The sequence below is a fragment of the Pagrus pagrus genome (genome assembly GCF_965226575.1).
Source record: "Pagrus pagrus genome assembly, chromosome: 18".
Taxonomy (NCBI): domain Eukaryota; kingdom Metazoa; phylum Chordata; class Actinopteri; order Spariformes; family Sparidae; genus Pagrus; species Pagrus pagrus.
The window spans coordinates 5,570,476-5,641,566 of record NC_140202.1 but is presented as its reverse complement, the minus strand read 5'-3'; the positions used below and the strand labels follow the sequence as shown (position 1 = coordinate 5,641,566).

General features: G+C 42.0%; 6 protein-coding genes and 1 long non-coding RNA gene across 8 annotated transcripts in view; 2 read left to right on the top strand and 5 right to left on the bottom strand.

Annotated features, from left to right (window-relative positions):
* LOC311273467 (protein phosphatase 1 regulatory subunit 37) overlaps nucleotides 1–8,961 on the top strand; it is an 81,069-nt gene extending 72,108 nt beyond the window's left edge. Inside the window, exon 11 of the mRNA XM_084380552.1 lies at nucleotides 8,582–8,961. Within this exon, the coding sequence (XP_084236678.1) occupies nucleotides 8,582–8,734 (153 nt within the window). The 3' untranslated portion in view covers nucleotides 8,735–8,961. The remainder of the gene's footprint in view (nucleotides 1–8,581) is intronic.
* A 12,933-nt stretch (nucleotides 8,962–21,894) lies between these two features.
* Nucleotides 21,895–32,110, bottom strand: ak7b (adenylate kinase 7b). Its single transcript, XM_084381135.1, has 18 exons — nucleotides 31,990–32,110; nucleotides 30,844–31,020; nucleotides 30,643–30,751; nucleotides 29,756–29,850; nucleotides 28,908–29,018; nucleotides 28,742–28,822; nucleotides 28,299–28,387; nucleotides 28,047–28,137; nucleotides 27,752–27,829; nucleotides 26,793–26,942; nucleotides 26,463–26,591; nucleotides 26,244–26,349; nucleotides 25,104–25,232; nucleotides 24,930–24,995; nucleotides 23,963–24,160; nucleotides 23,525–23,745; nucleotides 22,092–22,250; nucleotides 21,895–22,003 (listed from the first exon to the last, which is right to left on the bottom strand). The coding sequence occupies exons 1-18, from the start codon at nucleotides 32,080–32,082 to the stop codon at nucleotides 21,962–21,964; spliced, it is 2,124 nt and encodes a 707-aa protein (XP_084237261.1). The 5' UTR covers nucleotides 32,083–32,110; the 3' UTR covers nucleotides 21,895–21,961.
* An 803-nt stretch (nucleotides 32,111–32,913) lies between these two features.
* galcb (galactosylceramidase b) lies at nucleotides 32,914–46,340 on the bottom strand. Of its 2 annotated transcripts, none has more exons than XM_084380934.1 (17): nucleotides 46,154–46,340; nucleotides 45,980–46,048; nucleotides 45,810–45,873; nucleotides 45,211–45,324; nucleotides 44,720–44,859; nucleotides 44,043–44,081; nucleotides 43,720–43,847; nucleotides 38,413–38,568; nucleotides 37,526–37,650; nucleotides 36,696–36,823; nucleotides 36,285–36,374; nucleotides 36,112–36,201; nucleotides 35,845–35,989; nucleotides 34,981–35,161; nucleotides 34,731–34,894; nucleotides 34,255–34,331; nucleotides 32,914–33,411 (listed from the first exon to the last, which is right to left on the bottom strand). In XM_084380934.1, exons 1-17 carry the CDS (start codon nucleotides 46,292–46,294, stop codon nucleotides 33,268–33,270), a joined length of 1,995 nt encoding a protein of 664 aa, XP_084237060.1. In that variant the 5' UTR covers nucleotides 46,295–46,340; the 3' UTR covers nucleotides 32,914–33,267. The 2 variants fall into 2 exon arrangements, with proteins under 2 accessions (XP_084237060.1, XP_084237059.1); XM_084380933.1 differs by lacking the exon at nucleotides 43,720–43,847 and adding an exon at nucleotides 39,166–39,296.
* A 2,482-nt stretch (nucleotides 46,341–48,822) lies between these two features.
* LOC311273556 (GTPase IMAP family member 9-like) lies at nucleotides 48,823–49,608 on the bottom strand (the record flags this gene model as incomplete). Its single annotated transcript, XM_084380660.1, has 1 exon — nucleotides 48,823–49,608. The coding sequence occupies one exon, from the start codon at nucleotides 49,606–49,608 to the stop codon at nucleotides 48,823–48,825; it is 786 nt and encodes a 261-aa protein (XP_084236786.1).
* A 954-nt stretch (nucleotides 49,609–50,562) lies between these two features.
* On the bottom strand, nucleotides 50,563–54,861 carry LOC311274429 (GTPase IMAP family member 9-like). Its single transcript, XM_084382107.1, has 2 exons — nucleotides 54,800–54,861; nucleotides 50,563–52,082 (listed from the first exon to the last, which is right to left on the bottom strand). Exons 1-2 carry the CDS (start codon nucleotides 54,813–54,815, stop codon nucleotides 51,133–51,135), a joined length of 966 nt encoding a protein of 321 aa, XP_084238233.1. The 5' UTR covers nucleotides 54,816–54,861; the 3' UTR covers nucleotides 50,563–51,132.
* Nucleotides 54,862–57,721: 2,860 nt separating this feature from the next.
* LOC311273752 lies at nucleotides 57,722–60,466 on the top strand. The gene is made up of 3 exons (XR_014624698.1): nucleotides 57,722–57,797; nucleotides 58,164–59,358; nucleotides 60,378–60,466. It is a non-coding gene; the product is annotated as an uncharacterized lncRNA (long non-coding RNA).
* Nucleotides 59,811–66,574, bottom strand: LOC311273751 (uncharacterized protein). Its single transcript, XM_084380966.1, has 6 exons — nucleotides 66,493–66,574; nucleotides 66,078–66,234; nucleotides 65,131–65,199; nucleotides 64,755–64,798; nucleotides 60,386–60,716; nucleotides 59,811–59,879 (listed from the first exon to the last, which is right to left on the bottom strand). Exons 2-5 carry the CDS (start codon nucleotides 66,078–66,080, stop codon nucleotides 60,392–60,394), a joined length of 441 nt encoding a protein of 146 aa, XP_084237092.1. The 5' UTR covers nucleotides 66,081–66,234; nucleotides 66,493–66,574; the 3' UTR covers nucleotides 59,811–59,879; nucleotides 60,386–60,391.
* Between the last annotated feature and the right edge of the window lie 4,517 nt (nucleotides 66,575–71,091).

The following is a 71,091-nucleotide window of genomic DNA, read 5'->3' as shown; positions in this document are numbered from 1 at the left end:
CGCTGTGGAAATATTTTTTGGCCGTGGTTGAAAGTAACTAAGTACATTTACTCATATACAAATTTAAGGTGCTTGTACTTCCATTTTGCACTATTTTAAACCTCCACTTCATATTGTATTTGTTACTCCACTACGTTTATTTGACAGCTTTAGTTACTTGTTACTCTACAGAGACGTGTACTGTAAAACATATGATCAACTTCTAAAAGATTACCCAACTGTGTGTGTATATGTATATATATATATATATATACATATATATATATATATATATACATATATATATATATATATACATATATATATATATATATACATATATATGTGTGTGTGTGTGTGTAGTTTATGTAGACTCAGTCAGAGATGCACTGCCCTGCTGCCAGACAGACCGGAGCACCGAATGCGGATTAATCCCCCTCTGAAAATAGTCCCACAGAGAAGCACTATTTCCTCTTGTGTGTGTAATGTTTGCTAAAAACTACCGTGACCAGCTGCTTTACAATATTATTGACCCTTGTTTCTGTAACTATATATTATTGTCATCATCATGTTTTTAGAGATGTCCCTCTTCAGTAGGATCAGATGGGCTGGCAGCTGAGGGCCACAGACACAACCGTTAAGTCAGAAAGTCACGAGAGACAGAAAATAAAATCTTGGCTTTAGCTTTCTCATTGAATTTCTCGACAATAAGTCAAATAACACAAGTCTCCTCTGAGGCAGCAACATCGAGCGAGTTGTGTCTGTGGTTTTTGAGCAGTTTAGTTTCACTTTGTTTCTCTTATTTTCTAATCATCTTGTGCTGCCTTGTATGGTCCCAGCCCTCGAGCTGCTGCTGCTCAGTGATGCAGTAAAAAAGCATTTATTCTGCTTCTGATTGGTCGAGCGACACAAAAAAAATTGCAGGTGATTTGACCTCAAATGTTTATGTTAGAAAAGTACAGATTAGAGCGGGCCACGTTATTTGTACATTGGGAACCAGCACTTTCTGTATCAGCCATCAAAGATGTCTGTCAGCCCTGGTTGAAATATAATAATAGAAAACACACACACACACACACACACACACACACACACACACCAACCAGTCAAATTGAGCCCTTGTCACTCACATTAAAATTTTGACACGGCAGAAAATGGAGGAGAATGTGAAGAAAGAAGTAATTGTGTGGTGACAAAAAAGGAGTTCCCCCTGGCACCAAGTCGGGAAACAAGACTTTGTTTGGATTTATAGCACTGACAGAAGGTGTGGAAATGTGTGTGTGTGTGTGTGTGTGTGTGTGTGTGTGTGTGTGTGTGTGTGTGTGTGTGTATGTGTGTGTGTGTGTGTCATTTTGAGGTTGTATTCTGTACTGATGTTGCAGAAGCACCCAATGAAATTGTTCACACATACAGAGTGTTTTTGTGCATGCATGAGTACTTGTGCATTTCTACACTTATGCACACGTGCATATGTACGTGTGTGTGTGTGTGTGTGTGTGTGTGTGTGTGTGTCCCATGTGTGTTTATATTCCTTAATGACTTTCTAATTCAGGGCCAGCAGGAACCTGCCTTTATCTCTATTAGTTTAGTAGCAGGGCAAACAAAGAGAATCTGTGGCCGTGGCACTGAGCCAGAGGAAGACTCAGCCATAAAAGCACTTGTCCATCTGCGTCTCCACCTCCTCCTCCTCCCACACTCTTATTCCTCCTCTCTGGGTGTGAAACGCTCTCCTCCTCTCGGTCGGTGAAGGGAAAAAAAAAACATCTTGATTCCTGCCTCAGCAGTCCGCTTACTCAATCTAGACGTATTGATTGTACGTAGTGGATTGGGGGAAGGAGTGTGTGTGTTTGTGAGATCAGTAAATTAGTTTTTCTTGGCTCAAAGTCTGGCACCTGTATTCCATGTAGTAAAATCATTTATTATGGCGCGGCGGTCCTCTGAGAAGTACGCCGCTGATTCACAATCAAACTGCACAAGAAGGAATCAGATACTAAAATATTATTAATTAATTTTATTAATAATTAAACAATGAGTGGACGGTGTCAAAGACGCTGATTATTTGTAAAATTATGTTTAAATTGCAAAAAGTAGGAGTTTGAAAAAAAAGTGTGAATTGTGTCCTTTAACAAAATAAAGGTGTGACACTGGAAGACTAAATGAGTTCAGAGGAAGTCAGAACCAGAACTGTCTGGATCTCAGACTGATTGATACACATGTAATTCTGATGAAAGAGTTTCTTTGTAAAGACAAATATGATTAAAAATAATAAACATAAAATGATTATTAGAACATTTAAAAAGAGAATTTAAGGATCTTGTGTTCAGATTCTTTCAGTTCAGTTCAGCAGATAGTTGTCATGTCAGTGTAGATATTCAAACAGATTGTATTTTTGTATTTTCTTTTTCATCTGCTTGTCATACCTACATTTAACACTCCACATTGTTACTGTGGAGGAACGGGCAGATTTGACTAAATGAACATTCAAATTATAAACATTTTAATTTAAAGTCAACCCACAAATCTAAAGTAAGCCATCAACAGGCTTGTTGGTGTATATGTTTAGGATTTAAAGCATAAGTTGGTGATATTCTTAATTTTTTATTATTGTCAACAAACCCCAGAAAAAGAAAAAAAACTAGAATGGCACTCAGTAGAGTGCATACCTCTGCTAAGGCCCAACAGTCCCATTTAATTTAGTCTCATCCACTATCAAACTTGACAGCTCTTTATCACTTTATGTTTTCACTCCAACCAATAATGTGTGAGACTACAAGTTCCCAACAGGGCATCAGGAGATTTCTAGATCAATATGACAGGATAGGAAAGAAAAATCACATCAAATTACATTACAAAGTTGTTGTTTTTGTATAATTTGTATGTTTTTTTGATTTTGTTTTTCATCTAAAATACAGGATTTAATTATTTTTTTTTATCGCTTTGGCCTCTGAAAATCTTGTACATGAAACAGTCTCAGAAGGAATAATCCTGACCTCTCTCACAGGTTGAGTGTGGACCACTGCGACACTCTCTGACTCTCCTGTGTTTGGCTCTGAGCTCCAGGCCCAAAACAGCTGACCGCTTTAGTTTTTAACAAACGTTACTCAAACAGGAGGAAAGCTGCAGTGTATTTTCTCACAGTAATGAAGGAAGATGTCACCGATGCAACATTGTGGCCCATTTTTAATAGTTTTTGGACAACAATGAGGCTCTATGGCACAGAGGAGGAAGATCTATCAGGCTTTAAAGTTACAGCTATTATTGGTTTGGCTCTGCCGCTGGGAATTAGTGACAAGAAAATATAAACCATCACCAGAGTTATTTTAAGAGCTATATTACAGATACATTTAAAACAGGCCATAAAATATAACACATAGATGATCATTTTAAAAACCAACATAACCTCTGACCTCTCATTCTTTACTCAGCTATGATCCTTTAGCTAAAGCACCCCGGGGCTCCTTCCACAGGGGGGAGGGCAGCTTGTTCCTTTGTGTTCACCTTGTCAGCCTCATTACATGGCATATGCTCCTCACCGCTACAACAGCCGCTCGCTATATGTTGACTGTGTGCACTGCCAAAATGATCCCATGTGACTGTGGAGACAGGCTGGGGACATTTAAAACAGCGCTGTGATGTATGGAAAAAATGGGCTGAGGGGCCTCTCAACACTGCATCTGTGCTCGAGCATCGAAGTGCAAAAAACACAAGTCCACAAACCCTCCAGGAGCGCAGCCGAGCTCCTCTCGTCGCCTAGACGGAGGAAGCCACCCCACCCTCTTCCTCCTTTCCTTCCTCGCTTGCACACGTTCCCTTTGAACAATGACTGAGGCTCAGAGAGGGGCGGGTGACAACTACACACTCCCACCTCTGCCCCCGTTACCTCCCCTCTGGAAGTATTCAAGGATTATGGGAGTGGTGGCAGATCAGCGCTTAATCAGTTCACACTGATACAGTAGGAGGCTGCTATAATTCAGCCTCTGTGCTCACACACATTAATGGGACTAACCACCATTTTGTGGACAAACAACTGGTCCCTGCAGGTTAAGCATTCAGTCAGGGTCAGGCATGTAAGGTGTGGGTTAAAGGAGCAGTCTGTAGTTTTGTTGAAGAAGTGTAAATGAGCGGAGAAAGATCCTCATTGGCTGATTTCTTTCTGCCTAAACAAACTAAATAATCAAACTCTCTTTGTTTTCATGACTGAATAAACTGAATAAACAAACTGACCTTAAAGGACAACACACTTTATACTGTTTTACTTTGTTTATATGTGGCGGACCCTGCCACCTTTCTAGCTTCAAACAGTATTCTGGAGCCTTATTTTCCTCTGAGAACAGCTGGTTTATTCACTGAGGGAACAAATACATATTTCTGAGTTTGTATTATCACCTCATTAAAGGGGCACTATAGAGTTTTTGAGAAGGAATTCAAATTCAGAATTTTAATATTTACAGTATTAATGAGGTTTTGTCTGTTTTCACTTTCTATTTTTTCTATTTTGTCTGTCCGACTCAAATCACTGCAGCGATGCAGTACAGAAACTCAAACTGAGTAATTTACACAGTTGGTCTGTGAGTTTCCGGGGCTGTCATAGTCTAGAAAAGATGCATCGATTAAAATAGAAATGCTCCGTAAACATGTAATGATTCTCAATCATTCATCAGTTGTATGTGCAGGTCTGGATAGGATGGTGTCTCCACCTATTGGTGACCTCAGGGGTGATGGAGGGAGATTGCAGGCTTGCAGCTGGGATGGCGTCGCCCCTCATATCACCCTACTGACTATAGATGTAATAAAACAGCTCCACCAAGGGCTCCAGTATGGTCGCTCTGTATAATCCAGTGACAATCGCCCACTGATCTCTGATCTGTGCTGAAAAAGTTCTTCAGCCTTCCACATTTTTTGACCCATAGAGCATCAGAGTCCTCCTGTGGGCTCTCCACACTCATGAAGACGTGATGATGTTCTCCTGAAGCAGCTCACTGGAAGTTCACACTTTTAATCTCTCAGACTACAGAGATTGATTTCAGAGTACATGTGACACTCGAGTCATTTACAAACACAACATTTAGAATGATTGTGTCTGCTCAGAGCTGTCCCCGAGGTCTGTTGTCAGAACTCAGATTTTAGGGTTTGAGGTGTTGTGGTCATTAACCATTAACCTGTGTGTGTGTGTGTGTGTGTGTGTGTGTGTGTGTGTGTGTGTGTGTGTGTGTGCGTGAGTGAGTGAATAAATCAGCCGTACCCTTTTTTGTCTTGTATTCTCTGTGTGTTACAGTACAGTGTACAGTATGCTCACAGACACACAGCAGTGTGTGTGTGCGTGTGTTCCTGACCCCCCCCCCACACACACAGACACACGCACACACACACACACACACAGGCAAACCTCTTTCATGAGCAGAAGGTTGCATTGCTGTTCTCCACATGCCCGCCTCTCACCCATCCAGCCCCCCACACATCCTCCCCCCCCACCACCTCACCTACCCCCGGTGTTGGCAAAGGCATCTGGGTGTGTGTGTGTCTGTGTGTGTCAGGCGGGCTGCTGCGTGGTGAGCATGCCCTCTGTCATTCACGCAGAGCAGCCCTGTCCAACTGTCACTTCCTGACAGGCCGATAATCAATCTCTTTATTAACTGCTCTGTTGCAGACCGCCGCCACTGAGGGGAGGAGGGTGGGAGGAGGAGGAGGAGGAGGAGGTGAACAGAAAGGAGGGAGGGAGGGAGGAGAGAAGAGGGAAGAGCATGCTGCAACTCAGAAAGTTGAGTGTATTTTTTATTAAGGAAAAGGCTCATTTTAATGGCAGGATTTACTTTTTTACTTAACAAAACAAAGCAGCTTGCAGAGGGGAGGCTGAAGGGTGGGCAGGCTGAAGCAGCTGAGATGTGTGCCCTGTTTGAGATCAGCAGCTGGATGCATAGAGGGAATCAGCTGAGCTATCAGGTCATAAAAGATTGCAAAAGAAAGCGCTGACTGGTTTTGACCCACACTGACACTCACCATTGCCAGTCTTGGTGTCATAATCCAGGTCTATTCAACAACTTGTTTAACTGTGTTTTTTACATTCCCTCTGTCTGACCGGTGTCTGAGCTGTGGAGCTGAGTTTGAGTGTCTTAATGCACTGTTTAGGTTGAGGTTGTCAGTTTGACTCCCCTAAACAACTTTTATATAAAATATGAGTATTGTTGTGCTAAGCAACACACAGAACTAATGAATGCGCTGATCAGCCGACTAATAACCAGTATTGGGGGTAACGAGTAACGTAACACTTATCAGTTACATTTTCAAATGAGTTCAAATCTGTTACTGTAAGAGTGGCACTGTACTCCTCTCCTTTTGTTGCCACTAAATACGTAAAAGAAATGTTCTTTTACGTATTTCTTTTATGCAGCCGCCACCTGTGGATGTGTGAGTGTCGGTGTGTTGGTGTAACTCAGCTAGCAGGATGGACCGAGCAGAGAGGGCAGCCTCTGGTTCATCGGTCTCATGTTCAAACATGATGTGCTATAAGTTATAGGAGCCGTGTTTTCATAGAGGCCGCTGCTTTAACTGTTTGTCTTGGTTAAGATCGCTGTCTGATCATGATCAGCTACCTGTCAGGTGACGTACTCTCAGTTTCTGTTTACTTTCATCTACTTTGGATAATTCCACCTTTTTCATTGCAGATGAATGACAAAATTAAAGCTGCCCAACCCTGCTAATGACATGATCGAAGGGCCACAGTGAGGTTGTTAAAGGGCTAAATGGGCCTAAATAGGTCGGTCATAATCTGACAAAGCCAAGAGTGACATAGAGAAGTTGGCTCAAGCTGCCGTCTACTGTCGCTGTTGGTGGACAGCATCACAGTCATCATGTCTGAGGAGGGAATGTGCTGGTGATCCTGGTGAGCCAGCCCGGATTCAGCCCATCACCCCTTTCATTTGATTCTTTCGTCTTTTCCACTTTTCTCTTCTTGTCGTCCTCTCATCCACTTCTAATCTGTTTAGAGGTTCTTTTCTTGTCTGAGATTAATTTACAGCCAAGACACTTTCTGTCAAACTTGTCCAAAGATATTCTGGAAAATAAAGGAGATCACTAACCAAAGAGGAGCAAATAAAACAGGTTGATGGTTATAATCAACATATATTACAACATTTACCACAAAGAAAGTTTTGCCCTGAAAGCTCTTATGCCTTACAACTGCGATGTCAGTCTGTCTGCCTACCCAACATGCAAGGCATCTTAACAACTAGTCCGACCATTCAGTTCCATCATTAGGTGAAAATGTCCACAATAACACAGGCAATGTAAAAGTCTAATGGACAAGCTGCCATGGAACAAACATTCTCCCCACAGGATGAGCCTCTTGAATTTTGATATCTGAGTTTTACCTTCAGGACACAATGTCAGCTTTGATGACAACATGATGTACAATGAAGTACCAGGGCCCTCCTTTATCAAATTTAAAATCTAATGTGTGACACCAATAACAGAGTTAGCAACTTGCCATGACGGGATGAATATAACTGTTAGCAGAAACAATGAATTGTATAATGACGTCTATTTGATTTGGATCTGGATCTACTTTATAAGGTACTCGGTATCAGTATCGATGCAGATTCAACCGATTGGATCAAATAATTCACAGTATTAAACAAGCACCCAGGTTAGTCACTCTTATTTGAGGGGGCACTTAACGTGGAAAAAAAAGTTGCAAAAAACGTTTTCAAGAAATTGTCCTTTTCCCATTTTTCACAAGTGCGACCTTCGGGCACAGTTCAAATAAGTTCTACAAGATGGTATCAATGCTGGGGTGACAGATGACACAAGAGGCTGGTAGTGGCCCAACCTGACAGCTCGTTATATCTCATCTGTTCATCTAGCAATGTACAGCATGCATATCATAAAAAATGGAGATGGGGCCAGTGTGTAGCCTGTTCCCAGTGAGCAAAAAGTGGTCTAGATCACGTCTTTTAGACGTCATTTATGGACATCCAAAGATGTCTAAAAGACGTCCTCTGGGGAGCCAGAATGGAAGTTTTTCATACGTCTTTTCTGGACGTTGTATAGACTCTCCACTCCAACTAGCATCTTTTTTCTTTGGTCTTTTTTCAGTGTTTTTTATCAACTGATTATGGGCTGGCCAGACGTCTTTTGTCGTTTATCGACTAATTCTAGCTGTCAGTGGACGTCCAGATCATGGCCTGGCCCGACAGATGTGATATCAACATGTTTTGGACGACCACAGACGTTGCCTGCTCGGTCGGTTATGTCTCTCAGCCAAGTCACATCAAGAATGTGTCACTCTATCACTGCCTGTTGTGACACAGTGACTGTCTGCTGCAGTCTGAATAACAGAGATGGTTAAAGTTGTTGTTCACTGGACATGAGTTGCATTTTACAGAAAGTTTTGCCTGGTCAATAAAAAGTCTTTGTGAAAAGAATTTAGGAGATCAATGTTTTTTTTCATTATTCATCATCAAAACTAACAAAAGGAAGTCCTGATTATAGATACAGCATCTGTGAGATCTGGATATGTAGCATCTGAATGGGTGTATATGAATGGTTTTATTCCTGATTCCTTTTTCAAGATCTTAATGGCAGTGTTTGTGTGTGTGATCCACAGGATGAGTTTCTGACGGAGACTCAGACGCAACTTCAGTCAGAGATCATCCAGCGCTGCCTCGCCAACGCCAGCCGCTCCCACCATGCCACAGAAACCTCTGAGACGTTCCCCAGCGAGGCCGACGGACAAGCCGACAGAACGACTACAGCCTGAGCACACACACACACACACACAGAGGAGAGAAAATGGCTAACCTTGTAGAGATCACCTCAGAAACCACTCATGGATTCATTCGCACAGACGCCATGTCCCAGTGTCCCAAACCCAAACAGCTGACTAACAGATATATGCGAATAATAATTCTATCGCAAATAATGATAACCATAAAACTCCAAATCCGGGTAATAAAGGCAGACTTGAGCTCCCTAATGAAACGCCTGCCTCCCCGCTGCTTCTTGCCTAATGTTCCCGCCGAGCCGCTCGCCACTTTCCATAAAGCAATTTTGCAAGCCCACTTCAAACGTGAATCACCTAGAAATGAACAGAACTGCCCTCCCCACCCCCCACCCCTCTGAACTCCCCCCCCACCAACCCCTCCCCCTCCCTGCAGCACTTACACCAGGGCTGTGTATGCGTCAGTACGCTGACATTGGTAGCAGCTAAGTTCCATCTACATTAATCAGCTGAGAAGCACAGGCAGGCAGGCAGACAGGCAGGCGTTCAACAGCAATACAGTGTGAAACAATAGAACACAGTGCATTCAGCTACAGTAAACAGTCTGTACAAACTGCTGCAGAAGCAGAAGAACAGCCTTTGTTGCAGGTCTGCTGAAGGTTGTCCACCTCATGAACTACTGTAGGACTGAAGTCTGAACTCTTCTGCCAGTTCTTCAGCTTTGCAAATTGACCTCTGGAGTTCAGCGACCCGACTCGAACCCCTCCACACCCAACAGAACCTGACAGGCCGGGCCGGGAAATGAAATTATTTGTTTTAAAGTTATGTTAAATAATTAAGTTAACGTATGTAACTGACATAGCTTACATTACCTTAGTGACACACCAACATCACCTATGTCACATGACATGAGTTACATCACTTACATAGCCAACGTTATGTAAGTTACAAGACTGAACATGAACCATAAGTATGATATTTTCCCAAACCTAAACAAGTAGCTGTGGTGCCTGAACATCACCAAACCACAACTGTTCTACAACGACAACAACAGTCCAAAAGTCATAATATACAAATACAAATATACTGTTTATCAGCAAGCTTTATTTTGAAAGTTGTATATTACATATTATTGATTATAACTTATTAACTTATAACTTACTATATAACCAAGAGGCCACATGCATTCATAGTGTGAATGTTTTCTTCACTGTAATTTACAACAATATTAAACCTCTTATTAAACACTACACTGCCTCCGTTTACCTGCTTTATATGCACTATCTGTGTATATTCATTTACCTACCTGTATTTATCTAAGCCTGATTTAATGTGTTGCAAGATCTGTACAGAACCAAAAGTACAGTACAATTGTATGTTAATGACCCAATAAAAATAACATGAACCTAAACATGACAATCTGACAAACCAGCAAATTAAAACAAACTGAATGTCTGAAACCTCTTTCTGTCCTCCAAAAGGACTTATATCTGTTTCAAATGCTACAGAGACATCAGTGTCACTGGTGAACCACTGAAGGGCCCGCTAAGAACATGTCAACCCAGCAGGCTAGCTCCAGAACATGTCAGAGCAAAATGTAGTTCCATGTTGGGTTTAGTTTGATACATCAACCATATATTCAGACAGATCATTTCTCACCTGAAAACAGTCAGACAGGTCGACAGTGAAAGCAGCTTATTACGATCCATATTCATTTCTCGTTAGGCAGTGACCTCTAGTGGATGTAGTAATTATTATAGCTGCAAAGGAGGACGTCAGGTGAAGTAGCATAAAGTCCACAGGGAGGAGGTTGAGAATGGATGGTTGGGTAAAACAAGAACAGGACTTTCACCAAAGGACACCAACAAAACACAAACAGTCAACAGGGAGTTACTTTAACTTACTAACACAGTTATGTCACGTACATGACTGAAGCTACGTACGTAGCATAGGTACAGTTGTAACTGAAGTACATAAGTAACAGTTACTTTTAACCAAACTGCAATGTTTTCCTAAACCTAACCAAACTGCAAGTGTAGGACAAACAGCAACGTTACCTCACATAGTATGTGTGCTGCAAAAAGAAATGACTCTTCAGGGTCCCTGGCCCAAAGGTTTAGTAAATATCTGGGCTGGTTTTTGTGATGAAAAGTATTTTACAGTATGTCATAACTGTTATTCCTCTGACATCACTTGTATTTTAGAACCTACAAACATAACATTAAGAAGAAAAGGATTAACTTCTATGCACAAGTTAAGGTCAAACAAGGCTCATTACATGTAAACAGCCAGTGATGAACCAGATTTTGTTACTTCAAAGACTGTACTGATAATAAATGTACCACTGACAGACGTGCAGAGAGCCGGCAGTGAAACGTGGTAGTTGCACATGCAGCCCTGTGGATCTGTACATTCTACTGAGGTATGAAGGCTGCAGGGCTTCACACTAAGTTGTACATAGATAAAGTAGACCTGTGTGCTGTGATCTGCTGTGCTGGATGTATCTACATGAGTTTGGTCACTCTCATCATGACTAATACATCCACAGCAGCCTGTATGAAGGACCCAGTGATTGACAGATGAGATCAGACGGGTGGATTTAGCAGGAGAGATCTCTGCCTTACCTCCGTGTGATCTGAGATTCACACCCAGTGCACCCGGACATAACCTCCCCACCCACACACACACAAATACACAATTCACACACCCTCCCAGATGACACTCCACTGCACCAAGCCAGAGTGGGCGGTGGGTGTGATTTTACTGTGTGTGTGTGTGTGTGTGTGTGTGAGAGAGAGAGAGAGAGAGAGAGAGAGAGAGAGAGAGAGAAAGCAGACTGACAGCAGCTGCCCCTCCACCCCCAAACTTCACCTGATGTTTCAGCTCGCTGTCTTCATCCACCTCCTCCTCGACCTCCTCCATCATAACCCATGTGGGTATGGCGGCCTCCCAACCTCCCTCTCCTCCAGCCAAAGTGGCCCCAGGACTGATTTCAAGCCCAAACCCAAGCCCACTGATTGGACCCCACCCTCCAACCCTCCCTGTAGCCTGGGTGATCTGAACCTGATCCAGTCCTGATGGCAGAGGCAGAGGAGGCAGATGCCTGGGCAGTGGGAGTAGGGCAGCGTCCATGACAGGACCGGGACTACTTTATCATACTTAGGAAGGAGTGAGGGCAAAGGCATGAATATCAGCATACACACATACACACACACAATGCAGAATCAACCATCCTGTATCCTCATGTATATAAAAGTGTCTGTGACCGTGTGCTGTTTTTTGACACTGCATATTATAAGTGATGCAAGCTTAATAAAAGAATACACCAGCAATGGCTGCATTGTCCTTTACACAGGCACAATATGTCAAGACAAAATGAATAACAGACTGGACTGAAACAGTTGACATGATGACATTTCACCACTTATTCAAGAGGCTTCTTTCTCACAGAGTATTAGAGTGTCGATGGAGGGGACAAAATTATGACAGTTTTCTTATTCTAAAGGCCTTTATTCCATTTGATAAATTCACACCTCAATATTTCCTGTCATAAGTAGTCAAACAATCACGTTGTGCAGAACAGACGTCCCAGTTCACTGCTCGGTTGCAAGATGTGCAAGATGAATTGTACTTGTACTTGTCAACAGTTCAGAGTTCCTCCATTTAGTTGCCAAAACTTAACACTCTGGGCTTCAGTACAACACTCTGCAACTGGATATTGGACTTCCTCACAAGCAGACCCCAGAGTTTTCTGATTGGCAGTCACACCTCCTCTACGTTAGTGCTCAACACCGGAGCCCCCCAGGGCTGTGTGCTCAGCCCCCTGCTGTACACACTGTACACCATGACTGCACTCCCAGACATTAGGACAACTCTATTGTGAAGTATCATCATTATCGACCATCACTGGTACCTTCTACAAAGCATCAGTGACATCAGTGAAGTGAGATGTCTGCACAGAGCCCAAAGATTCTAAAAAGACAACACCGACCCAGCCACAGTCTGTTTACCCTGCTGCCATCTGACAACAGATACAGAAGTGTCAAGACTGTTTGATGTGCTTTTATGAATGTGTGCCACATGTGTGACTGTATATCTAGTTTGTGTATAAATTGGATTAGAGCCCTGTGAAGCTAAAGTGCAAAGTTTCTCCTGAGTGCAGCAACAAAGTTAATTCCATTTACTGTAGATCCAAAATGAAAAGGATTCATCGTCTCGGGAGCATGAATGTACTCATATACTCATTTCATGGCAACCCATAAAGTCGTGTATTCAATTTGTACAGGTGGGAATTTTGACTTTATGGCTAACCATAAATGTTAGCTTTTATTTTTATTGAGGGACCATAAGTATATCAGTACACAACAAATTTAATGGAAGTCAGGCAATTATTTGATCATGGTGACGGAGAAAGTTTGGCCTGATTGTGCTCAAAACCATTAGGAATCTCTATGTGATAACCAGGAATGTCTAAAATAAGTATCGTGTCTATATGGACAGAGAAGGCAAACCAAGGTGTTGGACGGACAGACAAACTAAACTGCAGCAGCAACACATTCACTTGTTTATTTCACTTTTACACCATATGACATGACAGGATGGATGACCCCTTGAGTTGTCAAAATGATATAAGAATTAAACTGAAGACCTAATCATTCATATTTTGTTTATAATAAAGTGTTTCTACATCTTAAAATGACAGACTAGGCTGTTGAAGTACAGACACAGTGTGTTGTCTCCTCCTTTGTCCCTTGGGAGGATAATAAGGTGAAGTTTTCTTCAGCACTGATGGAGGGAATAGGTCAGTGCTGGTTGTAATCATTCATCGCAGTCTGACATTATGGCTGAGCAATTAGGCAGGACAGTTGTGTACTTTACTAATGAACAATGGTTGAACGAAGCCTCCCTCAGTGCTCCCATCCATCACCCAGAAACATTCCCCACTTCTCCAAGCTCCCGCACACATGCACTCCTGGCTCGCTACAACATGAGCATCCACCTCACACAGACACACACACACGGGCACATCCTGCTGTTGCTGGGCTGTTGGAGGTGTTTCAGTTTGATGAGTTTCTGGACGATGCTCTCAGCCTCCCTGCTGAATGTGTGGCTGCCTCTCCTCCTCCTCCCCCCCTTCGTCTTTCCCCCTTGTCAACACAATCCCTCCATCCATCCGTCCTGAGGCCCGGGCCCGGCGGGGGCCGTTCCACCGCTCGCAGCGTCCTCTGGGTGCTCTCTGCTTCTCTTCTGGTCTCCCTCCCACTGCACACACATGCATTTGTCTTTGGACACCAGCGAGGGCCTTTGATTTATTACAACAGTTCACTAAACTAACACCCTGTTCTGTAGTTGTGTATTATGAATCAACATTACACAGATGAGTCTCAATTTTAACATATTAACATACAACTAATTACATTTTAAACCTAAATCTAAATCTGTTGTTTGTCAAAGTGACAACAATATGAGTCCAAGTCCGTCATTCTCAGCTTGTGTCACATGGTCTTAAAAACTGGTCCATTTGGTCATAATCAAAGCTTTTCTACTAATATTCTGCAGAGAGAGACAACGCCTGTACGTCTATTTGGCTTTGTTTGTTAGGCTTGGTTTACATGTTGTAAACGTGTTGTCATTGGTAGCTTAACCATGTCAAATACAATCAGACTAAAACTGTTAAGCCCCATCAACAGTCCCCAGAGAGCGCAATGCTTATTTATACCCTCAATAGTGTTGGATGGAACAACACTGTGATGAGTTTGCTATAGACTTGGTTTCAGGGGTATTTCAGCTGCACTGGGAAGTCCTCCTGGATAATTCAAATATACTACAGCTTTATGTTTTCACCATCAGTTCTACCATTTCCTATGTTTCTGACAAATCTTTTTGTTGCTGTTGTTGTTGCAAACTCAACTGGAGCCAACAACATGCAACCAGATTAATAGCTCAGTAAAGTTTCCCGACCACACAGGAACTGCCACAAGGAATTACAGCTTTATCAGCAGCAAGGCAAATGTATGGGGGGGTTATTGAAATCTCAAAGGTTCATCCCCTTAGGAACACAAATATGCAATCAGTCACCAAAAAAAACAAAAAACGTACAGCCTACAGATTGTTTACCATGTTTAACAACTTGGTTAAGTATGTTAGCATGCTTGCTTGCCCAGGGAAAAAAAACTCTGTTTCCTGGTGAGTTAAATGTTTTGTGTTGTTGTCTGATTGGCTGAGTGAAAAATAAGTGTGTTGTCCAATATTGAGTTATGTGAAGATAAACTGCGTATTGTATCGCTGGATCTCCAAGCTGCCGAGTATCTCACCATCAAGTGTTGAACAGGCCAGATTAAAAATATGGACACTATAGAAGTTAACTGTGGAGTAGACAATGTCACATTCAATAATGTTGCTAGTGTGATCATATCCCTTTCATGGGATTTATAATCCAGCCTTGAAAAATCCATAATTATAAATCTGACACTGAATGTCTTGGTTATTAGCTGGACAGTGGCAATGCCATGATAACTTGAGTTGGGCTATGCTGCTGACTTCAACTGTCGACCAAAGACTAATGGAAACTTGATGGACGAAGACTTTTCTAATTGACAAATGTTTTGGTCAACTATCAGCTGGCAGCCTTAGAATATACATGATGTTGTAATGACAAAGATGAATGTATCCCAGCCTGCACTGACTGGTTGCTGAAGACATTCTCCTTTGATAAAAGCCAAGAGGCTGTTGGTACTGATTAGTGGAGAGGAGGAAGCAGACTGCTTCTCTTCCTCTCTCGAGTTGGCCTGCTTGTTGGAATGACACATGCCCATTCATTACTGGGGAAATAGGGAGTGAAGAGGAGGAGGGGATCGTTTCTGCAGGGCTCTTGTGGTTGTGCCAACTTTTGAGAAACAGATGACAGGAGTGGAAGCGGGGAGCAGGCGAGTTAAGGCTCCATGTATATTCCCAATGAAATCCAAATTTGGCTCATTCACAAAGGCTGTTGAACTGTTGCAGAATGTGGAGATGTGAGCAAATGTCAGAGCACACAGTGAGACTCCAGGTCTGTTTGTTTAATGATGAAGGAGCTCAAGAGTCTTGACAGGAAGTGACGGAGCTGGAGGACATGACATAACTGGAAATATGACACTGATGAATAACTGCAAGAGCTAATATACTGGCAGGATGTGAAGAAATTTTGGAAAAAGGTTTGAACAAAAAAGAAATGTTTAAAAAAAACGTTAAGCTGGAAGACCTTTGACAGGATGACATGTAGATTGTAGGCTGGGCTACAAGGGATACAACAAGTATGTTGGTACACAGTTATTCATTTATACAACTATACCTGTTTAAAATGGGCTTATAAATGTTGGAAATGTAACAAGGTAGTGGGGAGATTTCTACATGCTCTGTGAGATTGACCCTTGGTATTGCCTTTTTGGATAAGCTTGAAGAGGCGCTTAAACAACCTCAGCCAGAATCTCCACAAGTGTTAAACTAATAACAGGACTGGTATACAAGTCAAATGTGCAGCCTGTCCTCAAAACAAGGACAGGGTGGCTCTGAGTTAACCAAACGTTCAACTGGCTGGAGGGTGGGTGGCTCTAGAGCGAGGTCTGATAGTGAAGAGACCGGGGCGCTGGATGACAGGGAGTCTGGACGTTGTTTGGAGCCTGGCTTTCTTGTGGAGTCTATTTTGTATGTTAGGCAGGTCCCCCAAAAAGGCGACTCCTCAAAAGTGTTGGTCTCAAAGCCAGCTAGCTCAGGAACAGTCCCTGGCCGAGGGATAGCCAGCTGATGGCTAGCTGACACAGGAGAGGAAAGCTGGCAGCTCACAAGCGTAAGCCTAATCGAACAGGGTTGAGGTGCAGCCTGGAAGCTGGGATTGGACTGGTGGCTGGAAACTTCAGACTCCCAGCGAACTGCCATCAGCATTGTGGCCAGCGCTGGATACTCTCCTTGAACATTCTGGAAAAACTTGATAATTGATTCGACTTCAGAGTCTTGAGGATAGATGAGAGGCTGGAACACGGTCCCAGTCTCTGCTGGATCCATGGCTGGTCGAGTCATTCTGTACCGATGAGGCAGGGAAGGTGAAGCCAAATGCAGTAAACGGCAGGCAGGGAGTGCAATGGATGAAGTTTTATTCTCGATCGTGGCAACACAAGGAACAAGCAAACATCTGGGGAACACAAAGACAGGCTCAGGAAAACTCAACAGATGACTCGACAAATACTGGACTTAAATACAAACCAAACTAACGAGGGGATGAGGTGCAGGTGGAGTGAGGCAGAGAAACGTTGAAAAAAACAATGTTGTCTAAGGTGGCTGAAGAAGACAACAGAGCACAGAGGATGAAATAAAGAAAAATGAAAATGTTATTGACGGTAGTTATTTTAAGACTAAGTGATGATCGAGTCTGCGTGTTTGAGCCACAAAAATATATGACTTTGACTGCAAATAATATGGTTTAATCAAACAATTAGAGCAAACACAAATGGTGGCTTACAAAAATAAAATAGTTATACTATAGTATAGTTAATAGTAAAAAATAATATAAATATAGGTATTTTAGCAACTATTAAGAAGAAATATGAGAATAAACTGTTTTGTGTAAACTGTTAACTGTTATTATTTTTTTAGTTACACATAAATGTTGATATTGTAAGCAATTGTATTGGGTGGCCTATTAAATGGTCAGGTTAAGTGTATTTAAGTCCCCTGTTAGCAGTTCTGCAGTGTATACCTGTATGTCTAGGGCTTTTATTGTGAAAGAAAGAAAAGCAAAGAGTCTGTCTGTATGCACTACATGTGAGTGGGATCTTGTGTAATTATTTTATTGTCTTCATAATAATAGGCACAACTTATAACCGTCGGCTACAATACTTAGACATATTAAAATGTAGTTTATGGTCTCCATGATCCAGTCAGACTGCGAACCCTCCACACTGCTGCAGCAGTGACACAGTTAATGGAGGAAATTAAGCTTTTGATAAAAGGTGCTAATTTTAAATACAGCACTTGAATAATGTTTAAGTTTTCTTTAGTATCAAATTAATTCTGTGATCGCTTCCTGCACATTTATGAGCACACTGCAAACAGGAACTGCTAATTCAACATACAGTGACGGTCAAAAGTTTCCATCCACTCTTAAAGACCATGTTCAGCATGTCAGTCTTCAGTCCCGATGATTTCTACTGCTCTCATTCCTCGATGAATTGAACACAAATTACTTTGTCACAAAAACATTCATGAATTTTGTCAGTAATGAATTTATTATTTGTCTTCTGAAAATGTGACCAAATTTGCGTGATCATAAATATACATACAGTAACTCTCATTCCATCAGAGAAACATGAGAGCTGTAGAAATCATGTGACGTGAAGACTGCCACGAAATACATGTTATTTACAAGTGGATGGAAACTTTTGAACACAACTGTACTTTAAAATGGAACCAATTTGATACATTTAATGAGACTGTGGTGGGTTGCCATAGGGATCCACAGCTCATACGTGAGCTGGGGCCTCAGAGTCGGGAGATCTGGTCCTGGCCTGAGTACGTATGTGTAGGTTTTGGCATGTTGTCTCTGTCCAGCTCTGTACTGTAGCAGCAGTGTATTTTCAGAAGAAGGCTCTCAAATAACCATACACTCATTTTAACCTAATTACCATCTTTGTCCCGTCCTCAGGCTGCTACCAAAAGAAAAGCAAAGCGCTGCTGCTCCTAACCTTGACACCTGCCATGGCATCGTGCAGCCATTTTGATAAATTTACATTAAAAGAGGTGAGGTGTCTGGCGGCGGAATCTGCCTTCCACTGCCTTTAATCAATGAAAACGTTTTCGTGGGCCTCCGGAGATTGAGTGGAGCCCAAGATAAATATTGGCAGAAAAGAAAAATGTGTCGTCCTCTCCGATCGAGGGGGACATAATGATATTCAAAAGGAGACCCCCTGCCGAGATGCAAGGCAAACTGTTCCTAAGCAACAAAACACATTTTCCCTCTCCGAGTGCTCAGAACAAGGATGGTGGTGGGGTTTTCGGGGAAGTGTGTGTGTGTGTGTGTGTGTGTGTGTGTGTGTGTGTGTGTGTGTGTGAGTGTGTGTGTGTGTGCTTGTGTCCCCTGATGACTTACACTAGTAGTTCAGTGTGTGAGCCATTCTGTCCATCTCCTATACACTAAGTGAGTACTTATCTATTTAGGTACGAATTGTAGTTTTAAGTCTGTGTCGGTATGTGCTGTCAGTTATCAGTTCTGTATGTGTGAGACTGCATGCGTCTACTTGATTCTCTATGTGTGTGTGTGTGTGTGTGTGTCTGTAAATGTGTGTGTGTCTGTATGTTTGTGTGTGTGTGTGTGTGTGTGTGTGTGTGTGTGTGTGTGTGTGTGTGTGTGTGTGTGTGTGTCATCCCTCCATGGATTAAGGGGTTTTAGGAAACAGTGACCAGCATCAGTGAGAGTGGATTCAGTCCAGATGCTGCCACACACTAGACATACATGGCTTACTGCAGATGATGGCTTGTATTAGGGACGATGGAGGAACATATATCATCTGATGACAAATGTTAAAGGTTGTCCCTGCCATGGGATTTAGTGCAGTCGCACTATACAGGCAACAAGTCAGTTCATTAAAACATAACACCACCACACAATCCCATATTCAACCAGAGTTGTTCTGTAGTAATAACTGAGTTCAGGAGCAAAGCTGCTGAATTTAATTTTTAGAGGAAATCACACATGCTGCAACCCAAACGCCAGAATATGTTGGCGATGTTCTCGCAGCCGTGTCACCTGTAAGTCCACCGCCGTCCCCTCCTCCTCCCGATGTGAAGGTCAGGTCATAAACATGTAATATGAATGTGACACGACAGGTATGGTAGAAATGTGGATGTGGTTTGTAAACCGATGGCACGTACAAACGTAAACCTATCTGTGCTTTGCATACATGTTAGCTGCCAACATTTCCTCTTGGAGACTGGGCTGTAAATCCTCACCTCTGTCAAACACTGGCTTTCTCTTATATGTCTTTTCTCAAGGTCCAAGCTGAGGTGACGGCTTTTAGTGGCACCATCAGGGTTATTTTCTGAGACTTAACGAAGCTCCTCCAGAGGAACAGAAGACCTTCTATACAACTATATGTGGAAAACTGGGGGAAGCCCCTGAGAGAATTTATCTTTTACGCCGTGCACAGATTTTAAAGCACTTCAAGCTTTGATAAAGGAATAAGAGATGTTGCTAATATGTGTTGCTGCTGCAGGTCCTTCACTGTATGTTTCTATGGAACAATGTATGGAATAAGTTGTCTGGATTGTCCTCACGACTAAAGAGACAAAGAGCAGAACCTACAGAAACCTTATAATTTGTAAAAAAAAACAAAAAAACATTCACAATACCAAAAGTTTCATTTGACTTTAGTTGTTTCACAGCGGTCAGCGTTCAGCGTGGACGGCTGCTGTTAATAAAAAGCAATAAAAACACTTCATCACAGATGGAAGAACACACAGAAATCCCATAATCATCACCTTTTCAGTGTGTCGGACTCACTCCTGACAGCTATAGATGATCTAAGACTGCCACCTAGTGGTACAACACGGGTAGTAAAACCTGGGACACTGAGGCCTGTCTCCGTCTTATAGATGCCTTCAGACCAGACATATCCAAACAAGTAACCTAAATGAGGCTTTGCTGAAATCTAGCATAAAGGTCAAAGGTCATCACTAACTTTGATCACTAACAATCCAAAGACTGATGCTTTGGTATCGTTGGACAGCTCGGCCGCCATCCCAAAACGTTTGATGAGCTGGGAGATCAGTTCTTCTTACAAACAGCTCCTTTAAGTCTCTCATACCTGATACATATATAAAAATACTGTTATAACGTATTATACATAAATTGTGCTGCATTTTGGATAAGTTTATTAATTTATGACATTTGACACATTTCAAATTATTTGCAGAATGTATTTTTATTTTTTTGTCTGGTGCTTAAAATAACTGTATACTGTATACATGGAGCCATATTTCACTAACAAACAGGCCGAGTAATTACAATTCATTGTAAGTATTGTGTGTCCATTTGCAGCCATTTATCATTCTATAACTATTTACTCGAGTACAGTACTTGAGTAAATTTCCTTGATTCCCACCACTTTGATCGATTACCAATGAGGGAAGGAGTGGTTTGACTGACCCCTGCTGGACATACAGAGCAACACAAGACCATTAACAGCAGTGCAACAGTAACTTTGGTTTGTTCTGTAAGCCGAGGGTCATGACTGTGACACAGTGCTCTGTCATCAGCACAGTTACTGTTTGCAGCAGTAACAACATCATGTCAGTGACTCACTATCATATATGTTGTAACAGGAGGCCATGTACCCATCTCTGTGTCACCAGGGCTGATGGTGACAGCACACAGTACGCAGCACAGTCTTGTGTCGTGGTTTGTACAGTATATCTTTCAGACGTACAGTAGCAGCTGGAGCATCAGTAATATGCCTTCAGTCTACAAGAGGAAGCAGAGCGCAAAGGAAATAATGTATGTTTTTTATTTCTCCTTGTTCTGATCCAAATGAAGTGAACCTGAAGAGTGAAGTGAACACAGCTGCTGTTGTAAGCAGCAGCCTTTGTTGTGACACGCTGCTGCAGAACTTCTTGGCTGAGAAGTCTTCTGTGTGAAAATGTTTCCCAAATAAACTCAACTAATTTCCCCATGTGGTAATTAAGTATGTACAATGAAATAATTTGGTATTCAGTCGCAACCAATTATGTAGAGTTTGGAGATGTGAGTGGCGACATGAGAGAGACACAAATTACCTTCCATTTGTAACATTTATCCTTCCTGGATATCAGAAGCCACAACAAAGCAATTATGACCCGAGAATGCCCACTTTGGAGTTTACCAAGTTCATTACGCAAATTAACAACTTAATTAGCTTTTGGCTTCATATGCACTTTCATCCGCTTTTCTAGGGTGCTTTTAAGTAATGGCCGGCACACTAGAGCCCAAACAAAGCAGTGTGTAAATACAACAGGCGCAGGAGAATGGGCCACTTACACATCAGACCTAATCAAAATCCCAGCATGAACTGTGTTGGCTGAAATACTGTGACTACTAATACTGTGAGTCTAAACGACTCAGGGAGGTTTTCTACTAATAGAAATGCTGCCTGTAATTGACTTACGTCTCTAACATACTAAGGAGCTCAGGGAAATGAGGAGAAAAAAGTCTTTTATTTCAGTTTGTGCAGGTACAACCACAAAAATGACCTCTCTGTCTGTTCAGTAGTTGAAGTTGGTGTTGTTCTTTATCAAGTACTCCGCCTGGAAGGAGACAAACCAAAAGACATGATCAAAACCCAGTGAAGTCTCATGAAAATAATTATGTAATAACGGTCGCTGAGTGAAATACCAGGAAGTCCACGGGGTCCTGTGGTTTGGCTGTGCAGCATTCGATCAGACCCTGGGTCAGCGTGGGCATGACGTGCTCCTTCAGGTAGTTCCTCATCGGGACTGACTGCACCTCCAGCAGCTCCTCCTCCTGCTGCCTCTCCTCCTCCAAACCCTTCGTCTGAAACACACATCAGATCCAACTCACCTACATCATCTATCAATCTTTTACACCTACAGGATCATTCTGGTTTAGTACAACATGAGGTGGCTTTTATTTCTATTGGTGACAACACTGTAATCACCACAGTAACAGCTACGACCTGCAGACACAGTGACATCATTAAAACAAGGTCAGACGGGTCGAGACCAACATGCAGACAGACGATCACACAGGTCAGTAGGTCACAGGTTATCAGACCGTCACCACTTTATCTGGAGTGAGTTCACTGCAGTGAATACAGACGGTCAAAGCTGAAGCAGGAAGTTGGTCTCCAAACTTTATTATTTTGTTATTATATTATAGTTCTGCTGAGTTGGTCGAAATACATCCATCAGCACTGGAGAAGAGAGCTCAGGTTCTGGATAAAGAGAATTGGACTTTGAGACGTTTGCTGCCCACAGCAGGCTGCTTCTGGCGCCTGGTCGCCAGAGAAATGAAGTGGAAGAAATGGGACTCCTGGCCAAACAAATCAGTGACTGTTGTTCCCACATCTTTACAGAGACCTGTCTCCACCCAAACAGCCCAGATGAAGCTGTCTCACTGGACAGGCAGCTGTGTTCTGAACCGACAGAGCTCAGGACTACAGCGGGACGAGAGGTGCTCTGTAGATGTTGTGCTGTTGCTAACTTACATGAATCCAACACTCTGTCAAACAATCAAACAAAACATAGCACACACTCACCAACATGGTTCGACAATAAAGCAGCGCCCCTCGGTAAGCAAACTCCAGCAAATGAGAATACAGAGAGCTGAACACTGTTAAATGCTAAGAAGTGGGCCTTTTTCTCTACAGTCTGACGTGCATGTAATGCTTGCATCTCATGTTGTACTGTGAGTTTAGCATGGGTCAGTCATGGTTGGTGTACTGGGAGATTTACAAGGGACATAATGGAACAACACAAGGGGAAAAGCAGCGGTAAAACTTGATTTCATGCTGATGCCCCCCGGCTGCAGTCGAGCTCTGTGTGGTATGAAATGTTACAACCAGCTCACACTTGTCTTTTAGTTTACTGTCTACACTGCACAGGGGGACGGCCATTACTGGCAGAGAGTTTTATCTCTGATGGACCTCTGTGATCACAGCAGATGTGTTTGATAGTTATTTGAAGTGGAAGCATCAAATATCCTTCTCCAAACAACATCCAAATCCCAGCTTTCCTCCCAGTACCTACCCACTCCTCCCAGTACCTACCCACTCCTCCCAGTACCTACCCACTCCTCCCAGTACCTACCCACTCCTCCCAGTGTGCAGCCCTGTGTCTGGCCTCCTCTGCCTCCTTCTTCTCCTCCTCAGCCTGCTCCATGGCCTCTCTCCTCATCTTCACCTCAGCCCTCCTCCTCTCCTCTTTCTGCACCTCCTGGCTGCTGGGCCCGTAGTTCCTGGGCTGGCCCACTGTGTGGAAGATCTTCTGCATCAGCAGCAGGCCGTCAGGTTCATTGCTACTGGTGATCTCTGACGGGGTGAGAGGATGACACGGAGTGCAGTCAGGTTTGATGCTGAAAATATCAGCTTTAAAATATTCAGCTCTTTTTTTGTGGCTTTAAGACATTTCATCTTTGTGCATCAAAAGTAACGTGAATAAAAACATCATCTGTGCTGAATGCTGAACATATGAGTCAACTAATGAACCCTGCCAACACACAGGATGTGGTCATGCTGCATGGGTTACCCAGGTACAGAGGGCTGATGTCCAGCTCTTCAAAGTAGTTGACAACAGTGTCGTCCTCCGCGTTGCTCTCTCTGTATGTGGCCAGCTGTCGTAGGAAGTGCTCCTGCTCGTAGTTGTGCTCCTGTACCTGCCTCTCAGGCAGGTTCATCACCCGATCCTTCAGGAAGGAATCTGACGCGTCCAGACACAACACGAACTCTGTGGCACACAAGTAAAAACCATCAGATACCTCAACACAGCACAGTGACAGGCGCGGGCCTTTGCATCGATATTTTCTAGATGGTTATTTGTGGTTATTGATAAGTAGTTTTTTGTAGTACTGGGTGCACAAAGTCTATAACAAGCTTTAGAAGTAGCAGACAACTGATACTTATTATGGGTATCAGGAATAGGTGTGGCAAAAATGGCTTGATAGCACCCTGACAAAACTCTACATAAAGTCTTTCTCAGGAACTGACTTTACATTGAATAAGTTCAATCTTAAGATCTTCATAAATTGTGGAGATTCTAAGTTTTCACCAGGAAACAGGACGTTTTTATAACTAAAATATAAACTTCAAATGGGGATTTGATTCACATTACATTTACATGGTGTTGTCTATACTTGATGAAGAAGCACTGTTGGATAATAAGTGTGTGTTCTCAAGTGCAACATGAAGGACACAGAAAGTGACACTGAGCTCCGTCCTGCAGTGTCCAAAACACGTTCAGATGTAAAGCTGTGCCGATCAGATTTTGTCCAGCAACGATGCTCATGAAGATGTAAGTGCAGATTGTAGTTCTGACAGCTACAAGCATTTTTTAAGTCCCTGTCCTGGCATTAATTAATCCCCTGAAAACTCTCTATTCCTCAAAATGACATATTTGGAGTTTGTTTCCATGAAGAAATAACTGCGAGGCATTAAAATGTCTGTGCTCTGCTGTGGTGGGACCATGGAAGACAACAGTGACGGTGCAGGACAAAGACCTGGAGTAATTCTCATGCTGGATGAAGAAGTCAGGCTGGTTTCATCTTCTGAATCATGTTCCTCAGCTAAAAAACAAAGAAAACACACAGCTGTGTATGTATATGTCCATCTTATATTGAGCGTATGTACATGTATGTAATTCTGACCCGCTGCAGGAGGTGGCAGTGTCTCACCATAGAACAGCTCTTTAGCTTGTTCATATGTTTTGGGAAAGCTGTCCAGGACAAAACCCTGGTTCCTGCACGGGCTGGACATCAGCTTGTCCTTCACCACCTTCACCAACAGCTGCTCGTCCAAAAGACCTGATGGACACAAACGCTGATATTACAGAACGGCCATGGTCGTACATGGTGAACTGAACATGTCCTTTGGCAACATGAAATATGAACGAGAGCTGGCGATGTTCACACAGCCTTTAAGGCACCCGCCTCTTAGCGAGTCTCTGATTGGTCAACAGCCTCTGAACGGTCGACAGACGCAAACCAAGGCACCATGGGATTGCCAATGGATGGCAAACAGTCATGCAAACGACAACAGTAACTCAACAATTTGATGTTGTATAGGACACCATTCTCTCTTCACTTGAAACTGTAAATGTGATGATCTCACCAAAGTCCTACTAGTAACATGTTATATTACTTTGTTACTGCTGAAAGTAATGTAGAGGAGTATAGAGGAGCTTTTATTTTATCTGTGTGAGTTTGAGCGAGCTCTTGTGAACAACACTAACTAGACGGACGGAGTGAACAACTGAAGCTGAAAACGAGACTGAAGCAGGTCATTTCAATACAAGAGCAAGCTGAACTCTTTCACACCGTTCTCAGCTGTTACAGACAAACATGTCATATGAATGTAACGATGCTACGTTTCTACAGGCAGGTATGCATATATTAATAATAAACAGTAAGATTACATGTTTTTTACACCACATTTTTGCCGCTTGCTCTATCTCTCTCCCTCTGTCACTCGACCACGTGTGGTTACTTATTACAACAAGGAAACAAGTTTAACTTGAGAAACGGCTGCAGGTGGCAAAGGAGCAGGAAGTAAAATCCTACATCAGAGCACAGAGAACGGGACGACTCTGGCTGTGCCAACGGACCTCTTGGTACCAAACCATCCTCAACTTTCAACAGTGGAAATGCAAAATGTTACAAACCAGACTGAACTGAACTCGACATGGCAGCTCTTCACAGCTTGCTGATGTGAGGCTTTAGGATTAGCAGCTGTGTAATGTTAAGATAGTGCAGCAGAGTGTGTGTTTGTGGAGGTGTACTGTATGTGAGAGGTCCTGGCAGGTGAGCCCTGTGTACCTCCATTCCTCTCCATACTGTCCTTCAGGCTGTAGAGCAGCTCCTGGGCCTCTGCTGCAGAGTCCTCGTTCTCTGCATCTGGATCAGCATTCTGCGCAGCTTTTTCCTAAAAGTGGGGATTAAAATGCAACTGTAAGGGCTTTAAAAGACATGTACAGGAAATGAATGCTTTTTTTTACACTACTGCATGTGTGGGGGTGTGCCTGAGGAGAAACCCACCAGCTGAGAGATGGTTTCAGAGATGGTCTCTTTCAGTGTGATGTGTTGGAGTTTGTAGTGTTCACAGATCTGTTTGGACACTGTGCTCTTCCCCACTGCTGGAGGCCCCAGCACACACAGACGGACGGGCTGGAGGGGACATGGATTATCTAGAACGACTTCATCTACAACTTAGCCACACCATGTCTACCACACTACCATTTTAATTCATCACCGAGTTGCCAAATGAACAGAAAATATAGTTAGTACGCCATTTCATTAATCTATCCATATTTCACTGTTGTACTCTTTGGACAGGGACATATTCCTGCTCTCTGTTTGAGTACCTACCAGCAGTCCTCTGGTCTGCCGGTATTCCTCTACGACCAGCGCCACGTTCTCCACCAGCCCAGACTCACACGACCAGTTCATAGAGAACAGAGTCTTGACATGGACGCCCTCCATACGAAGGTTGACCAGCAGGGAATCAATTTCCATCACCTGCCAAGAGACAGTAACATGTCAGAGGACACGTGACTTTTATATTATATGTTCGGTGGGTTTGTCATCGTCAATGACCCGCTGTCTTTACAAACTAGTTTAAACTCCTTTTTCTAGGCAGCTCTAGTTAACCCAACAGATTTCTCCCTCGGGTAGCATTCATCTCCTCGTGTGAAGTAACTGGTCGCTTGCAAAGTGGCTTCCCCAGCATGAGATATCAATCTCATGTCCGTATATTAAGTCTAGTTTAGAAAAATACTTAAAGCAGCTACCCAACACATCTTTAGCTTACTAATTAACACAACTTATCTCCTCCGTTAAATCTGTACACAAATACATTCATAAAAATGACTAAATGAGTTTATTTCAGGAGCTGCCAACAAACATGGTGATGTCAAGACTGCAGGAGGCTGCACAGTCACTGTACCCAGCTGCTGTTACCTAATACACTGTCAACAGACTTGACAGATGAAACAAAGCAGATATAATGTATAATTAGTATCTATAGAGTTAGGATTAGAGCCAGGTTGTCTGTTTCCCTGCTTCTCGTCTTCACGCTGAGCTGAGCAAACCAGGGTTTGTATTCCTGCTTCATTAACATGCAAACATCTCCATGTCCTCGTCTCACTCTGGGAAAGAAAGCAAACGAGGGCACTTCTCAAGAAAATCTTCTTCTTTTTAAGGCATTGTCAAAAATTGGGCTGGGAAGAAGAAGCTTTAATTCCCATATTGCAATAACAAAGTCAGATAGTGAATAGCTCTGTGTTAGCCATGATGACGTATCAGAGCAGTAAAGTAACCGTACTGACACTCAAGTCCTGCACGAGGAACGCTTCCTCAAGTGGCTTCTTCTGGATCTTCCCTGGTCCGAGCACAGAGGCAATCGTCTGGTGAAGAAACAACTCATATCAGTTTATCATCATCTCTGTATATCAGAACGGCAGAAATATAAACATGTGTCAGTGTGGTACTGTAACCTGACACAACGCAGTTCTGATTAGATCAGTAACTCCAACATCCAGCAGGTTCAAACAGGTTCTTCTGTAACAGCATTAGTCTGAAGATGTGACTGTATGATTTTAACAGGCCTGAAGGTTAACACACCTTCACAACGTCCTCCATGGTACTGTTGGAATCGTCCACAGCTAGCAGGTAATATGGTTTGGGCTGAAGTTCGATCACGTTCTGAATCACACTTTAACACACAGAGCTGTCATTGTTTACAGCATGTTCATATTAAGTAAGTCATTTCTGTGACACCAATTGTTCAAGGAAGCTATTGAGAAAAATATATGTATTGTTGGTGTGTGTGTGTGTGTGTGTGTGTGTGTGTGTGTGTTTGTGTGTGTGTCCAACCTTGCCAGGTCATTGATGTGAATCATGGGAACAATGTTGTTGCCATCTCCAAAGACAGGTATTTCTGGTTCTTGTCCCAGCCACGATGTCTAACAACACAGATTATTTAGTTACTCCTGTGAAACAAATTCACACTTGGTGCTGTTTATGACTGGGCCTGTTTATGACTGGGCCTGTTTATGACTGGGCCTAATGATGGTGGTGTTGGTCCTTCTGTTCAGGCTCAGGACGCTTCTTTGTACCTGCAGCCAGGGGCTAAAGTCTATTATCAACTGTGGAGGGGACAGCGACATGAAACGTTCTCAGGAAGGATTTCTGAGGAGGAGACCAACAGTAGTGCTGTAACTCTGCTCCCAGACACTCTGCCAGTGAAGAGTGAGAGCTGCAGATAAATCATGGATCTTGTTAACAGCCAAAGCGACAATCTAGTCTTAAAATCCCACCTTGAAAAAGAAGTGCAGGACCTGCTCTCCCATCCCGTACTGCAGTCCGGACGCGACCACGTACGTCGAGAACATCTCGTTCTGAAAGCAACAACCATGTGTCAGGGTGAGATGTGTCAGTCACACGCGTTCAATACAAGATGTTACTGGGGAATTAGAAACTGACAGTTTTGCCCATTTTGACCACCCTCTTCTCCAGCTCGATGTGCTGCTTGAAGTTGGGATGTGCTCGTCTTCGCCTGAACATCTCATCAGTGAAAGGAAGGTCCGGATCCTCCTGTTACACAACAAAGAGACAAAAGACCGAAGACATTCATCTGACATGGCAGAGCTGGTGAATAAACACGTGAAGTAACTAACTGGGATTACAGTCATAACAAAATGACATATATTGTTGGATTATTGATGAGATTGTTCGTATTAAAAGGCAACTACTTTTACATGTTACTAAATGTATGACGTTAAAAAAATGTTTTAACTTGAAAAAAAAGAATAATGACCAATATTACTGACAGAAAATTACACATGTACAGTAAACAGACTAAATTTAAACACTTTTCTCATGAACTGACTGCTCAAAGTGCTTCACCCACCAAGGCCACATTCACCCATAAATACACTGAGGCTGTAATACTTGGTGCTGATGTGCTCATACACAGCAACAGCACAGTCACCTGACCTCAACCACAGTCAACATTTATGGTTTCACTTGAAGACTGAGAAAGACCATCAGTCTGTGACATCACGAGAAGCTTTGTGGACACTGCACAAACTTTTGGAGTCCATGCAGCTGGAGTGCATGCTGCCATTAGAGCAAAATGAGGACAATCAAACAGTTTCCAAAGATTCAACCCGTCACTCAAACTGTTAAGATGATATTTAGAGATACAGGTATGTGGACAGGTGGTCTCAGACTTGTGAAGCCCAGTGCATATTACACTGTGTGATGAGGAACAACAGGGACCTGTGCTACACAAACAGATAACATGTCAGGCTGTCCACGTGTCCACTCACAGGGTCGACTGACTTGCTGCTGGCCCAGGTCATCACGGTGGAGATGAGGATGAACATCTTCGGTCCAGAAAAATGTCTTATTTTATCATGGAGAGCTAAAAACACAACACAGAAGGATCCTAATGAGCGATTCATTCATTACGATATTATTATTATCATCATATCTCCGCTGCTCGGCCAGTGTCAGCTGGGATCGTCTCCAGGAGAAGCTGTTACAGACGATGGACGGATGGATTTTAAGAATTCTTCTTCCAGTTCAGTCCTTCACAGGTTTCTCCTGTGTGGCTGCAGAATATGACATCTACTGTAGATGTGCTCACTCAATGGGACACTTTCCTTTGTTTTGTGTTATTGTTCCTGCACAGCACGGGAAAAGAAGGTCACATTTGTCGGGTGTGTTTGAAGGAGCTTCAGAACGAGGCAGCCTTGTTGTGACACATTCAGTCTTCAAGTGCAGCCTTTAAAGGATGCAGCCCTGAACTGAGACGCAGTGACAGTTGAAAAGTTACATATCATTTTCAAACACAGAGACTGACGACAGATCACAGTAGAAGGCATCAGATGTTATACGACATAAAGTCCTCCACAGAAAGCACCAACACTGAAGGTGACAGCAGTTTAGGTTCCTCAGACTCAGTTAGAGCCCAACAAATACAATGAGACTCAGATGGGACCGATGATTCGGTATTAGTTCTGACAACAGATGTTTGGTTCTGAGAGGAGGCCGTTCCCCGTTCCTGATAAGTGGATAATAAACTCAAACTACAACGTTAAGACATTCTCAGTTTGTCAGGCAGCACAAATACATCACCTTAAACTTCAACAAAACACAACAGACAATGAACAACCGTCAGACAGCCAGCAGAGACAGTGAGACACGTGTTTACCTGAAACAGCCCAGGAGGCCTCTTCTACCTGATCACCATGCTGGGTCACGTTGTAGATCACAACATCACAGTCCATCAGTCTTGAAAGCAGCTCGTCCCTGTTCAGTTGCTACAATACAAACCAGACATGTCAGCAGTGACGTCTTACAGCAGATAACACTTACAGCAGTACAGACACAACTACTGTCAGTGTGTACTCACAACGTACTCCTCCAGCACATACTGTCTGTCCTCCTCAGGTTTATCAGAGGCTGTTCCAACCAGGTGAAAAGCTTTCTCTCCTCTCTGGTCTGGAACCAGACTGTCCTCCTCATCCTCAGCCTTCGTCTCTCCCTCTGAACCAGCAGGACCAGCTCTGAGCTCACATTCTGACAGACACTGCAAACAACATGTTAACTAACCACGGTCCAGTGTGTCTCACAGTCCTGTCAGCAGTGTCTCACAGTCCTGTCAACAGTGTCTCACAGTCCTGTCAGCACTGTGTCTCACAGTCCTGTCAACAGTGTCTCACAGTCCTGTCAACAGTGTGTCTCACAGTCCTGTCTGCAGCGTGTCTCACAGTCCTGTCAGCTGTGTGTCTCACAGTCCTGTCAGCAGTGTCTCACAGTCCTGTCAGCTGTGTGTCTCACAGTCCTGTCAACAGTGTGTCTCACAGTCCTGTCAGCAGTGTGTCTCACAGTCCTGTCTGCAGCGTGTCCTCACAGTCCTGTCTGCAGTGTGTCTCACAGTCCTGTCAGCAGTGTGTCTCACAGTCCTGTCAACAGTGTGTCTCACAGTCCTGTCAGCAGTGTGTCTCACAGTCCTGTCTGCAGCGTGTCCTCACAGTCCTGTCTGCAGTGTGTCTCACAGTCCTGTCAACAGTGTGTCCTCACAGTCCTGTCTGCAGTGTGTCTCACAGTCCTGTCTGCAGCGTGTCTCACAGTCCTGTCAACAGTGTGTCCTCACAGTCCTGTCAGCTGTGTGTCTCACAGTCCTGTCTGCAGCATGTCTCACAGTCCTGTCAACAGTGTGTCCTCACAGTCCTGTCTGCAGCGTGTTTCACAGTCCTGTCTGCAGCATGTCTCACAGTCCTGTCAACAGTGTGTCCTCACAGTCCTGTCTGCAGCATGTCTCACAGTCCTGTCAGCTGTGTGTCTCACAGTCCTGTCTGCAGCGTGTCTCACAGTCCTGTCTGCAGCATGTCTCACAGTCCTGTCTGCAGTGTGTCCTCACAGTCCTGTCAACAGTGTGTCTCACAGTCCTGTCTGCAGCGTGTCTCACAGAGGCTGAAGGACCTGATCTTAATGTTCTGGCTCCAACACGTCCAACACTCGGCTCTGACCCACATGAACACTGGCACATATTTACCTTGGCGATGTGTTGAGAAGCGTATGAGTCCGTGTTGTTGATGAAAACTCGTTTAGGTGTGTGTGCACCTCTCTCCATCCTCGGCTCCGCCATGTTGTTTACAGCTGATGTTGTCCCGTTGCCATAGAGACACAGCGACGCAGGCGTCTCCGCGCGGCGCGGCAGCTTGGAGACGCTGCTGGAGTCCACTGCAGCTGATGTTATGAAGTTCCTCATTAAAGATGGCGTGTACGTTATTATTATTTCACCGTATTACAATAAAGTTGTCACGATCTGACGTCATCGTGTATTTGTCCTCGTGCGGGAGCACCTGTTGACTACATGTCCCCCTGCTGCTGTCACAGCTGACTGAGGGCCGCAGCACAGCAGCTGTCAGAAATTAATGAAACTCAATGATTCATTACTGTTTAGTTAACATGATGGTCAGTTAGAGCATGACATGAAATGACACATCCTTCCTGCTGGATGACACTGGTCAGTTTATGTTTAATCAGCTGTAAGTTTATTTAATTTAGATTTGATCACTGTTGGTCAGGAAGAAGTTTTCAAGCCAACATGTTAACCTGCAGCAGAGCCAGCTAAAGATGCTCTGCTGGTAACAGAATATTGAACATGTGTGAGTGTTGCTGCCTCTTTCTCCGACAACCAACATGATAAACTGCAAATATTTAATTTTTTAACAGTAATTACAAGGTATGATAATAAGAAGATAACCTGGGCATGGCAGCCTCTGCCATCAGTGTCAATGTGAAGTGTTGTAAGACTTGGACTTGTAGACTGGACCAGCGCCGCACTAATACAAGTCCATTACAAAATGTAAAAGTGAAATCAGTGAGTCGTACGCTCAAATTAAAAGAGCGCAGTCTTGAATAAAGATAACAGAGATGTTAAAAGTCTGTAATTACAAGAAATGGACACTTCAAGTCATTTTTATTGTATTTATTTTAAACACATCAATGTAGATTAAAGCCAAGCAGTTCTTTCAAAAACATTCAAAAAGATTAACAAATCATTTATTCCATAAAAATCAAGTATTTCAAAACCATTTACAAAATACAGACAGGAATTATCAAGGCTGCAGTGCATCACGTTACATTATGTGCCCTCTGAATCCCTTCAGTGTCGTCTTAGACACTTTAAATCTTCATAAAGAGAAAATACAATTAAATCTATTTGTCGCACACTGAAGTGTGAAATCAATGCATCCATCAAGTCAATAAATTAATCACAATATTCACAGCATAGTGTAAACTATTAACTCGCAGTTAAAAAAAAACATTATTTTGCCGCCACAGCAAAGTTATCAAACTGGGCCAGTTCAAATGAATGTGTCCCGACGGCAGCCCAGCCGTTCTTCGGTGTCAGCGCCACAGCGTTCTTCCACAGCGGGTATCCATTCAGCAGCCCGGACGCATACTGGCCCTGCAGGACACACGGATCAGTGACAAGGAGCAGGAAAATGAGTTTATGAAATACATCTATCCACTTTATTAGATACAGTACGACTCTCTGCTCTGTCATGCTGACAGTACGTCACATGACTGTGGCAGAACGAGCACACATGAGGCTCAGTGACCATGTGATCACACTGGAACTACATTTAACAGTCAGTCGCTGCAGGTCCAGTTAACTCCTGCTCACTCTTTATCAACAGGACCTGTGAGCTGATCATTTTATGATGCTCTTCTCTAGTCAGTGTTTGGTTAATGAAATGAGCCCAAGTCGACATTCAAATGTCTTGTTTTGTCTAACCTACAGTCCAAAGCCCAAATATATTCATTTGACAATCATAGCAGACTAACATATGCACCAACAAATACTCTCACTACAGGCAGTGAAGTCATGTACAGTGACTTTATTGTCAAAAAATACAAAAAAATATGTTTCAATTGATGATTGGAAAGTTTCGATCACCTCATCAATTCATAGTTTAATTGTTTCAGCTCTATTCTCAAGACAATGTCATGAACTGATCCTGCTTTATGTTGGTGGTTTTTTATGTATGTATGTATGTGTATGTAAGCACATATGTATTTAGCACCGACAGATGAAACCACAGCAGAAAGAATACAGAGATGCAGAGTTCGATTTGTCTCCTCACAACACAACAATAATGCCATTAGCTTCTCCCCACTGTCTGCAGTGACCCCGAACAGAAGACCTGTGAACAGGCTGGGAACAGGCCTGCAGAATGTTTGCATCAGTTGGTTTGGTCCAGGCTTTAAAGAATAAAACTTTCTAAACATTAAGAAGTTTTCCACTTACCTCCACAGTGAGCGTTAAGGTGTGCCACACATACGCTCTGGTACCAGACTGTCCCTCCGCGAGTACCGTCTCTCCAGCTGGCGGCCAAAGACAAGAAGAAACACACACATCGATAAGAGGCACAGCTGTGACAACTACTCCACCTCGCACTTCAGCTGGTTGGTACAATGTTTTTTTTAAATAAGCTGGTCATACTGGACTTTGTTTATTGTCAACAAACCACATGAAAAATGCTGGACTTCTAATCTGTTCTCACTCAAACAATGACTGGTGTACAGTATATTTCAAGGCGAGTACTGATGCAACATTCATAACACTTTCACAGACAGACTTTCATGGGATTTGTTGACAGACAGTAAAGCAGAATGTTTCCCACCTTATTCTTTAAAATGTGCACAAACACATGAGAACACTTCTCCTTTGAGATATTTCTTCATTGTAAAATGAGTAATGAAGCAGAGGGTGACAGTACTGACCCAGATCATTGGTAACTTTGTATGTGCCATCTGCAAACACCCAGAAAAACACTCCGTTAGCGCTGCGGACCGACTGGCCTCCTTTATCCACCCTGGCTGCTATGAACACACCACCGGTCTTAACGCTCTCCATGAAGACGTCACAAGTGACTGTGAGGTTCTGCCTGGAACAAACAGTGTGTTGTGAAGGTCAAGTTATATTCTTACTGGGAGGGCAGTGCTGCTAACACTTATGGCACCGTCCACTCACCACTGATAGTCTCCTATGACACTGATGGTCTGGTCAGCGTCAGTGGCCCATGTGATGGGCCTCTCGGTCAGAACCTGTCGTAAGGTAAAGACGTGAGGTCCGGGGTCAGTCATGTTGATGTAGTATTCAAACACCCCCGTCTGGTCAGCAAAGTCTGGAGCCTCAGAGAAGGGAGGGTTTCCTACAGGAGGATACAGAGATTTCAGGTCAGAGTTCAAGAGGAAATACAAGAAATCCATGAAAAGATCCAGCACTTTGAGAAAACTCTTAGTTTGGGAGCAAAACAATTTTTTCTTGATATAACACATAATCACAAGGTTTCCTTATGTCCCTGTATGTTAATATTTAATGACTTTTCACAAATAAATCCTTTCCTCAGCATCAGAGCCTGGAAATATATCGGTTGGCCGATTTTAAACTTTTGTTTAGAGATTATAACACAGAAAAATATGTTTGGTGAAATGTATGATTATTACATTTCCAGTGAAGTTTACTTTTCAGTGCACTGATGTAATTTTGGCAAAGAAAAGTTTATTCTTAAACTGTAAAATATAATAGTGTGTGATAAACAATATTTGTGTTATGTATATTGGCCGATATATCAATATCAGTATTTTCTGCTCCCTAAAATCGCTATAGGCCCCAAAAATCTAATATTACTTATCACATATTTTATTCTACCTATGTTGATACCATTTTTACATTTAATGAGCTGGTTTCTTTTCATTCTGCCATGAAAACATCACAGACTACACTCAGTGTGTAACATATGTTTGGTTGGAGCGTGTTTTGGGTACACCTATCAGAACTGTATGATATTTTAAGAATCAAAACCAATCTGGGTTCTGTGCATGTTGTACTTACGAACATTAAAGTCGTCCTTGTAGACTTTAGGGAAGCGAGCAGAGCGAGGCGGGTCGGGGTAACTTCCTTTCTGTCCTGTTGTAACTGTGGTCAGTGTGTAAACCTCGTCTTCAGCTAGATCTAATGTGAACGATCCATCTAAAAGCTGCATCCACCAGAAACATGGAAAACAATACAACAGTGTTAAAGTTGTTGCATGGTGCCGACATGTAGGAAGACATTGCTGTGTTGTGTTGTGTTGTATTGTGTTGTGTTGTTGAGTTTTACCTTCAGCGGGGTCAGTTTCTCAAAGAAGGAGGGTTTTTGGGTTTTGAAGTTGAACTGCGACCGCCATACTTGGAGTTCCTTGATGGAGGCCTGAGAAAAATAAATGACTTTGAATAAGAAAAATATCACTTGGTAACTTTCAGCAGCATAATAAAGACCTCAAAGCAACGTACAAAGGATCCCTTCAGCTGGAAAGTTGCATTCTGGGATGTCACATTGAAGGGAAGGAGTGGAGGTCGTATGCACACTGAATGATCGTGAGTCTGTGAAGGTAATGTGGAAAAAAAAAAGTTAAATCAAAAGCACTTTTAGTGTTTTTGTGCAAAAGTGTAACTGTTAACACTGAAGCCTAAAAATGTCATTGTGTAGTTTTCATCTTCTGTACAGCTACACCATCAAAGCCTTCACTCCAGCCAGGGTCACTTCCTGTTTAGTGGTTAACATCCTTTTTACAAGCAGACAGCAGGGTCAACAGTCAGATGTGATCCATCACCATCTCAACCAGATTGGAGATAGTTCAAATCACAGACCCAGAAGATGAAAACAACAAAAAGTAAAGATCAAAATAGGAAAGCCTAACTTGCCATGGTTTCTATGACAACAGTGAGGTTTCCTCTCCCGTCAGTCAGGGCTACGTAACTTCCACCTTGTTCCAGATGTCCAACAGTCTGCAGGTAGCTCCATCCAGGCTGGGTGAACTGTGTGGTGTGGGCTTTATGAAAACAACACAGTGCAAAACTATATGAAACCATTTATCTGTTAAACATCTGCTGAGAGCAAAGAGTTGAAAAACAGCCCTTAAACAGACATTGTTTCACAGTCAAGGAATAATTTCATTAAGTAACACAACCTGCGTACTTATTAATACAACCGGCTGTTTTACTCTGACTTTGGGATCAGGGTTTCCGGGCGACTTTGAGATTCTTACAGTTATCTTCTGCTTAGTACAGTAGCCAGGCTGTTAGCCGTAGCCATGTTGTTAATGTGGTCTTGATTAGATAAGATGTCCCTTTATTGATCCCCCGCAGGAGAAATTCAGGTTGACACGGCAGCACAAGGGAAAAAACAGTGTGCACACAATAACACAAATTAGCAGCGCGAGGTAAGAGTCGACTGAGAGAGAAATAAAACGGAATAAAACAAGAATATACTCAAATAAATAAGATAAAATAGAAAAGATATGCCCTCTACACTAGATAGATCTGTGGCAGCGGCACCAACAGTAACACCACAGGGAAACACTGGGAGGGAGGAAAACTGAGCTGCTTCAAGCTTCTGTTCAAACTGTGATCCGGTTCAGTGTAACAATTGAAAATGAGAGCGCTTCATGTTCTTGTTGAGCTGCTGCCAAGCTGTGCACTTTCATACTGAGCACACATTTCCTCCTGACACGCTGTAAGTGCAGGATGCAGACCTGTGATCCAGATGGGGGAGTCCACCACGTAGTTGCCGCTCCAGGGTTCCTCAGCTGTCATCAGACCGTCTCTGCCGAATGGCAGCTCTTCGTAGTAGCTGGCCACAAGGTTCCAGGAGATGGTGCTGGAGGAAGGATAGAAACCAGACAGGGGCTCATCCCAAGCCTTCCCTGCGTAGTCACAGTCACTCCTAACCTCACTACACTTTTACACTGTACAGTCTGTACTGTCTGGATGTTAAATGCTCTTTTGTTGTTAAAGGTTTACAGTTCATTTAGTTTCATTCTACAACACAGGGTTGTACAACAAAATGTAAGCTATAGCCCCGAGTCAGATACTTCTGTATCTTTTGCCAGATGGCAGCAGGGTTAACAGACTGTGTCTGGGACAGGTGTTGTCTTTTAGTATCCTTTGGCCTCAAATGTCACCAAAATATCTGACAATACACCTGAAACCAGCAGAGTGATGGGTGACCTTTTTCCAGAATTTTACAACATTTTTACCGTTGTAGTTGTTTTAAGTTTAAACAGACAAAAGTACCACAGTTTTGCACATGCTGTAATTGCTTCAACCTGTGAGAAGGTGTGCAGACTTTATGTCTCCACAGTGGTGCAGTCAGTCAGTCACCCTCTAACTCACCTTCTCTACGCAGTCAAAGGTCCAGGGTTTTAATCCACAGGAGGCCAATATGAGGCAGTTCATGTCTGGAACTTGTTTGTTGCCGTCAGTGACTCTGACTGCATATGCTGCATATTTACACTATGCTACAAACCCCAGCAGCATGACAACGCAACAAGCATCTTTTCTGCGCTTAAGCTACTCAACATCACCACATTTATTCAGAAATGCTAATTATTTTGAAGTTGTTTGATGCTCATTTACTTACGCAGTCATGAGTCCATTGACGTAGTTCTGGTTGAGGATGCGGGCCCAGCAGCCTCCTCCCACCTCATCGTTAAAAGTGCTGTAGTCCTCTGATGACCACAGCTTCTTCTGCGTCTTCACGGCCTCCTTCACTGTGACGGTGCCTGGGTAGTGAGCCCTGAATATCACACACACCACAAACAAGGTCAAATAAGTTGTGTTTATGTGTATATATATGTATATTTTATATTAGGGGCGTGACAATACACTCAGCTCATGAGACGAGAAGATATTTTAACACTATTTGTAAGAAATCTACATAGACATACAGTAGATATCCAGCGGTCTGTAACCACACTGCTAAATGGCAATAAATCGTACACACTGGACCTTTAAATGGTTCTATATGAAACATTTACAGACACTTGCATATGTGTGAATGTCTTTGTTTTATCCTTTTGTCTGAATATAGTTTATGTATCAAACTTTCACAAATTGGGGTCAAGCCTTTTCCACACACAGAAAACAGACTGAAATAGATCCACTAATACACTTTGTCAGCATCGAGAAATAGTTTTGCTCCTCTAGTTGCTTAAAAACCACAAACACTTGTTAGAACACAAGCAGATGCTCATGCACATACACAAAAAGAAACACCGTCATAAAGTCATGTTACTGTTTCAGTACTGGACATATCATATGCAGATAAAGACGACATCAGCCACTGGTAACAGAGTGCATGCATGCAAATGTCCTGCACGGAGAGGGATCCTACCCTATCACGTCTACAGCTCTGCTGAGCTCAGGGTCGAGCAGCAGAGACAGGGTAATGGGCTGCCACAGGTTGTCACTGGCTATGATCCTGACCCGCTCCAGACCACTCTTATCCAGAGTGTAGCGCAGCAGCTGGTGCAGACATCACAGTCACACACAGAGACAGAGAGCAGAGGAAGAAGTGGATTCACAGCCCTGATCAGTTTCAATTTGTGTTGCTTTACAGTATTGCTGCGACCATGTAAAACTCATACACTATAAAAGAGGCTAACTAGCTGATGTTTTGGTCACTTGCCCACACATTTAAAGTGATTGTCTGGCAAAACAAGAGCTGACTTTTATTTTGAAGTAGGCTAGTCACAGGAAATGCAGAAAGACACATCCATGTTTCTAATGGGGATCCTTGAATAAAGAAATAAAATCATAAACATGAAATGCCATGTCTCCCTATTGTCAGTAGTGAGAGTGTGCAGGTGTGTGTGTGTTTGTGTGTGCATGTGTGCGTGTGTGTGTGTGTGTGTGTGTGTGTGTGTGCGCATGTGTGTGTGTGTGCATGTGTGTGTGTGTGTGTGTGTGTGTGTGTGTGTGTGTGTGTGTGTGTGTGTAGTATGGAGGGTGGGAGGGAGGGGCTTTCTTTGAAATTGTTTTGTCTTTTATGTGTAAAGCACTTTGTGCTGCACAGCCGTGTATGAAAAGTGCTATATAAATAAAGTTTGATTGATTGATTGATTGATTGATTGAAATGAGCAGAGTGTTGAGCGAGTTAGCACTTACCACTATCGTTCATAAAGAATGCATGTACAGAACAAAACAATGCTCATTTTCTGCATTTGTTGACAGCGGATCAATCTGAAATTTGAGTGGGCAGTGTACTGGTTTCATTTAACCACGACATGAATTTTGCGACACCGTCATTACTGCACATGTGTTACCGTCTTGAAAATAATGTGCTTTACTGTGGCAGCAATAACATACGTAGCGGGCTGAACACGTACTCATAGAACAGGAGTTACATCCAGTAACTACTGCTTTCCTCACTAATGCAGACCTTGGTAACACACATGTGAAAGGTAAACGAAGCACCGCAACTCCTCTGCTGTCCATTTTTAATGAAAACCCTGGATAGTATACCTGAAACATAGACAGCATAACCTGCACCAACTTGTTATGGATGAGCGTTCTCTCCGCATCATGTTGTCATCACGCTCCCCACCTACACCTGACAAATGGCCATTGTGTTTGCAGAAAATCACACTGGTGTAAACTCAATACATCAGATCAGATAACTGGAAACCTCCCAAACCCTCATCTCAACCAGAAACAAATACAACTAAATACTACTTTGTCCAGCACTAACTCTCTATCCACCTGATATCATGTTGTAAAACCAGCTGACGGCGTGGAGGAAAAAAAAAAAAAGACTCTGCAGCAACAAAGTTGTTCCCGCAAAGAAATGAAACCATCAGAAGCTCCATTACACCGAACAGTTAGTCTACTGTATGTTATATGCAGTTTGAAGGTTAAGGAAGAACATGCTTGACAGAGACGGCGACACAGACGTGCCATGGGATTATTTCAATTAGGTGCATCTTAAAGATGATATGTATCGTTGTTTTCACTTTGCATCAAACTAAATGGATCTGACATCATTGAATCCAAACATCGATCCAGATGGATGATGTGCAGTGGATTTATCAGAACAGAGTTTGCCGGCCAGAGAATGAAAACAATGACCTCATTAAATTCAGAAAACCCCAATTTCAAGTGTTTTGATTTAATCGGTTCTTGTTTATCTATATCCAATTTAATTATATCCAATAGTATTGCATAAACTATTTCCCAGAATTCATCCTGGGAACTGTTTCAACTGATTCCACAAGAACACAAAAGGTGTACAGTACAGTACAAGGTGAACTGGAGATACATTTCCCTTTACAAGAAGCACGCTCACTAATTTATCTGCAGTCACTCTGTGTGTGTACATTTGCCTGATATCTACAAGCATCTGGCAACCTAGTTAGCTAGCCAGCTACAGTATATAGTCGGGACTGTTTCACATACTGTTTAATCTGCTCCTACGGCTTCAACCAGAAAGCATGTTTACATGCACATTAATAACCTGGTATCAAGTCTTATCCTGCGTTGATCATATTGGGGACATGGTGTTTACATGGAACATGCACCTGTATACATCAGCATCTCAACCACTGTCTGAGCTCTGAATCCAGGCGTTTGCATATCACAGTTGTACTCAATACAGAGTACATTATCCAGGTCTCTGAAACCAAGATATGATATTTACACATGCAAAACATAAACAGAACACTACAAAAACGATCACAACTGGGAAACTAAAGTGCATGTAAAGGCACTCAGATAACATCTCATCACCAAACACAAGAGCACAAATCAGTGTGCATGCTTGATCGGTTTTTGTCAAAGATGTGATCACTACATTTGCCACCTGACAGCCAGAGCTCACCCATCCAGAGTTAGGACAGTCCTGTTAACATTTGCATGTGCTCATATATGTTGATAAATGTTCTCAGTCATCCAGGTCATGGTAATTCTAAGTGCTGTATCGTAGGTAACTGGACTTGACCCTCATAGTGGTCAACCTCTACATGGAAGAGGTTGATAGCAGAGCCTTGATTACCTTCACAGGAACTGCTCCTAGCCACTGGTTCAGGTATGTGGAAGACACCTGGGTCAAAATCAGAACAAGGGAAGTGGAAGCCTTCACAGAACATATAAATGCTGTGGACAATATCATTAAGTTCACACGAGAAGATGTCAGAGGAGACAGTCTGCCCTTCTTGGACTGTACAGTACACATTGAAGAAGACAGAAGCCTCAACATTGAGGTGTACAGAAAACCTACATACACAGATCAATACTTGCTGTTTGACTCTCATCACCCACTGGAGCACAAGCTGGTGTAGTCAGAACCCTAAACCATCAGGCTGACACCGTGCCCACTAAATCAAAGGGGACGGAGAAGGAACAGAAGCACATCAGGAGAGCACTTAAAACCTGTGGCTACCCAAACTGGACCTTTGTCAAAACCTCTAAAAAATCCAGACCAGACAGAGAGGAGGAGACGAGAGAACGTAACAACATCGTCATTCCTTATGTCGCAGGAACATCTGAGAAACTCAGGAGGATCTTTAATAAACATCATACCCTGGTTCACTTTAAACCTACCAACACACTGAGGCAGAAACTTGAAACTTGAAACTTGTCCATCCTAAGCACAAAACACCCAGGAGGCAAAAACAGAGTAATGGAGTTTATGCTGTTAATGCTAGGAGGGCCAACTCCTCAGGTCAAGCTGTCCACTTACATCTGAAGGAGACAAATCATTCCTTTGAGGACAACAATGTAAACATCTTGTCCAGAGAAGACAGATGGTTTGAAAGAGGAGTAAAATAATCCATCTATGTCAAACTGGAAGGACGTCTTTGAACAGAGGAGGTGGCCTAAGACATTACTTATCACCCACCTACAATGCTTTACTGAGTTCTGTCCCCAGACAGCTTAACAACCATTCACACCTGGGCTCACCTAGCCCTAGCAACCCACATGAAGGACGGTTGGGTCAAGACCTACAAGTGGCCCTGAGGACTCTGAAACTCACAGCTACCACATTTCCTTAACGACTCTGTAAGGACACTCCCACACAGAGTTTAGTTTAGTTAGTTAGAACTGAAGAATTCTCTTGGATGAGAGGTAAAACGTCTTCAACCAACTGAAACAAGTCTAGTTGCCTACGATACAGAACGTAGATTGTGCTCATATACTGTAACTATTCACGTCACATTTTAAAAATTTGATGCCAAACTCCCCTCGGGATCAATGCAGTACCGTCCGACCTACCAATCACAGCACATTGAAATGACTTGATATCCACAATCCCACAACATGTAATCACTGCTTCATGTACCATGAAACACGTGTAAGCATTTCACTGACAGATAGCAGAGCTGCATAGTTAGATATTGTGATTTTAACAATCAATACTGAACAATTCAAACATAATTCATTAACATAAACATTCAAAAATAATAATAATAATAATAATAATAAAAATTGATTGGTGTAGCTTTAAGACCACTGAAGAAAAACTTCAGCGTTGTTTTACATGGTGGCAGCAATATACTGTACATAAATCCAATGAGAGACCTAATTTTAGTGTGTATATAAGTGTCATGCTTTATAGGAATATACTACATTCTGTAAGAGCATGCACACAGGCAGTACAGAAAAACAGCCGCAAACATTCAGCTCCGATCCAACCAGGCAGGTAGATTTATAGAAAAGAGGCCAACTCAACAAGTGTTTTAGGTGAAGACACCTGAATGCAGTGGACAGCTCACCACAGGTGCATCACATGTTTAGTCAATCAGTTGTCACGGATCAAATTGCCCTTCAGTGAACCCACAGCACACGCCTTTACATTTTAATTGCAGTGCCATTGGGTCAAATGAGTGATTATGAGTTCAGATTTTTCATTCTGTGCCACAGATGAGTTTGACTTAAAGCCAGCTGTACTTACCCAACCACCTCAACAGAATCATTAAGGTACGGGTCAACGATCATAGAACTAGCGATGCTCCAATCGCCGTCTGCCGCGATGACGCCCACGTCAGTTAGACCAACTTTATCCAGCGTGTCCCGGAGCACCTTGGCAACAAAACATGCTCTCAGAGGAACCCAGCTAGAAGTTCAAATCATTTTAACCTGCATCTCTCTCATGTGGACACAACTCAATGTTGGTGGCTGTTTTTCTCCTTTAAGTCACAGTTTAGGCTAAAACACAATGCACACGAGTCAGTCAAACAAATGAGAGGACAGTGAGAGTGAAGAGGTGAGGATTACCTTGATGTACTTGCTGTCAAAGTTTCGCTCATTCCAAATCTAAAGAGATGGGAGAGAGTTTAGTTAGACGGAGAACGTGTCCAGGTTCAGCGTTACATGTTCAACTTTATCATGCAGAAGAGTTACATGCAACTGAACCTTGGTGGTGTTGCTCTGTGTAACAGGCCTCACACTCACCTGAAGTGCTGTCACCAGGTTAGTTGCAATAAAATGTATTCTCATTATATTTTCACAGTTCTGGCCTTTATTCCTACTGGTTATGATCACATTGAGTTAAGTGATGAAGTGATGAGTCCTTCTAATAATCAGTTTGTTTTCAGCCTGACTGAGGAGGAGTCAGCTGTTAACCTGGTGAGGACAATTATCACAGATATTGTAGGAATATGGGTCTAACTTTGACCTCAATTTGACCACATTATAATAAGCAAAGTAGACTCCTGATGTTAAACATAAACAGATCAACAGGTTTAGAAAGTAGCACGCAATAAATAAAAAGCCCTTTGGACTGCATGTAAACTGTGTCACACAACCAAAGATGAGTAGATATTTGTGCATATATTTGTACAGACAGTGTGTGCACGGCTGAAGGTTTCTGCAGCTCTGGTATGAAGAGAAACCCCACTGTGCACGACATGTAGCTCAAACAGGAATAAGATTCAAAGTAAACGAGTACACACCCCAACATACTGAATGTCCAGGTCATGGTACTGCTTGGCACCAAGGATCCAGTTCACCACGTATGCTGCAGTGATGTCTGGGAAGTCATAGGGCCAGCTCTTACCATGTCCCACCCAACCCGGGAACGCCCAGGGTAAACCTACATGAACACACATGCCAACACACACATGTAAGGCAGAAGATGCAATATGCACCATCAACGTCGAACAATCACCTCTCGCAGTGCTGTTTTCAGTATGAATGCCCAGTAAGACCACATTTCCCATCAGCCCTGCTAACTGTTACAAAATAAACCCAATTCTGCAGCATAGTGTAGAAGGTACGTCCAATCAGGGGTTCAGGATATCAATTTACAGTAGTAATAAAGTCATATCTTTGTCTCTGTTTTATTTCAGTTTTTTAGTCGTACACTCTCATGTGATCTTTATTTCCTCTCAACTGTTTTATTATCATTTTGAAGTGCAATAGAAGTTTTACTACACGCTCTCACCTATCAGTGTGATGTTTGGGTTTCTCTTCTTGGCCTCTTTCATCAGCCACCACTCGTAGCCTCTGAAGTAGTTCTCATCGTTCTCGTAGTGCATGTGTGACGGCTCCGTTCCATCTACAAAGACAGACAACAGTCGTATATAAGTTGTTCTTTCATTGAATTAACTATCAATCCAAAGTTCATCCACAGTTTCTATCCATGCCAGAAAAAAACTGTTCTTAGCTGCATCATGAATGTTGATGATTCAGCATCAATTCAAATATTTCTCAAAAACCACATGGTGAGTGCTTCAACTTTCAGATCCCACATACAAACACATTAGAGCCTGACTGATGCTGCTCATTGCAGGTACAGTGACAACATCAGGCAGTAAAAAACAAACAGAAATGATAAATCATCTGATATTCATGTTGTTAATATAGATTTCCTTACCAAACACTTTGTACAGGAGGCAGGTTATATTAGTTACTATAAACTGTATCATCTTAATTACATCAGTGCACTCAAATAGTAAACTTCGGTGGAAATGTGATAATTAGAAATGACTCCAGGCATCAATTTCTGCACAGACAGACAGACAGGCAGACAGACAGACTCACCTGTAGTCTGAGCGTCTCCTCCTATCTCCACCTTCAGTATGTGCAGAGAGGCTCCAAAGTTCGGCTGCAGACAGCAGAAAGGCACAACAGTGAGCTCGGTTCTGCTGTTCAGTGGACTGACTGATTGACTGACTGACTGACGGATTGATTGACTGGCTCGTGTGTCATACCTTAAATAGGAAATCTAATATCTGGCTGCGGTATGGCTCTGCGTAATTCACCAGTAAACGAGACGTCGCCTACAGAAAGGAGCAGAAACAATCTGACATGAGCCGAAGAACAAGAGGAGACAGTCAGAGGTCCAGTATCGGACCAGGAAGTAGTTTCAAACCGACTCAACTCACCCCTCCACCGCTCAAACCTCCGATCCCGTCAAACACTCTCCCCAGACCGTCTCTGTCGCTCAGCAAATAAGTCTGAGAAGAGCAGAAACTCAGAGACGAACAGAGGAATGACAGATTCACCAGCAGTCCCCTGAGGTCCATCCTGACTCTATTCTCTGAGCTCTCTGCAAGCCGCGCGCCGCTGCTGTGGGCGCGCTCACGCCCTCTACGCGTCACATGACAGCCTCACGTGCTCACAAGCCGTTTATTTTTCCGGGTGATTTTGTTTATTTATTTTATTTTCAAGCATGAAATACCCACACTCTAGTCAAGTAAGTACATTATATTTCAGATAACAACAATCACATGTTTTTACTACTTTACATTTTTCTGATATAACACAAAATATTATTATTCATTATAAAACACATATATGGCTCCACATGATCAGGAGAAACAGGCTTTGGGAAGAATAGAAGTGATTAATTCACACAGGTGCCACATTCTGGTCAACTTCCACAGAGGAGCAACAGAAAGCATCCTGACTGGAAACATCACAAACTGTCTGGTTCATCACGGCCCAGGACAGGACGGCTCTTCAGCGGGTGATCCAAACCACCAGAACATCACTGGTACCATCTGCAGAGCATCAGTGACATCAGTGAAGTGAGATGTCTGCACAGAGCCCAAAGATACTAAAAGACAACACCCACCCAGCCACAGTGTGTTCACCCTGCTGCCATCTGACAACAGATACAGAAGTATCTGCTGCTGTACCACCAGACTACAGAGCAGCTTCACTCCTGAGACTACAGAGCAGCTTCACTCCTCAGAGACTGACGTCATCATCATCATCTCGTAAATAGTTTTATTTTTGTGACTTGATTATAATTTATTCAAGTCAAGTTTTTAATAAAATAAACATATTAAATTAATTAAATACCAGAAATCAAATCTACATAAGCAACATTTTCTGTCATTGTCTAAATAACTCCTGTAACTCACGAGGGAATGTCTAACATGAGTTCTGATTCTGAGGTCGGTGCCTGCCTTTTGGATTAGACATAATATATATATATGCACAATAGACAACTTATATTCATACTACTTTGGTGAGGTTCAGGAAACGATCAGGGTTTGGTCTAAAATAATTCCTTAAAACACTCAACAGTGACTATTGGCTTGACACAGGACTAGAACCCTAGTCCGGTATGTTGGACTCATGGACCCAACCCTCCACCCTCTCAGGACTTTCTTGCTGACTACGTTGGTTCTCTGCGTTGCTCAGTAACCCCCCCTGCTGTCACTGGAGATTACTACATGTGTGTTCTTTCCATACCTAGGTGAGGCAAAACATTACATGCTTGTGTGTGTGACTAGACTGTCTATATACAATATTCCCCAACGATCTTGATATAACAATGAATACATAATGAGCCAGTTCATAAGAAACATTAGAGAATAAACAAACTGCTCAACATATCAATATACATTTAATGAATTTAAACATGAAGACAATCTTTATTCAAATGATCCAACACACAAACACTTACATACACAATGCAACGTCCCAGTCAACACAACTGCTGTATTATGACACTAACATAGACAAGTTTGAGACACAATCCTGAATGTTAACTTCAACCATGTAGTCTTCCAGCAAAATACTGACACGATGTAGGCCTACAGAGTTGAGTGGCTAACTATTGGTGTGTATCCCTGCATACTGACTCTTCTCTCTAGTTAAAGTGTGTCACACAAAAAAAGCACCCACAGAGAAAAGCTTGCAGATGAGAGGAAAGGTAAGGTGGAACAGCAGTTTATCTAGGGCCATTATGAATCTACCACTCAACGAGATGGCAGAAGAGTGTCGGCAGCTTATAAGAAGTGCTGAAGCCCAAGAAAAAGTCATGATACTCCAAAGATAGTGAGTACCAGCCCACTTCCAGCTTTGGCCCACTATTGTGTGGAGGAACTTGACTGGTCTGCACAGAGCCCTGATCCAGAGTCTTGCGCCAGGCCTGACCCACTAAGGTTCAAGGTGATTCATCTGTCATTATAGAGATTGGGCTACATAATGAAATGAAAGATTGTAAACTCCTTCCTGCCCCACAGGACCTGTGGAGACGGGTCTCTGTAAAGATGTGGGCAAGACGGTCTTTGAGACCTGTTTTTCCATTTCAATTTCCTGCAACTGGACATTATCCAGGAGCAGCCTCCAATCCACGCTGAATTAACATGGCTGTCATCTTGGCTCTCTCGGCTCTTTTCCCCGGGGTGGTCCAGCTAAAAGGTAAAGACGCAGTGGGCAGTGATCATCTCTAAGTGTGCTTTACATTTCCAATGCTGATGAATGCATTTCTGTTATAGGTCGTATGCTTCATTAATAAAAAAAAAAGAGTTAAAAAACAAAAATGTAGGGAAATTTGAAGGAGCTACCGGCAGCATCATTTTTTGCATCTTTAAATGTGGACAAACATCTGTCTATCAAACTAGGCATCATATCATTTGATGCAGATTTTTACAATTGCTTAGTCACATTTTTCTACTAGTTCACGTCATACACATCCCAGAATCAACTCTTTGACCACAAAACTAATGCAGTACTTTTTATATTAATTATACATTGACCATAAAAATCCCCAACAACAGGTAGCTTCTTCTTCTAGCTTCTGAACAACCTCCATCCTCTACTGCAGAAGACATTTATCCTGTTTAATTGACCCTCCTTCATTCATTTCTTTCTCGACCTCAGCCTTCAGGTCGCTCCTCCGCTGCTTCTCTATGGCCTTCAGCTCCTTTGAAAGCCTTCGTTTCTCTTTCTTTGAGGCCTTTTTTGCTCTCGTGAACATTTGTGCGTTGTAGTGCCCTCCGTCATTCTCCATAGTCATTCTGTCAATTTTCTCAAGGAGCTGATCGATCTGTTCCCGGTCCTTCACTCGGTTGTTGAAGACGTGATATCTCCCGTAGAATACCTGAATGAACTCTTCAAGTTCTTCACTCTTTGAAACAAAGCTTTCGATAGTTTGTTTCTTTAGCTTGTCTCCATGTGTGAACAACACCATTGAGTATTTAGCTGCCTCTTCACCAAAAGTACTTTGGATAATCCTCACTGTGTCTTTCTCCTCCTTGGTGAACCTGTCCAGCTTCAGAACCACCAAGAAGGCATGAGGACCAGGAGCAGACAGAGAAATACACGTTTTGATCCTCTTCAACACTTCCTCTTGGGTGAAATTTGTGTCAAACAGCCCTGGAGTGTCAATGATGGCGACCTTTCGACCTCTGACTTCTCCCTCAGCTCTCTTGCATTGAAAAGTCCAGGAGGAGGAGGACAGTTCAGACTGGAACGCTTCTCTCCCCAAGATGGTGTTTCCCGCTGCGCTCTTCCCTGCTCCAGTTTTCCCCAACAAAATAATTCGGAGTTCATCACTCGTTTTCTGCTTCCGAGATCCTGTTGAGATAAAACATAACAACATCTTTATTGTTAGCTCTATGTTCTTTTGCTGCCAGCACTGTACAGAGTATTGAACTTAAATGCAGATTTGTACTGTATGTGTTTAAACTTGTCTTCTAACATCAGACAGTTTTTGTCTGTCCAAGAATGTCAAGCAGCAGAGATTAAAGGTCCTATTTGTAAGTAAAGTTTATTTTTATGTGTCATTCCCAAAATATCAAATACTGACTCTTTGGTTTTCCCTACTTTGTCGGATTGAGTAGCAACAGACCAGCCTACAATCCCAAAGCATCACTACTTGACGAGTTGGGAATGAGACTCCAAAATGCCAGATGCCTGATGTGTAAGCAGCATATTACTGTTGTACTGTTATTGTTGAGGCAGAGCTCATTTTAAGTATGTTATATGATTATTGTCATTACTAATCAATCTGATGATTGAAAGTAACCATCAACCACAGCTGACAGATGAATGAAGTGAACTATAAAGTACAATAATTCCCTCTGAATTGTAGTTGAGTGAAAGGATGAAATGCATGAAATGGAAAAAAAGCAGGTATGTCTAATTTAAGAGGTTATGTTTTCACCTGTGTCGATTTGTTGGTTGGTTTGTCAGTAGGTTTCTGTGTTTTCAACCTGTCTGTGTTCTTAAAGATGCGTAGACTGAACATCAAGAGGTCTGGAGCAGCAACCAAAGCTCTGGAGCTAAACGCCACAGAAAGTTAAGGGAAGGCAGCGAGTACGGAGAAAGAGACTCACAGGTGGAGTTTTTTTGGAGAAAAATCTCGAGTAACGCAGCCAAACACTCCTTTAAAACAAATTCACCTGCTGTAACAAAAGGGAGAAAAATAATTGTTTCTCCTCTCTTTCATAAACTTTATATGTGAATCAACTCAAGAAATGAATCCACAGAATCTACATCAGTTTAACATGATTTATTTAGATGTTACACATTTATCATAATCTATCATGGTGAGTACACTGATGATTTGAGTTAAATTGTACAAAGATAATGTGGTCAAAACATTGTTTAAGATGCAGAATAATACAAGCTGATTAGCTCCAGTTCAGGTACACATTTGAACCCATATATTAAATGTTAATATACATTGATCTTCCATTTAAATTATTTGTGCAAAGAATTTACAAAAGAAGCAAATAAGCAGACTGTACTAGTTAATGACTTTATTTTTCCCGAAAACAATCAAATATAAACATCATCATTTAAAGCTGCTGTAACTGTATTTTCTTATTAAAAAGTGTTAAATAGCTCTGTGATACAACAGTAATCACTGTTACAGAGTGTTTGGTCAGTATCCAATGTCTCTCCTCCTTCTGCTCATGTAGTAAAAGAGGAAATTAATTCCTTAGTATCCCTGCCCACTTTATCCAATCAGGACAGAGAACGCCATGAAAAGGCGGTCCTGTCTGCACAGTGAACAGGCGGAGTCCAGGATCCTACACTACATACAGGGAAAGCTACCAATTGCAGCGCTCCCACTGACGGTTTATACTGCAGAAAAAGGCTTTAACTGTATGTTCTGTCCTCATTGAACATTGCAGCGATCTGAGACTCTCACTGATAAGGCACCAACAGTAGCTCCAACAGCTGCACCAGCTGCTACTCCAATTACCAAACCGACTGGACCTCCTGCAACTCCAAGCAGACCTCCAACAGCAGCACCACAGGCTGTAGCTATAGCTATTGCTGGAGCAGCAACAAACTCATTTGATCTTTCAGCATGTGTTCTAGCCTCACAGTCGTATCTCATATACACCTGCTTCTCCTTCTTGTGGTAGATCCTGTCTGGATATTTGGCTCTCATCTGATCCAGCTCTTTCTGCCTCTGTGCTTCCAACTCCTTCAGGAGTCGCTGCTTCTCCTTCTCTATGAATGCCTCTGCCTTCATGAACATTTCGTTGGTGTAGTAGCTTCCACCATTAGCCATTGTCATCTTATCAATTTTGTCCAGGAGCTGACTGGTTTGTTGATGGTCTTTGATTTCATTGTTAAAGACATGATATCGACCATAACACGTCCGAATGAGGGCTTTCAGATCAGGACTCTCAGCAATATAGCCCTCGATGGTTTGCTTCCTCAGCTGATCTCCATGTGTGAACAGCACCATTGTGTATTTTCCTGCGTCTTCACCAAAAGTGGTCTGAATCATCTTGATGGTTTCTTTCTCTTCCTGGGTAAATCTTCCCAGTTGAAGAACCACCAGGAAGGCATGAGGACCAGGAGCAGAGAAAGAGATGCACATCTTGATCCTCTTCAGGACTTCTTCTTGGGTGAAATTAGTGTCAAACAGGCCCGGGGTGTCAATGACAGCGACTGTTCGGCCTCCAACCTCCCCCTTGGCTTTCTGGCACTCAGACGTCTGGGAAGACGGAGACAGTTCAGACTCGAATGCTTCTCTGCCCAGGATGGTGTTTCCAGCTGCGCTCTTCCCCACTCCGGTCTTTCCGACTAGAACAATTCTCCTTTCATTTGAATCTGTGTTGGAGAGAAATACACATTCAGTCATACAGTGCTACGCTGTCAAACTGTGTGCACTCCAGATGGAATATCTCAGCTAACTACATTTTTGAAAATGAAAGATAAGAGTCAGCTCTCATGAGACAATATCAGCGTATACTTCCAGCCAACAGCCAGGCTTCAAGGCTGATGTAACAGCCTTTGTTCAGCTTGATGACAAGGCATTTTTTATGTTATCCAACAGGTTTGGAAAAGGCTCTTCCTCAGGCTGTTCCTGAGCAGTTTTTGTGGTGTGTCAGGGTGCATTGTCCTGCTGAGGGGGTCACTGCCGTCGAGGAGTACCCTTGCCATGAGCAGGTGTACTTGGTCCACAACAGTGGACAGGTTCTGGTTCTGCTGTATTGATTTTGATCATTTGTTTGGAATCTGTCCATTATGAGTCCAGTGTTTCAGGACCACTGGACTGTTTTTTCAGGATCTGGTGACCGCATTAACCACAATGCAAGTGAACCACTCAGTGACATCACTGGAGGCAATTCATCAGAATACATGCAGCTTCCTGCAATATAATATTGTTTTACATATGCAGTAGCCCAAGACCTGTAAACACACTCCTCATCATAAAACACACCTTATTCAAACTCAACAGAAACAAAACTCACTTAAACGGTCAAGGTTTGTCTTTCCACAATCACCACCGGTTTGGTTGAAATAAATCCTGAATTTACTGAGTAGAATGTGAAAATATTCCATCTCTACACACTGTTCTCCCTTTGCAAATCTCATAGCCGCTATAAACCACCTCCATACTACACTATATCCCGTCTTCAGACTAGAATCTGTTGCTCTGAGATACTGTGTACCAGTCCCAGTCCCAGTCCCAGTCTGGTGTCCAGCTGTGATCACTGGGAGGCTGCTGAGCACTCTGAACTTAGCTCCTCTGCCTCCTACGCCTCAATGATCTGTTGTGGACCAGGCGCACAGCCATTCAACTACTAGGGCCATTTAGCTGCATGGCTAACTGAACTAACTTGCTAAAATCAGCTAGTCACTACAGTACATCCAAAGATTGCCACAGCCAGTTTCAACTGCAGCTGCTGATGGAGCTCAGTCTCATTTGTTAGGCAACACTTCTTGGTGCAAGGGTTTTTTTTGTTTTTTTTTAACTATGTTTTAAAAAAGTGATGGGGACAAAATCAGCTATTTCAAAAAGTTAGAGGGACATGTCCTAATCGTCCCCAGTGGAAATGACAACTATTATAGCTGTGAAGTTATATAACATTATATCTATCACCTTCACACAGCAAAGCTTCACATCATGAACCACGTGGCCTCGGCCTCAGAGACATCCACAGAGAGTGGAGCAGCATCAGGTCCCTTAATATCTCCTAATAACCTGAGTATGTGAGACTAAGTGAGCTCATACAGTTAATATTACTTGTTTAAATATGGTGTTAAAGGAAAAGTTCACTCTAAAACAAAATTCAGTCATTATCGACTCACCCACATGCTGGTGATAAGTCCGGTGTAGTTTCTTATTCCTCAAAGTGCAGCTGGAGACTCGCGGGGGTACTCTCCGGCAACGATAATCCATATAACGAGCTTAAGTGGCGACCGGGAGAAAATGCCCATAAAACTACACAAAAACTCTGTAATATTCCTCCATACTGCTCGTCCGCTGCAATCCAAGTGTCCTGAAGTGGCGACATCCAGAGTTTACTCGAAACGACGTCATTTAGTACATTTTCCTAGCCTAAACAGTCACTATGCTATGTTTACACGGAGGCACGCTCCGCGTTCACGCGAGTCTCCCTCGCAGCCGATTGCACTACGGAAGCCGCGCCGGACAAGATGAACGAGACTCGCGATAGATACACACCGGTATTTACATGGTGCTGTGAGTTTCAAAGTTTCAAATCACCAGTGCAGCAGATCCCCCTTGTGTTTGTGTGTCACTCGGTGGCTCACAGCAGGAAGTAAATACCGGTGTGTATCTATCGCGAGTCCCATTCATCTTGTCCGGCTCGTTATATGGATTATCGTTGCCGGAGAGTACCCCCGCGAGTCTCCAGCTGCACTTTGAGGAATAAGAAACTACACCGGACTTATCACCAGCATGTGGGTGAGTCGATAATGACTGAATTTTGTTTTAGAGTGAACTATTCCTTTAACAGTTCATTAGTGGCTACCCTAATAGTCACTAATGAACAGATTCAACAGACAGTTAATAATCTGATTCACAAAAGTGTTACTGGGATTAGTAGGCCTCACTGTCATGTAATTAATAATAATAATAATTATAATAATTATTAATAATTAGTAATCCTGCCATCTGGCAAAGGATACAGAAGTATCTGCTGCTGTACCACCAGACTACGGAGTCATTGCCAAGGCTTTGAGACTCCTGAACACTCCATTGCCAAAAAAATGTGGCGGGCATGAGAATATTATTTTGTTAAAAATTACAATAGATGCACCTTGTATCTGTAATTACTTGATTTCAAATCATAATAATTGACACTATTTGTAACTCTTTGTCACCTGACTATAGATTATACACTAATAGAGAAAAAAAAGTTTAAGGGTCGTGTCATATTTTAACATTTGTCTCTCTTAAATTTCACTTGAACATAAATGCATAGTTGTTCTTCAACTTGATAATTCACTATGTAAAATATGTGTATATAAATCACACTGTAACAAAGTGAAAATGAATAATTACACTGAACTCTTACCTTTATAGTATGCCATGTTTGTGCTGAAAAACCAGCCAGAAGCAAAAGGATCCTGCTGTTGTGTGTCCTGTCATGCTATGAATCTTTCTTCCTGGCACTTGTCCTTTACCACCTCCACATGGGCGGTCCCCCTCTATCTGCCAGACTGGAATTTAAAGCACAAGGAAGTGCGGTCTGTTTTTAAAGTGTGCACTCTGAAGTCACAGAGCATCTCAATAAATACTGGAAGTTAATGTAAATCAGCTCATATCCTCATTCTATCATGTAGATCCCATCACTTGTTGTAACATGAAACCAAATGTAACCCAACATCCAATTTTGATAAAAAAGTAAAATACATCGAGCATTTCTGCACAACAAAACCAAAAAGCAAACTGGTGCGTCCTGGCCCTACTTGCAAGGGACTAGTATTATCAGGGGACCTCAAAAAACAGATTTCCAATAAAATATGACCCTGAATCAAAGAGGCTGTTCACACTTGGTACAAACGTACGTGCTGAGTGATCCCATCACAAGTGAACAGCTCTGAGTACAGGTGTGAACACTCCCAAGATGCTTCAAGGAAACAATTTTAATCTGATCACTCAAACCACATTTGGAGCTGGTCTGGGCTGCATGCTTTCAGCAGTGTGTAAGCTCATGTGTCCTGGACCAACACCTAGTCAGCTGATGTCCTCTCTGACAGACAAAGAAGAAGAAAAGGTGTTTGGGTTCTCTTAACTCAAAAACGCTTCCAACCTTAGCAGCAGATGTTTGTGGACACACTGTCTGTTTCAACTGATCCAACATGTGAACTAATAACAACACTATCACCAGGCTCCCTAAACAAATCATGCGATTTTAAGATTTGTTCAGTGAGGAGAAATTTAAAGACTGAAACTTTGCTACAACAATTCAAAAACTACCTTCTAGTAAATTCAGCATTAAATGAAAACATGAACATGTTTGTTTCCTTGTAAAAAGTGTCAATTTGTACCAGCCTGTCTGCTTCTGTGTCTAAAGTGCTAAAGTCTTACCTTACGTTTAGCAGCTGTTTGAACACACTGTTTACACTGATTTCACCATTTACACTCAATTTATGAAAGAAGAAACATTGTACTGACGCTAAACATGTCAAATTTTACAAATACACTAAACAGTAACCAATATAGGGTACTTCTTTGTCCCCGTGGATAAAGTCCCCAGACTCCCTTAAAAAATCCCTCAATTTAGTGAGTAGTTGAGTTAGGAGACACTTTATAAATGCCGTCTCTTCCTCATTCTTCTTGTTAATTCGACAAATATTATACATGAAGATATTTCTTTGTGATGCTTTTAATGATTCATGTGATTCCTTTAATCTCTTTCAAATTGTTAGAGAGACAGAAAAATCATTCTTACCAGAGTTGGGAGTGGACTTAAAGTATAGTAATAATCCTTACTAATGGGCCACACAAATATATGATTTTATAGCATAATGCTGACAGTGAGTGGTCACTCTGGGGTTTAGTGTGTCACTGCTGGTCAGGCCTTTTTCATTATCATATACCACTTTCACATACATTCTATGATTCAACCCCATCTAACCCCTTTGGGCTGAACTGGGATGCTGACTGTGAGTCAGACCTTATCAGCCAGCATCAGTGTTATTTACTGTGAGCTCACTGATGCTCTGCTGGCTGAGTGGGACCCTAACCCTAGCCCATCAGCCAGGTTCAACATGTGAACACTGACAGAAGAGTGGAGACAGTAATACCACCACCATAACTCGTGTTTTCCTGTAGTTACATATGTGACATAATGATTAGGTGTCCAGAAACATTGTCCTCTTACAGTATTCTGCAGGTAGCTAAACTTTGTTGCTTTACCAACTAAGTGTGTGACAAACTCAGGCTCTGACAGGATTTTTCAGCATGTTGTGTTTGTTTCAGGCGTCTGATCGAGTCTTTGGAAAGGTTTCTCCAGGCTGCATAAAAAACATGCTGACAAACTGGTTCGACTTGTCTGAACACCTTCAGAGCAGGTCTGGATGACTGGACAAAAAGTGGCATCAAACATTTGTTATTTCTTTCCTCCACATCTTTCTGGCTCTTGATTCTTGTTTTGAGGACATTTATGTAAAACCTGTAACACTGTCAACAGCAACAAAAAGTCTGTTCTCGTGTTCTGAGTAATTAATGTCACAGGTCTGTTCTAAGCATGGAAATTCCCGTGAATGACTGCAGCCAGGCAGTGGCCAAACCACAATAAAGATATGAGAAGTATGAACTGTATGTGAAGATAAAAACAACTCTTGTTGATCTCTTTCACCTGTGCAGGGAACTGACATCAACAACTGCAAATAGTTGTTCACAGTACAACCTGTTATTGATAACATGCTGAAGAAACATTCATGCTACATTCCAACATCATGAGAGGCTTTGTCTTTTTTCTTGTTGAAATGACCAACTTCCAGCCCTGAAGCACTCTAGGGCCCACCTACCTGCCCCGTCAATCATTTGAAAACAAATCAGTCGTTGACCTCCTCTCTGAAATGTGTTCTTTCAGGCATTTCTTCATCAGAAGTCATGCGATGTGTTTCCCATGCATCTTCTTCTTTTTTATGACTGGAATTGGGAACATTGTGCTCCCTTTGTTTGGACTGATATGCTACTCATCAGACCTCAGATGCACTTTTGTGGTTCTGTTATGTTTACATGTATGCTTTTATATTTTGGGTTTCATTTACGTGCATGATTTATGATTCAGTTTTCATTATTGATCATGGTTTTATGCATGCTTTTAGATCATTCAGCCTGAGCGTTATTTTACTTCCTAACTCGAGACTGTGATAGATTAATCCCAGATCACCTGCACCTGGTGCGCCCTACTTTTGATAGACATTGTGGCCAGCCAGTGAGAGATAAGAGCATGGCTGCCGTGGACCAATGGGCAGCTGAGGGGAGAGTTGAAATAGCTAAAAGCACAGAACAACAGACACCATGGATGGGTGGGAACAGAGACTGAGGAGCTGGAGACAGTGAGTGGTTACCATAAGACACACAACTGTTTTTGCTGCAGGTGTTGGAGAGGATATCTTCACCACTGATAGTGTGGTTATTGAATAGAAATTATTTTGAGACTGTTTTTCAGTAAAAGAAAATGTGCGAGTAGTGTTACAGTAACACATGACTATATTGCATAGCTTGCAACTTGTCTTCAGTCTTAGATGTGCAATTTATTGACCCACCTAGCAGGTAGTAGTTAAGTCTAATGCGACAGTCTTGTAATAAATTCTACCTTTATGGCAGATATAATATTGAATGTTTGTTAAATATTACATGCCCCCCCTTGTTGATTATGGTGTACAACTGTTGACTGATGCTTTGTCTTTCTTTCCTCTCAGGTGAAACTAGTCCGGACTGATTGATGCTAACCAATAAAAGGGGCATGAGGCTCTCTCTCTCTCCCTTCCACCATCCAACCTAAACAGCCACAGTGTGTTCACCCTGCTGTCGTCGACAACAGATACAGAAGTATCTGCTGCTGTACCACCAGACTACAGAGCAGCTTCACTCCTCAGACTACAGAGCAGCTTCACTCCTCAGACTATGAGACTCCTGAACTCATCCTCAACACTTCATTGTCTAAAATAGATGTAGACACAGTGGCCTGTATAAGTCACTAGGTGGCAATGTTGCACAATCTCTAATAATTCAGCAGTTCTTGTTTTTGGTACCTTGTAGTATATCCTATTTTAGAGTTATGCTCTGCAGAAAGCCACCATGTTTTTTTAAAGTTTACCTATTAATGCCCTGTAAGGGCAAGAAGCTGACTGTGAGCTACTGAAAGGATTGTTTCAATCAAGCGTTAAAGTGCAGCCAAGGTCTCAACCACAACCCAGAGCCCAGTGTCTGCTGCCTTCTGTCCACATCACACCCCAGAACACCCACAGAAACACAACACAGAGTCCAGGGGAGGCGTAGAGAGGCAGTGGCAGTCAATATATACACACATACATATAGGTTACAGACTCAAGGGCTCAAACATTATTTCCTTTTTTTAAACCCTTTTTTAAAAAGTGACAATTTACCTGGATTATAATAGACCTCATTTGGGTAAGGGTCCCTTTAGGGAGTCATAACATTGAATCTGTCTTAGAGGGGGGTCTGCAATATTTTCCATAACCAGTTGATATCAGTGAGAGTTAACAAAATATTTAACACCTCTGTATAAAAAAACTAAACAAGATAACCTTTTTTATGAACTGTTGTGTTAGACTGCATTAGATTTAACCAGGTGGCCATGATGTACACCTGTAAGAACAGAAATGTGTTATGGTTGTTTCTGTTTCCTGTTTTACTTCGAAGTTTTACCCTTGTGTGTCGCATCCTGCTTTTCAGTTCCTCCTGTGTGTTTTTCCCTCCCAATGCTTTTCCACTCGTTTCCTCACCTGTTCCTCTTCCCTCCTCACTCCACCTGTTCCTGATCCCCTCGTTAGTGTCTGTGTATATAGTCTTTGTTCTCCCTCATGTTTGTCAGTTTGTTCGTTCTCCTGTTTCTGTGTTCCTCCAGTGTCTCTGCCTGTGTTTCCCCATCTGGTATGTTTGGATGTTGGTTCCTTGTTTTTTCATCTGATTTGTATTTTGCTTTTGGTTGAACTTTGTTTTAGCTTTGTTGCAACTTTGTCTTTGTCCTCCTGTCTCATTTTGGGTTTGTCTTTATTTCTTGTGTTTTGATATTTCAGCTTTGATAATTAAAGCTTGCTTTTGTGTCTGCACTTGGTCCTCAATTTTGTTTGACCTTAACCCCTGACAAAATGTAACTGCGGGGTCAATGTGACTGTGTGTGGCTAAAAAAGGTAAAATGATCACTTTTTCGTTGCCTTTTGTGTAATTTATAATAAAGAAAATTGTTGAATGAAAAGACACAGACCAGTTATTTTAAAAGTTACAGTACATTTTGAAATGTCAAGCACCAATGTCAATTAACAACATTAAAATTCAACAAATTAAAATGTAAACATTAACTTTTAAAAATAATGAGAGTGCAGCTGGTGTCAGTGCTGGATGCTGGACGTCTGTCAGTGGGTAGCAAACTCTTCAGTTTGATCCAGATGTTCCTGTATTCAAAAGAGAGACAAGGAGAGAAATGAAAAAGGGGATGAGTTGGGTTGTGACAACAGTTTCAACAGGAGGGAAATGTATCAGGTGAGCTTTTAATACTTTTTGTGTAGAAATGGGATGTTTGAGATGTGAGCTCCTCTATTCTCTATACACCTGCACTCATAAGAGAGACTGTACTGAGGCTGTGATGTAACTGACAGAGGTGGGAATTGTGGAGTCATCAAGTCATCTCCATGCCATGTATTTGTTCTGCTCAGTCACTGAACCAGGTGCATTCACTAATTGGCTCACCTTCCTGGCTGAAGAGCTGTGCTGATTGGACTCAGCTGGTTTAGGGCATAAACAGAACAAATACATGGCATGGAGATGACTTGATGACTCCACAATTCCCACCTCTGGTAACGGACCTAAAGCTGTCATGCTATAATACAGAGACAGGTAAGAAATAAAGACAAAGGCTAGCTAAAGAAATTGAAAAATACTTGTTTGGCCAGGTACATACCAGGCTTCAGAGGATCCAGAATCTCAGAGCCTCGGTCATCAACCATCCCAGAGCCTTGGTCATCAACCATCCCAGAGCCTTGGTCATCAACCATCCCAGAGCCTTGGTCATCAACCATTTCAGAGCCTTGGTCGCCCAGGATACCAGAACACCAGCTTCATTGCTCCCTGGAACCTCAGGTGCATAGCTCCTCATAGCCTCAGCAACCTGGTTTACCAGAGCCTCAGCTGCATAGCTCACCAGAACCTCAACCACCCAGCGTATTGGTGACACTAATACACGGAGAGCCTGTCGACCACGTCCTCTGCCATCTCTGTTGGCCCCATTCACTCTGAAATACAGACAGTAGGGAGTCAGTTAAGAGCACTGAAGGGTGATAATCCATGGTAGTTTAGACTGACATGATAGATGAAGAAATCTTCCACAATAAAACACTGTGATAAAATGATGATGAAATGTTAATTAATGGGATAGAAAAGGTTGATAACCTGCAGACTGTCAGCACTGAGTTTATAGAGACACACTGTATCAGTCAGGGACCTTCATCAAGCATCAAAGTTAGGATGATTAAAAAAAAAAAAAAATCAGAATGAGAAGCAACATGAAGCATCTTTGTACCAATCTACAGGGAACCAAACCGATCCAAAAATTACACCAAATATTGATTCAACATTGGTCAACAGGATGGAAGAAAAGAAATTATTGTAAAATATACGTCAAAATGGGAAAAATAAGCCATTTTTATCTCCCCAAAAATGATAAAAGGTTGAGGTTGAGTGAACATCTTAACAAATCATACATCTATTAATGGAGAGAAGGCCAATGGAATCAACTTTGATTCAGAAATATTAAGTAGATACTGTATATAACGTGAAATATCCAGGCGTTTTTAAATGAAAACTTTCAAGGAAATAGTCTGGCCAAATGTAAAAATAGGCACCACGAACAATTCATTAAAAAAAGAAAAAAGAAAACTAAAACACTATGAGGCCATGATGGTTTTCAAAGATGAAAATAAATGTAAAATATCAGAACAGCACCATTTTTTAATTATTTTTTTAAATATCAAAAAGCAAAAATATTCTAAATTTTTTTTATTCTCTGTTGCAGTTTGTGTCAGAATGTTAAAAGCTCAGTGCAGACCTGAAGCAGAGCTGGGCTGCTGTGTTTTCCTACTGTGGCAGAGTTCAGTACCCCTGCTTACTCTTAGGGTGCATTCACACCAGCCTTGATTAGTCCGGTTAAACCGAACTGTGGAGCATTTGCCCCATGGTGCGGTCTGTTTGGGTCGGTGTGAACGCTGGCCGCGAACTCTGGTGCGGACCAAACAACCGCACCCTGGTCCGCCTCGTAGAGGTCGTAGGTTAGTTAAGCAATAACGATAGAGCTAAGCTAATTAATACTGAGCTAAACAGTAACAGCAACATTACATGTTTTATGTTTGCAGGGACATGGTGAAAACTCTAAACCCCAAATACACACCACCTTCCAGGGACTACCTGTCAAACACATTAATCCCATCGTGGTACAAGGTTGAGAAGTCTAACATTATTACAGAGCTCAGTGAAGTCAGCTCTGTTGCACTCACATGTGATGGCTGGAGTAGCATCACACAGGACCACTACCTCACCATCACAGCACACTACATAGTGGAGGGCAAAATGCAGCAAAAAGTGCTAAAAACAAAGGCTGTATACAAAGCACAGACCGGTTGTGTTGTTGCAGAGGAAATCAGTGATGTTCTGTCAGAGATTGGCATATCTGATAAAATTGTAGCAATCACTGTAGATAATGCTGCCAACATGGATGTGGCTATTAAGCGCCTGCAATTTGTGAAACTGTGCTGTTTTGCCCACACACTTAATCTAGCAGCACAAAGTCTATACTCCCTAAATTCAGTGAGTCAGTGGGTGGCCAAGGTCCAAACCATTGTTGTGTGGATGAATAGGTGGTTCTCCAAGAGAAGCAAGAACTTCTACGTAAGACACACAAAGTTCACTTTATTTAACTGTTGTGCATTGACACGTAATGACTTTATATGTCTGATCTTATTATTATTTATGAGCTCTGCAGAGTAGTACTATAGTATTTATAGAGTCCAATTTTACAAAAGTATTGTTTGTCTCCTAGGATGAAAAGCATCTGCTAAATAACTTCAAATTGATGTTCTTGTTTTTAGCAGAGCTGCCCCGACACTCACTCACTGGAACTCTCTGTACCTAATGCTGGAGAGATTCACAGAGCAGTACCCTGCAATTCAAGCAGCCAGCTTGGATCAAAGGCTGAGAAAAAATATGGAAAGGGACAGGTAGAGATAGATAGATGAGCTTAGACAAAAAATACCAGTACACACAAAATACGAATTCAAATAACAGTATGAGAGTGAATGTGCATGTGCTAATGTAGGGAGTGCATATGTTAGGTGTTTTGTTAAGAAAAAAAGAGAATATTTCTAACTCCAATCTGTGTGTTCTTAATTCTTTTTCATACAGACTTGCTCGGCTAACTGAGGAGGATTTTAGGAGAGCTGAAGACTTCATCAACCTGATGAAGGTGCTCTACACGTCAACACTCTGCGTGTCCTCCGTAAAAAGTCCCACATGCGGACAGATTCTGCCTATCCTCAAAAAGCTTGAGGCAAACCTGGCTGTAAAAGATGGAGACACAGTCTTTGTGTCAAACCTTAAAAAACAGGTTTGGGCAAATCTATCCAAGCGCTACCAGGTAAGTGACTGAGGCAGGGCACCTGGAAAGAAATTGTTGAAGAATAGAAATATCCTGTGGCTTGTTAAAACATTTAAAGAACATGTTTTTTGCAGAATGATGAGATCAGGAACTTTCTCCAAGTGGCCACTGCGTTGGATCCGCACTTTAAACATAAATTGGATGATGATGACACCATCTGGGACCAGCTCCAGAGAAAGCTGATTGAACAGGTGAAATGCCATTCTGCACAACTGTCCTTTTCAGCTATTAAAATCTAAGATTTATATGCTAATTATGTTCTTTGTAGTCAACAGAGGAAGACTGTGGAGCTGATGAGGACACCATGCAGTCTGAGAATGAGGCAAATGAGGAGAATGAGGATGAGCAGGAGAGTGTAAGTGTACGATAGCTGATATTATATAGGTTTTCAATTTAAATAATGATCATGCCTTTAATGGATGTTTTCCCCTTTTTAGTGATAATACTGATGAACCTTTTTGTTTTGTTTTTTAGCAACAGCCTCCCTGCAAACTGCCCAGGAAGACTCCACTGGAGGAGCTGTTCGCTGAGGAAGAGGCACAGAACATAGTGTCACAGCACAGCTCCATGTCCATCATGAAACGAGTGGAGAGAGAGCTGCAGATTATGTCTGAGGACCCTGCTGCATGGTGGTGGAACCAACAAAAGACTGTCAGATCTGGCTTTCTCCTATTTATGGGAGACACTATCTGTCCAGAACGCTCACGCATCCTGCCTGAGAAGGCAGATATGATCATTTTCCTAAACAAGAACTGTTTCTGATTTTATACTCTACCTGCTGCTAATCTGGACTGGGTTTTACAAGTTGTTCCTTATTGTTTATTTGCTTTTCTGCACCAGGCTAGCCCATCAGTGGGAGCACGGTAACATGTTTAAGTACCTGCAGCATCATACACTCATGTGTAAATGTGTTTTCATGAGGTTTTCAAAAATAAAGCTCTCTTGAGGAAAGTGTACCCCTGCGAAAATGTATTTATAATTTATAATATTTATATTCAAGTTCATAGATTTGATATTTATATTATAGTTGAAAACAGCCCTGTGAGAAATTCATAGTAACGTTCATAAAGAGTAAAAAGTTCATAGAATTAAAATTGATGGAGAAGGTCAGACTATTTCATTCAGAAAGACCTTTGGTTAGCTAGCTCATTTAAAATATCCTAAACTTTTTTGACCCTGCCTCTTAAAAGAATCGGAATCGAGAATCGTTAGGAACCGGAATCGAAACAAGGAATCGGAATCGGAACCGGAATCATTCCAATTCAAACGATACCCAACCCTATTAATAAGCCACAGCCATGTTTTCTTTATGTGTGTAGTTTGGTGCCGCTGGTCAGCAGGTGGCTCCTGAGACTGGCCCTACACCACAGACCAGTCTGAACTCTGTCAGACCGACCCCTGGTATAAATTATATAACTCTGAGTTTCACATTTAATGGGATAAAACGGACTAAAATACTATACTGAAATGTATCAATAAAGTACACTAAATTGTACTTTATTAATAAACTGCAAATGACTGTAATACACTGTACTGTGCTCATAATGTGTTGCTTTTGGGGTTATCTGTGAGTACTGTGGAGCTCATGTCTACACTGTGAAGTATGAACTAACACTGATATTACCTGGGGACAGGTGGGGCCTCATCTCCAGGCTGCTGGTTCCCATCCTGGGGTCAGGAGCACAACAGAGGACAGCAAGACAAATCAGAGGGGTTATTAGATATTAATTACATAATCCTTTAATTATTCCCCCTTTTTCTGAGGAATTACTGATCATTTCCTTCAGGACTCAGACATGAAACAAACTAACAAAGTTTAGACTGAACTGTAAACATCCAGTTACAAGGCTTTAACACACTTTAATGGACTTTTCTCAGTTATCAGCCGTCACTAACTGAAAAGGCTGGGCTACACTGCTCTGCTCTGAGTAACTGTAAAATAAATAACAGCGGACATCTTTAGGTGCAGTGGATGCTCATCTCAGTGTGCAAGTACTTACAGAAGGTATGAGATAGATTGCATCATCATGAAGTCCATCTGAACCAGTGGGATTATTCTCAGTCTGGATCTAGGAAGGGGATGACAATGAGCAGAGAGCAGGTGAATACTTTTATTTTATTCTAATGAAATTGAAATAATCAATATTTCATGGTTCAATATTAGATTTGTAATGTCAAAGATCTTTAGACTGTGTGTGTGTTTGAAACTGAAACAGTGTAGTGTCACTATACAACCCATATGCATGCTGCTGTATAACACTACAATACTGTATACACTCATACTGAGACTGTGAGGGTCATTCCTCACAACATATGGACAGCTGTTTTTTAAATATCTGTTTCAAAGATCTGAAGGAAGGAGCAGAAAGACCTGCTTTCGTTCTGGGCAGTCTGAATTGTTCTTGTTTTATCTGATTTTACAATGATTCTCACTTCTACTTCTGCTGGTCCATTATGAACAATATCTAAAACTGCAGGAAACTGTTTTTAAGTTGTAAAAATAATTGGGAATAATGACAGAATCAGACTGAATAATGATATCACAACAGTCTAATCTTAATATGGAAATCTTTATAGTCACTAAATGACTATTACTGAATGTTCTCTGGTATATTCATAGTGAAGACGGAGAAGGAGAGAGCACAAGGCTAACAGGAGTAGCTAGCATGGAGGTGAGTGAGAAAATTAGCAAATATTAATTGTTAAAACCAAATAATGACATCACAACAGTCCTAATGTTAATTTAAAATGAACAATCAAGCTCTTGACATAAAATGACAACACAAATATGGTTATCGTCGTTCACAACAGACTAAACTGTGTGCACGAGCTACTCGACATGCTAGCTACTCGACATGCTAGCTGCTAGTCATCGACTATTACACCAGTTATGTACTGTACAGGTACAGACATACATGGGTGTTTTAAACAAGTGAACACCACCTACCATTTTACTTTACTCCAATGTTTAGCTTTCTGTAAAGGCTCTTGAAGCTTCACTGGTCCACAACAGTGTTTGGCGGGGTTCCTTTCGAACCACTACAATGATGGCGAAATGGCCGGCATGAGCGAATGACGCCACCACATGACATTACGGCCACCAGCTAAACAAAAAAAAAAAAAAAATCATAGGCCACTAGGTGTCATCCGTGTCTCAGCCCTTATATTCATGTAAATTCACAGCTATCTGCCTGTTCCATGATTCACTCGAGGCAGTTAATTTGGGGCAACACAAAAGTAATTTCTGCTCAGATTCTTTGAGAACTTTGTCCATGAATACATTGACTGTACTGTAAGGGGAAAAGGCACCTCTTAAAAAATAAAAACAATCTAACTTACTTCAGTAAACAATGTCAGCTTACCTGATCCTAATTGTACGATCCTATATTAGTTGAGGAGGCAGAACTGACACAACTAAGTGCAGCTGAGAGTATACCCCTGTCCAGGAGGTAGTGGACCAGGTCTTCGTTGTAAAGGGTTAAGTCCATAAACATACAACGTGTTACTTTAAAATGGGATTTAAAAAGGGACTTTATCAGAATACCTATTGATAAAGATCACAATTCAGTATTTAATAAAGATTAATCTAAAAGAGCTGAGGCTGGTTAAAATACTAGATATATACCGGAGATCGAGAGTGTCAGGCCTTCATGCGGACATGCCTCTCCCTCCCTGCTGACTTCATGCCAGCAGAGTGACCAAAATAACTGAAATGTCCAAATTATAATCCACAGCTGGTTGGTAAAAATGGTTAATCCTCCTTCTGCTCTGTTATCCTTGGATCCAACGGCTAATCTTTTGATGTCCATTGCTCTCTCGGCTGACCATCTATCGTTTAAGGAGGCAACTGTTCCTCTTGCATACTCATTGAGTAATCTGGATGTCGACCCCATTTCGCTTGTACATTTTATCTGCTTGTTTGCTTTGTTTGCTCTGATTGATAAGTTGGACTAGTAGAGAGTGAGTGTATGGGAGTGAGGTTGTAATAATGAAATGGTAATCAGGGGACATTGTGTAAAGCAACTAATGCTAGAGAGCTTGAGAGGGAGTAGGTCAACATCACTTTCGTGGTCAGAAGAAGGGGGCCTCCTGGGCCCCTACTGGTTGGAGAGGGGGCAGTGGTTGGGGGCCCCTGCAGGTTGGGGGGCCCAAGGCAATTGCCTACCTTTGCCTTATGGTAAGACCGAGCCTGCCTAAAGATGCATCACTCCCTGCACGGACGCTTTCGGGACCACTTCCCCTTCCCTTGGGTGTCTCGTCCCACTTCTTGACCCTGACGAAGACGATTTCTCTTTGCTGCATGTAGCAAGCCACTTGAAAAATGGTTCTTCCTCCGCTCTCCTACCTTGGATTAACCTACAAGTATGTGAGAAGCCTATTATTGGAGAATGGACTTCAAGAGATTTGCAGTTAAATGCAGGATTTGTAAGCATTTTACTGCCAGAACCGCCACAACATGAACAAACATATCAATCAATCAATCAATAAATGTTGTAAAAGGCAGAAAACGTGTGCGTCATGAAGAGAAACAGGAGTTAAATAATTCATATCAAATGTGATATGAGTTGATATTTCTGTTTGAATCAGAGTTTTTGATCTGATACTGATAAAATAAATAAATTACCTCCAACAAGGTGATTATGTTTTCATCTATGTCTGTCTGTTTATTAAACTAAATGATGAAACCAATCTGGCTGTTTGTTTGTTTGCGATGAGCGAGTGATGAACCAACGGAGGAAGTTTGATCGGCATGACTTTAAAGTTCGATCCCACATCTTTACGTCTCTGGACGGTGTCTTTAACCTCTGGACCGTCTTCAGGCTGAAAACAGCCACAAGCAGAGAGAGAGAGGACGAGACTGAAGGAGGAACTCAGCATGAAAGTGAAAAACAGAACAAGTCCGACTGAACATTACACTGTGACCGCTGACCTCCACACACACACACACACACACACACACACACACACACACACACACACGTCAACAGGGCCAAAAGCTACACAAATATTAGTATAAGCCACTTAATTTACTCAGTTAAGTTTTAGAGATCAGTTACAACAGGACACAAATTTTAAGGGGAATGCATATTCATCGACTAAATAATGCCATTTATATTCTTTAAACCTGATTTGTCATTCTGTTTTTATAACAAAATATAAAGGCTTGGCTCTAGTGGATGGCTTAGCCATTTACCAGATCTTCTCTGTATTAAAATGAGGAGCCAAGCAGGATGAGAGGAAGTAATAAGTAATTCCAATAAAGGAAAAAACAATCAGGATAAAATCAAGAGGAAAACATGCTCAGCAGGAATATAGTTTCCTTTCATTTTTAATTAATTGCTTAGAATGGATGCGTCATAACATCCCCAGAAGTCCCCTGTCATCTGCATCACAGTGGCAGCAAAAAAATGCATCCCCTAAACTTGGGAACCAATCACTGTCCAGATATCTGCTCAGGATTCTGTAAATATTCTGGGCTTTTTTCACAGAAGGTTTTTTGCCAGCCTTTGGTAACTTTTGTCGGTGTTGAACCTTGCGATTTCTTTGGACGACAACTACAGACCTTGAGAAATCTCTTCTCTCTACTCTTTGAACGTTCATCTATTTCTGCCTTCTACCAGCTTCATGGCTAAAGTGAGAGACATATACCTCTAGTAAGGATGAATCAGTTCAGTCTATTGCTATCAATATGCTTTAAAGTAGATGCAGTAGAGTCAAAGGTTTTTTTTCCACTAGTCAAAATACCTCCATTTTGCATTTGTTTAAATGTAACAATATACATTTCATTATATGACTTCATTTCATGGATTTTCATGAAAATAATCATGTTGAAACTTGCAAAATCCTATAGCTGTACTCCAAATACTTTTTGAGTAATGAATTTGTGAGGTTTGGGCCTCAGAGCTAAATTTATGCATTTAGTGATTCTTTGTTTGTATGATGGATTCCTTGTGGGTTTTGTCCTGGAGTTAGGGGGGGCTGCTGGAATCAAAACCTGGTTGAACTCGTTTGCTGATTGTTCATTTCCCTCAGCTGCTCCTCCACCTTCCTCTGGAAGCCGGTTATCTCTCTCATCCCACTCCATACGTCCCTGGTGTTGTTGTTCACCAGTTTGTATTCAATATACATAATAATAATAACATATATAGAATACACATATAATAATCACAAAAATGCTCAGATTTAGTGTAGAGGGCCAAACCTCAAATATTCATTATTTAAAAAGTATTTGGATTCCAGCTAGAAGAAATTCCGTGACTTGAACTGCGAGGGCCGAGGTGAGCTACTATAGAGTGACCCATGTTTGTGTGTGATTCTGTGGATTAGAAAACTGTTATCCTTAGAACAATACGGTGGAAACAATTAACCCTATTTTAATGTATTTACAGGTTTCACACAACATTCCGGTTACAGTGGAACCGCAACCAACTCTGGCAGTGTGAATATAAATGAAGTAAGTAAATAAATGTTTCAGAGTAGGGTGGGGTAATGTAAGGTTTATTTACTGTATGACAGTAAGGATTTTTCTATGTTGGATAAGAGATAATGGTGGAGATTGATTTTTCAGAAAATCAATCAAAACAGTGTTTTAGAGTGACAATATTATATCAATTTTGGTCACCGCAATCTACCATTGTTTATGTGATACATTTTGAGCTAATTTTGAAATATTACACAGGAACGATGGTAAAATGGTAAAAGATGGTTACAATGGTAAAAGAGCTGCAACTATAACAGGAATGAACACATCAGAGGTAGACCACAAATCAGACAATTTATGTGTGGGTCCATTAACTGTTTTTGTTTGTTTTTTTGTTACAGGACAGAACCCATGCAGCAAGTTGCTGCCCCCAAACACCAGATGATATGGACATCTCAGAGAGTCAGTGATAAGTCAGAGATTGGTCATGACCTGATGGATTCATCCTCTTCTGGACAGTTCTCTGTGTGTGAAATGGTAATTACTGTTTGAATTACATAAGCAGAGGAAATAGCAGAAAAGGAAGTAATCTAAGGAAGACCACCTTCAAAAACCCCGCCAGTGAAAACTTTGTCAAACAGTCCACTTCAGTGAATCTATTATAAGAAGAATTACTGCCTGTACTGTGAGAAGCCATATGCAACAATTACAAGACATCTGAGACAGAAGCATCAGGATAAAGCTGAAGTGGTAAAGGCACAACCATGCCCAATCTTCTTTTGAGCAAAGTGAGGAACATACTACAACCATAAATGTTCAGTTTTGTCTTCTGGGAAAGGACAAATTATACCAAAAAGACAAGCAACCTATCAATCAACAGCAACTGACTACCTGCCTTGCAAGTTTTGCTTCCATATGTACATCAAAACAGGCCTCTGGAGACACCGGAAGCTTTGCAAGCTACAAGTGAAAGAGGATGGTCAGTGTACAGCAAGAGCAGAGTACAGCAAGAGCAAAAGATAAACTCAGTTTAGGAGTGTGTGTGGATTTAAAAGCACTTTAAATAAACTTTGGCTTAACACAGTTCTCTGTTGTTTTTGTGTTTTTTGTTATTTGTAGTTATAATAACCTGTGTTACGAACATTGTTGGGCACTGAAAACACTGTAGAAAAGTACAGAAAAACAGACAGCCACAGGATAAGTGTCATTAAATACCATCCAACAGGGGACTTGTGTCATTTTGTACAGGCAAAGAAAGGGACTAATGCAACTCTATACAGTGGATCAACTTAACTGTTTTACAGCATTTCAGACAAAAGTATATAATAGGTCATATAAAGGCCTATTAGTAGATGTGTAGAGACCAGTAACAGCTCAATATCAGCGTGAACCCTAATGCAGTATTGCTATGTACATTCACATTTCTCAATCCCATTGTAATAATGCTGCTTGGCTTGACCACCCTCAAATATACCTTCTGCATTTGCCAAACAAACGTATCACTTAATGTGACACAGTATGTTCTATTATGTTCTATCAA

Coding starts and splice junctions, on each gene's coding strand:
- LOC311273751 (XM_084380966.1), bottom strand. Junction 64,799..65,130: donor CAATCTATCTCATACCTTCT/GTAAGTACTTGC, acceptor TCCTGACCCCAG/GATGGGAACCAGCAGCCTGG. Junction 60,717..64,754: donor GAGGCCCCACCTGTCCCCAG/GTAATATCAGTG, acceptor TCTGTATTTCAG/AGTGAATGGGGCCAACAGAG.
- galcb (XM_084380933.1), bottom strand. CDS start 46,294: ATGGACCTCAGGGGACTGCTGGTGAATCTGTCATTCCTCTGTTCGTCT. Junction 44,082..44,719: donor TGGACATTCAGTATGTTGGG/GTGTGTACTCGT, acceptor CCATCTCTTTAG/ATTTGGAATGAGCGAAACTT. Junction 34,332..34,730: donor CAAAGTTACCAATGATCTGG/GTCAGTACTGTC, acceptor TTTGGCCGCCAG/CTGGAGAGACGGTACTCGCG.
- ak7b (XM_084381135.1), bottom strand. CDS start 32,082: ATGGCGGAGCCGAGGATGGAGAGAGGTGCACACACACCTAAACGAGTT. Junction 28,138..28,298: donor CACATCAATGACCTGGCAAG/GTTGGACACACA, acceptor TGTGTGTTAAAG/TGTGATTCAGAACGTGATCG. Junction 22,004..22,091: donor AGGACCCCGTGGACTTCCTG/GTATTTCACTCA, acceptor GTCTCCTTCCAG/GCGGAGTACTTGATAAAGAA.